Here is a 70,766-nt window from a genome sequence, read left to right as displayed (position 1 = left end):
ACTTGAAATGCGCCCGTTAGTCAGGAATACTCAGAGATGCTCGTTAAAAATAGTGACTCATATTTACTACACAAGCCATTCTACAGCAGCCACATAAACAGCTTAGAGATAAGGGCTCAGTACCGAACAAGAACTGTGCTGTCATGGTGGAACCATCACCTTCCCACGCTCTCGGTGTAATGACACCAGATGAATCGCAACGGCACTTAGCGGCATATCTATTCGTTGTCGTGGAGACATCTATGCAACAGCGCTTAAACGTTATACTTTACAGCAAAACTCATGACAACAGCATGAGAATGCGCCGGCGACGGACTGAAGGAGCTGATCAAACGATGTGGTTCCGCGTGCATATCCATCATTGACTACATCTCGGCGTCGATGTTGTGAAAAGGGCCAATACACCACTGGCCTTACCAGTCCGGTGAGTGCCGCCGCCCTTAAGGCTCTGCTAGCACTTTGAGACTGACATGCAGGAGTGTTGTCATTATTTCAGGAAGACCGCGAAATACGCACCTAAACGGAACGTGAAATACATTGATAGCTGCGTCCTCCTTCGCATGACTGCCTCGAATGCGCAGCTTTATCACGACTAACGAAGTATTGATGCGAAAGTATTTCTTGCCTCATGAGTGGCGTGTACAGAATTTGTCACCACGGGCTGTGGACACAGCGTGTCTTCATGAAATGTCGATCATCCGGTAAGAGTGCAATTATGATTTGTAAGGATTAATAAGAATTTCATGGAAGGTATAAGTGGTAGAATTACTAACTAAAAACCATTTAAATAAGAATTCATATAATTTAGTTAAATAATCCGAGTAATTCATGATATTGGTGGATTAGAAGTAATCACTAGAGAATTGAGAAAACAATAAAATAATAATCAAGTAATCGATTAATATTAGAAGTAATTAATAATTGAAGGTATGCAATAAATATGTATTACATTGATCGATTAATTGAGTTATTCCTATTTTTAAAATTTTAACCAAGTATTTGTTAATTGTACAGTATTATTTATTTGATCGAGCAATTACGTAATTAAATAAGTAATATCAATGATTATTACAATATTAAGTAACAGAGAAGGCAACGGTACTCGAAAGATGAGAAAACATAAGTGCACCTTCAATTTTTTTCACACCGACAGTGGGATTCGACATGTTTTGCTCCTTGAGCTTCATTATTTTTTCCTGCCTTTTCCTACTAAATGCAGTGGCAAGTGCATCACCGGCGCTAAAATGTTAAGCCTCTGACAGAGCTTTAACCGATGTGACAGCCGCTAAGAGAATCTTCACGGTGTCTTATTTAGTGCTCCTTTTATGAAAGCTCTCAAGCTCTCGGCAGTTTCTGGACAACTTAACAAGTTGGTGACGTAGAGCGCGGTAGTCCTCGTTCAGTGCACGCTCTTTCATGTGGATTGAGCGTGATATAAATTTGAACTCCGCATATTTTGAATAAATTCTGGATCCCCCTTTGATTTTGAAAAATTCTGAATCCGCTTGAGGCATTCTAAAGGAAAGTGACACTGCCGTAAGGCGCTAAGCTGCACCTCTATTTGTCTGAATCGAAGAGGTCAACTTCGGTGACCAACATAAGAGAAATTATGCGTGCAAGACATCGACCACTTTCTGAAATTACTTTATTCGGCCGGTTAGGTTTATCCCACGGGGAAAATAGCAGGGAAGAGTAGATTCTTGAGAACACAAAAAGGTCAGCACACGGCGACAAAAGAGTAGACTGAACAACGTTTCGACTGGACGACTTGCCGTTGGCGAAGACCCCTCGTCTTGCCACAGCACAGGTCAGCGGGCTGTTTTCCTCTGACCCCTTGTTGAAGCTTGTATTGTAATCCTAGCTGGCACACAAAGGGGCACATTTCGGTCGGGCAGCCCTATAGACTCACCAGCTGGTGTTTATCTCGTTGCAGAGGCACCGCACGTGGCGCGCGATGTAGCTACAGTCGAAGACCTTGAGCACCATCGGTGCACAGCGGACACCGGACACACGGAAGATGTCAGTGTGCTCGCTCTCGTGGAGCTTCACGCAGGTCTCAACACCGCTGCACAGTGGCACCAAGGCATATATCTTCGTCCTTCATACAGAGCAAACTTTCGCGGAAGCTAGCGCCATGACCTGCCAAAGGTACGAAGCCAATATACTCAAGATATCATTCAGGTGGCAATAGAGGAAGCCAGAGCTGGATTCAGCCAATTAGAGATCGAATGATTAAAGCAGCCCGGCCGTTAGATTTCTCCGGCACTTGCTCGTACCCGTGACATCAACCGTCTCGGTGGCCTTGTGTGCGAAAGCCAAGGTTTTCTGTCATCAAGGGCAGTTACTAAGCGCGAAGAATATGGAGTTTATTAAGAATTCGGGTGGAGGTTCGCTAATGTCAACTGCTTTTCTTTCCTATTCTGGTGCTGCCGGTTGTGAGTTAATATACAAAACTGGCATCGTGTGCAGCGGCATAATTATGCAATAAGTTAACGATCGCGAGTGATCGTCCGATTTTTGATTTTCTACAATTCGATGAAGACTTATTCAGAGCTGAGCCGACACCTTGGGCTCTCGAACAAGTAACTTCCCCGCACAAGGAACCCCGCTTAATACTGCTCATTTCTGGCTCAGTCTATATGCAGTAAGCCAAAGCTTTTCTGTAGAATCCCTTAAGTTCACAAGGAATGCTGGCATCAGGGAAGCGTCAGACATACATTATCACGAGAAACTTTTATCTTCCTTGAAACCCGGCCTATCTGTATAAAGAATTTGCTCCACCTCATCACCCAGCTAAAGCATGAAGTGCTATCTCGTGTAGGAGCACTCGCAAACTTTCTAGTTACTCAGGAGCAGTTGTTAACCTACTTCAGCTCGTCTGAGGAAATTTGGGTCCACATTGATGGTTGTCAGGATTGTTAACCTAGGCGCGCAATCAGCAGGCATGGAGTGTTTCTCTACTCGTGCCGCTCAAATGGTGAGGGGCTGATTTAGCTGGTTATTTATTCTTCAAAGTAGCTTCATTTCATAACGACACCAAAACGGTTAGACGAGAAAAGTGATGTAATCATGAACACAATTTGTGCTTTTGTTTTGCTGTCGCTGCGCTGCCAAAATAATTTTTCCAATTCGCCCAATTTGCCATCTGTAAGCAGTTTGATTTGTAGCTGGTGGTCAGATAAATAGTTGTTGAACATTGGTGGCTATGACGCTAGTCGTGCCCTAACTTCACTGAGAATAAAGCGTAGTCCAATCAAGGGTTTCTTGAATTTCCGCCACCACTCTTCAAGCGCGAGTTTCGCTGGCTCCTATCATTTGGCGGCAGCAGTATGCGCATGAACTATGCCACGCTTTCAGCTTATGATATATCAAGCTGAGATGGACGCTAACTGAAAAATTCAAACTATGCAAGAGGATAGATAATTCCCCGGGAACGCTACCGATGACTTTTCTATCGCGAAAGGTGTCTGCGTTGCTGAGAAAACAGCAAATGAAAATTCCGAAATACCTCCACGTTTAAGCACCTCCAAAAAGAAACTGCCAAGAAGTTATTTTTATGCCGTCCTCTAAAGACCGGAAACGCGGCCGGAAATCGAAAACTCAAAAATTCATCTGCGGCAAAGTGGGATTGCAGGCCACCTTCGCCCCCCCCCCCCCTCCCCGAACAATTTCGATGGGGCTCTTCGCTGCATCACGTGCGTCTGCGTCACGATGCGACGTGCGCATACGGTAGAAATAGGCTCCGTTAATGCGAAAGAAAATTACATGAAGTTACCGAGAGCAGCCGGAGACTGCAGAACAAACTGCTGATCGTGCTGATGAATGTGTACATCGGCGAGAATAACGCGAGCATGTGGTCTTGGGTGCATTGTTCGCGGTCGTGAAGTGCACACGAAATCTTCGAGGGATACTCAATAACATGCGAGCAGCAGCCGTGCTCTAACGTATTTTATTCAACATCACTTCTGAGTGAAAAATTGCACGCGTATTTCCCATCAAGCAGCGCACAGTACTGTCGATGGTTGCATGCTTGTTGAATAACTATGCAGTATGATTGCAGAGAACGCTTGTGATTCACTTGCTGTGGAAGTTGTGACTTTTACGTCTGTGAATTGGTTCCTGTCAGTTGTAAGCGAAAACAAACCACGGTACGCAGCGCCCAACCGCAGTCTGCCGCCTGCTGGCTGTAGCGGTCGGAAGGGGATTAACGCACAATCATGACGAACACGCGTCAGCTGGTTCAACGTTTCTCACGCGGAAAATCCTGACTTGCGTGCCGGCGTCTCACAGTACTGCGTACTACATGATAACCAGCACTGGAAAACTTTTTTCTTTAATGAGCCAAATAAGAGGTGATGGTGCATGCATATGGTGCTTCTCGCGTATTTTTCAGCACATCTAAAAGCATATCCGCTTTTCCACTGCGCAGAAAACGTGGAAGTCCACACACTTGTGTAGCGCTTCACACGCGGTTGATGTGCATATGGCATGCCCGTAAAAGCATGAGCACGTACTAAAGGTAAAAAAATAAACAAACTCTGGAATTTCATAACGCCAGCAGCCTATGCAAAGTAGCCAGTTCGGCGGATGAAGGGGGAATCAAACCGCTTCGCAGGCCGCGTGTCTAGCACACACAGCGCGAATGCGTTGAGAGGGAGTGGTTCTGAACTTGCTGCGTAAACGGCTACTCGCTGTCCGAGTGCACAGAATATGAAGCGAAAGACTCAGCGCTCGTGTTTGCGATTAACCTTTCTCTCCGTCATCTTTTTGTGTTGTTTTGATTACGAGACTCTTCGTACGGCCGGTTAAGCTCACCGCGCTGCTTCTATCGTATTTCGACGGTAATTCCCCATCGAGACGGCGAAATAGTGTTGTTCTCAAAAAGTTCACGAATACGTCACTCGTCGCCGCTGCTCAAACATTTAAGTAGCAGCCCCACGTGCACCTCAATTTTACTCAATTTTTTGGTTTACAAAGATTATGAGTTGTAACATGACTTATCAGCAAACCCCAAAGTTATCAATCCAGCCTGGATTAGTATCCCTTTTTAGTGTCCCATTAATGTAAATGTTTGCGGTGTCTGAAATATAAAGAATGAAAACCTTTTGCTCCGCCACATGTTTACATGCAAGAACCACCCATAATAAAGAAAGTGGTTTAAGCGATTACGGCCAAGTTAACGTCCGAAATACGTTTCTGTTTCTATCGTAGTCTCAAACGGTTCAGTTGCGGGCATAAGTCATTGCTTTGTTGTGCCACAGCACACTAAGTTTCGCTACAGCACACGACGTTTCACTAGAGCGCGAAAACTAATGCCAAACCTAACAAAGAAAAAGTACCTCAAAAACTTGGTTGCTTTTGAAAGTATCGTTAGAAAGAGCAGACGAATGCGATCATCAGGAACATTTTTTTACATTGCTGAACTAGTTTTTGTTTTGAGTTTAGACTTTCGACATTTCCAACATGAGGGACCTGACTGAATCTAATCCGTTTTACTATAGCGTATAGTTTTCAATGCATTCTTCACAAGAGATTATGACGACATATTAGGGACAAACTTTCAACGGAAAGTGGAAGGGAGGATGGCAGCAAGGCATAGCTAAAAGCATTTCATGCTCCTAAAGATAGAACAGCAACCCTTCTTGCTGCGGCCACTGTATGGATGATCACTCGACAGACAGTTTGAGAAGCATGTATCGCAAACAAAAAAGCAGGGACCACCTCCGCTGTAGTTATTACTACTGGAAAGTAAGCTAGGTTCTATACGAGCAGCCTCAAACAATCTTGTGTCTTTGGGGTCTTTCCTGGCCGCAACACGCGCTGCGATTTTCACACTTGATCCTTCAGCCCTGGTACATCTTGCGCATGCGCTTAATGAAACTGATGTTATCACTTAGCTTTAAATATTGTTTCTTTCGGTTTATTATGCATCTGTACCCATACGGATGTGTCTGGTTTGTACAATCGCTACTCATTCCCGGTTGTGTCGACTTTGTGTCAAGCCCTTTGCCCTCTTAACCAACTCACAGTTCCTGCAGGATCTCGGAGAAGGCGACAGCCTCCGGCTGCCTGCAGGCCATCAGCAGCTGCTCGAACACGTCCTGCGAATGACGGGGTGCCCGAAGCGGCTCTACCGGCGATACGAAGCACGGGGCGACAGCAGCTGCCGCGGCGCACCAAGCGTTTTGTTGGTGCTGGTCGAATGAACAGGCACCGAGAACCTCTTCCGATGGGCACTTGTTCTCAGGCAAAGCCAAGTAGGCAGTGTCCTCCGAGAGACCGCTGTTGTTCACATGCGACAACTCTGCGAGAGTGTATCGGGAACACCCTGAGTTCACAAAACAGTTACACATTGTTGACAGCCAACGTTGGAGTAGATTTCAGTTACAGAGCTATTACTCGTTACTATTCACTTGGATAATAAAACAAAAACTGATGCGTAATGATACAAATTAATATTTTAAATTGTTAAATGGGCAAAGCAAAATAGACGAAAAACTTCCTTCAGTAGGCCAGCGCGCATGAAGTCACATTTTAATCCGACAGATGCTCAACTCTAGAGTCTCGAAACCAATGCCTTTCGTAATATTTGAAGATGATTCAGTTAAGGACGAAATGCTTTTAGCACCCGTTATCGGCAAACTCAGGCGAACATCTTCAATAACCGCGGCGAACTTTACTGGCCGAACTCAATGATTATCGCCCACGGTTACTGAGCCTGAGAGCCTTGGTGTAATTATGGCCGCAGCGGCCGCATCTGTAGACAGGAGGAGAAATGGAAAATGTGTCTGCGTGATGTGCGATGTCAGTGCGCGTCAAGAAAACCCATGTGATTTAACTTATTCCGGAGCCCCTCGCTCAACGTCCGCGATAGGCTATGTGTCTTCTTATAATTGGGAAAATAATTGGACGTTTTATCTTGTTTAGGATAAATGTGATACAGGTGCGCCAGCACAAGTCGTTGAGGTTTGTTCAACTTCGAGCAAAGGTCGGAGAAATCAGTGAGTGAGAGGTTCAGCGCTAGCGCTCTGAAACTGCCGTTTGGGCATGACGCGATATCGTTAATGGGTTAATACTCATATATGCGCAATTGGTCGTTCTCTAATTTACATTCATAGATCGCTGGGAGTCCTCGTACTCCTCCTGGCGCAGTGGTATAGCGGTTAAGCAATGCGCTAGTGCCCCGGGATGGCAGGTGCTGCCACCGGTAGGGTTGTGCGGCCCGGGTTGGCCTTCCCGAGCAATCTCCAATAACTGCCACCTGCCACAGTGGGGAGTTTGCTCACAATCTTAAGGTCAGGTTGTGATGGCTGCATAACGTCACGTGATCTAGGGTGCCCCCTAGGTTGCTTATGCGGGGATTTTCTCCTCACACGAGGGTACCGACGAGGGTACCGAGGGCGACGCCAGATTTTCTGCAGAGCGGGAACCTTAACGTTATAGCGTTAAAACTGTCTCAAACTGTCACAACTGCGATCGCTCTTAAACTCATCCCGATCGCATTGTCTCAGCTGGCAAATCCTGGCACACTACTCCCCCCGCCCTCCCCCGTAACCCTAAAGCCCATAAGGATGCCTCGTTAAACTGACTGAAAATGGTAGAATCTCAGCAGGGAACATTCGAAATCATATGTGACCTATTTTTGGCTAACAACGTGCACGATTAACACTAGTCTCCAGTGAAGAAACTTTTGTTAATACGCATAACCAAAGGCCACACCAAAAAGGTGTCGTTCTTCAGCACCAAGAAAGTCCCTCACAAAGATGACGACGTAAAAAGTCGCATTTTATTTAACTACCTCTTTGGCATCAAATAGCATTATCCGCTTATAGAACATTTCATTCAGGATGTACAAAGTTTGCATGTATTACAAGGTATGTTGTTGAACTGTTTCAGTGAGCTAAGGAAGTTGGACTGAGGGGATCAGGGAAGCAACAACACCAGGCATAGAGTGCGGCAGAACATGAAGATTCGTTTGATTTCCTTTGTGTTTAATTACCTGCACACTTCTAAATTATTTGCCTAAGTACAACAGCGTAACGTTTTCCTGATGCTAGAAGATCATCTAGCTAAAATTAAATCAGCTAACGAACAAAAGTTGTTTACCCCAGTCTGCTAACCCGGAACGTCTTCTCTCGTCGCGCTGGTGGTGATGGGAAGGCTGCCACTCCAGGCGCTGAGGCCGCGATTCATCCAAGTCAGCCCAGTTGCCCTCTACGACATCGGTCTCATCCGTGCCGTCCTCACTGGCATCGCTTCTTCGGCAGTATATATCGTCCAGGAGGGGGGTCTCAAAGGCCTCAGTGCTCGCACGATTCGCATCGTCGGCTCTGTTGACGTCATCTCTGGTGCAGCCGCCGTAGGAAGACGTCTGAGGACGCGGTGCCAGCTCCTCCGTACGCAAGGTGCCGCCGTGGTATTCGGCGGCGCTGAAGTCTTCGAGCACCCCTCCGCAAATGGTCGGGTTATAGCCCAGGAGGTCTGGCCAAACGGCGTCCCGAAGCCATCGTTTCAATCTTCCACCCACGTTCAACGGTTGATCTGTGTCGCTGCTGACGCTCACTGAGAGTTGCAGACGCCATATGTTAGGGAGGTATATGGAAAAGTAAGGAAATGGGTAGATGTTCGGTCAAAAGACCTCAGGCTAATGGCTTCATTTTCACCGGTTTCGTGGTACCCATATGCAGTCCAGTAGGATCTAAATACCTATTAGTTAAAAAAAAAACCATCGTCCTCATCAAAATTTTCTGGACCTTAATATAATGCTCGCATGGAAGCTGTTTGGCCTGAAGACTTTTGAGCCAGTTTGCACTGCATTGAACAAGAGCAACTTGGAAAGGAAGAATGGCCGACTAATGAGACGAAGTAGGGAAACAGGGAATGTAACATTGTGCAAACGACTGAAATCATTAAGCGGTTACTGCCTCCAAGGGATGAACCAAGCAGCGGACCGCATTCCAATAAAATCGGTTGTTAGTTTATTGATTCTCGATCTACTTCTTCTCCCAGACCTCTTGGTAGCTTAATTCTTTAAACAGGAGATGCGGCTTTCAAATAGCGAAAAATGGCCAAAAATTTGGATTTGTGAACATCAAAATATTTGATCGTGTTACTCGTTTTAATATGCAGTCCCAAAGTTTCATTGCCTGATTCTACCTTCAAGTAGTTCACAAAAGTGTTTTATTAGGAGGTCCTACATATCGTAAACCGTTCATATAGTCGGCATTTTTTGAACCCTCTGTGTCTTTCCGTCTTTTCGCTGTTGCGACTAAGCGGCGCGAGCTTTGCTACGGCAGAAACCTTGATTTATTGTTTTCAAGTCTAGCGCCTTAGCGGGACACCAAGCCAATCCAAAAAGAGAAAGTTTCAAGGTCTTGCCATGGGGCCGCCCCGCGTCGGCGTTGGTCACCTCAGTGATTGCCCTTAGCAAGTGGCAGTTCGCGCGGTATCTGCTTTTGCGCTCGCATAGCAACTCTCTCTCGTCTAGCGTTATATGGTTTTGGGCTCCGTAGGATTCTTCTTTAGGACGCCTTCATTATTACGAAAGGTGATGTTTTGATGGGTTGCTAGCTAGAACCACGTTCTGCACATAACTTCATTTGCCAACTTATAACCTAGGCTGTGAACTGAACATTGCTGCCTACAACGTATCATCAGGTGCTGCTAACCAGTTAGTTCTAAACTACTGTGCACACAGCTGATATGGTACATAGTTTTCTTTTGTTCCGGCTTCGTTGCGCAGGAGCCTTTTCATAATATCCAAGAGGTACAAGGAAAGAGCTGTTCCTCGCTGGCTGTCAGAAAACCCGTCAAGGGACTTCTTTGTCGGAGCACCGGTACTGATGCCGAATCGTCAGTGCCTGCAGCGAAAATAACAGATACGAAAGAGTGACGAAAGCAAAGAAAGTATTCAGCGCAAACTCTTAATCTTTTAAGGCACCATTCGTCATTTGTTGTTTATGCAGATGCTTTTTTCTTCCGCCCAAACTGAGTGTGTCCTGAAGCCAACTAATAAGCTTTTCAAGAAAAATACCCGCTGCTATTTATACATAGACATACAAAAAATTTCGTAGATATGCTAGAACGGTTGCAGATGAGTACCAGAAACGTCAGGGAATCCCATATTTGCTATTCTATACATGTTGAGATGATGCAAGAAAAGTAGTGGTAAAATGACGTTTACGGAAGGTAAAAATTGCCTACAAAAGTATGGTGGAAGCTGTGTTATCAAGCTCACTCGTTTCAGAAATGTTATATACGACATTCGCTCTGGGGCACAATAAGGGCCGCAGGTTGCGACATAAAAAAAACTGAAAACTGGCTCAAGCACATGCATCAGTGCTGCCTGTAGCCCAGGCTAAGAAGAAGCTATAAATTCACAGTTTACACAGGTGTTTACATACACATCGAAGCGTTCAACCTGATCCAACTCCTTCGAGTCGCCGGCTATTCAACATAAGTAGCCATGAAGTTCAATGTTCAGCTTTTCACACACCCAATTTTACTGTGATCAGAAAAAGGTTTACGACACCTAAGACAGAGAGGTTAGTTTGATGCAAAATACCCTAGCCTGCAGCACTTTCCCCGGAACGGAAGTTAAAGGAGAGAGCCATAAAGTGTTATAATGGGTAGCAATTTATAGGTAAGATTGGTGCGCGCCTGCGACACGACGTGGCTCCTGGTAGTCCGCTTCGCGCTGTGAGGCCAAGCACCACGCCCTGCAAGAACCCAGTACAACTCGGTTGACTTAGAAGCGGCCGTAGAGTGTGTCAGAGGTTTTAAAGATTCTAGGTCTCCAGGCGCATCATATGTCCCAATTTAACGACCACTCATTGAGCAAGTGCTGCCTGTACAATCCTAGTACGTGCGCTTCCTCAATGACCCAGAATCATCATATTTGTAAAAGCCTCTTCATTCAGATAAAAAAGACCCCTGTGTTTCGCATTTGATGCTATTGTCTAAGGAAGAAAAGTGCGAACTCCATACATCTGTGGTCCAGGGCTATCTCCTGTGTATGTGTCTGTCAGCCTATAGCAATGTCTTAGCATTCCAGTACCCTACGCCACACCATTCCTTTTGAAAATAAAAGTCATTGCTGTGTCGTTCAAGATAGCATGCGACGCAGACAACCGCTGAGCTCGAGGTGCAGATTAACAGTGCGTTTATTGGGCGCTTGCGCTCTTATATCAGCCACCCGGCTGGCCGGCTTGCACAGCATGGTTGCCAGTCTTGAAGGCCCTGGTTGCCAGATCCGATACATCTCTCTCCCTCTAAAAACAGAAAAAAACTAGCACAATACAACAGCAGATCGATTCAAGCAATTTGATGAAAGTCCTTTTGATACACGAGGCGGGTGGTCTTTTTCCTTAACCGGGTGCTCCGGCGAAGCCCAGCGTCATCCGGCTCGGAATTCATGGTTTCCAGAGGACTATGTTGCCCTGGCTCAGGATGCTCTTGAGGCGTGTGGGCAGCCGTGGCTTGATCGTCACACGTGGGGCTCGAGTTGCCCAGGGACTCCTGTGGTGCCGCAAGCCTGGAAGAGAAGCACAGTCGCTAGCACTGTCTTCCGTACAGTCAGGAATGGTTTCCAGTGAGGGGTCGAACTCTTCGTTTGTTCGCAGCAGATGTTGACGGTTGCGACGAAGCTGATTCACGTCTTTTTTACGGACCATGTATGAGCGAGGGGCGACGGCGTTTTCTGCGAGGGCCTTTGTGGTCCACCCTCCCTTGTCGAGCAGCCTAACGGTGTCATGCTCGCCGAGTGCTTCTAGTGGACGTCTCTGAGGGTGGGCTTGGGTGTGCTTTTTGACCTCTGGTGCCCTACGGTCTGCGAAGTCAGGCAGCCTCGCTCTTAACCTCCTGCCCATGAGTAGCTCGCACGGGGCTTGTCCGGCCTCGAGTGGTGCTGTCCTGTAATTAAGAAGGCGATCCAAAAGTATTCATTCACATATAGCGCCTTCTTGAGGAAACATTTCACCAAGTTCATCCCTTTCTCTGCCAAACCGTTTGAGCGTGGAAAACCGGGACTAGAAACAACATGGGCAAATTCAAACTGTTCTGCGAAAGCATGAAATGCCTGCGATGAAAGTTGTGGTCCGCCGTCCGTGCATACTTCAAGCGGGATGCCGTGACGTGCAAATATCATGGCCAGCTCCTCTATTACACAGTGGCTAGTAGTGTGAGAAAGCGGCTCTACTTCAGGGTAATTGGAATAGGCATCGTAGACTGCAAGGTAGTTCCGTAATGCTCGAACAAGTCCGCGCCTACCCTAGCCGACGGTAATGCGGGACAATGCCTTTGCATTAGGGGTTCACTTGGTTGCTTGTAAGCGAAACGGTGGCAGGTTTGGCACCTGGAAACTTTCTCAGTTATTTCTGCTGCCATACCAGGCCAATACATCAATACTCTGGCCATTGCTTTGCATTTTCCGACGCCCAAGTGGCCCCCGTGTAGGCGCTGCAACATTTCTTTTCTAGGGACTTCGGAATTACAACTCTATATCCACGCAACAGTACGGCTTCCACACTTGATAGCTGAGCTTCGAAAGGAGCTAGCTGACCTATAACGCTATGTCCATCTTGTAGGGCTTCAGTGACTCGCCTTAGCTCGTCGTCTTCACTCGTTTCTTTTGCCATCCGCTTGGCTGTTGTGTCGCTGACGAGAGTGGAGAGGCCGGCCGTTGCATGGGTGGCCACATTTTCTAGTTCGCTTTCAGGTGGCTCATCGCTGTCGCATCGGATTCTTGAGAGAGCATCGGCCAGAGCAAGGTCTCTCCCTAGGACGTACAGCAGAGAAATGTTGAACGGCATGAGGCACATAAAGAAACGCTGCAGGCGAGGAGGCATGTCTGACAGGTTCTTCTGGGCAATGGCTATCAGTGGTCGATGGTCCGTTTCCACTATTACGTCGACATTAAGACATTAGGTGTTATCTTTCAGCAGAATATGTCATGGGATGTCCACGTGGACAGCATGCTAATTAAGCTAGCACAAGTAATTGGGCTAGTATACCGCAATCGCAATTTACTACCTCCAAAAATCTTACTGTTACTTTATAATACCTTATTCTCCTCCCGACTCAATTATTGTCACTTAGTTTGGTGTACGACAACTTACGGAAATTTGCAGAAGCTTCACAAGTTGCAGAAAAGGTTTGTAAGAGTAATAGAAAATCTGCCGTTTTATTCACATACGTATCATCTATTTCCCAAATACAACATAATTCCTGTTACCAAACTGTTTGATTATATCCTTTTCAAGGCAATTAAGAATGAAAACGCTAGCAACAGTTCATTTCTACATCGTCTAGCCAGGTTACAACCAAACACTACTACACGCCAGACACGTCACACGGAGCTCTGGAAAGTAAGGACGTTTCGCACAACATACGGCCTACAAACAATACAGAATAAACTACCCCGGTTACTAAATGATTTAAATCATAAACATATCCAACTTGAAAAGGTGACGTTCAAAACACTCCGCCGGTATTTCAACATGTACTAGGACACTTCGCTTGCCCTTCCTGTTTACTCTGTCACGTTGTTGTTTACCCTGACTGTACCGCTTGTCTGTATTCAGTTTGTTCTGAATTTTATTTGAAGCAAAATGTGCTTAATTTATCTGTTACTTTCGCTAAACTCATTGCCATCGCACATGAATGTTTCATTGCTTTTGTAAGTGCTTTCTAACTTCATTCTACCACATTTTCTGTATAATTTTATGTAGTTCTTGTGAGTGATTGTAATTGCAGATGTTTTCGTGTTTTGTTCTATTTTGTTTTTGGATGAGACATGCCGTTTCATTGCGCCTATGATGCTGTCAAGTGTATAGGGGGGCCTCCGGCTTTGTCAAGCTGTCGCTTGTGACAGCTTTTACTGCGGGTCTCCCGCGCCATGTATTCATTAGGCGCAAATAAAACCATTATTATTATTTTTATTATTATTATTATTATTATTATTATTATTATTATTATTATTATTATTATTATTATTATTATTATTATTATTATTATTATTATTATTATTATTATTATTATTATTAAAATCGCGAAACCGTTCACATGCGAAGTTGCCATGAAGTACAAATCCATCCTCTGCCTGAATTGCTTCCACTTTTCCGCCGGCGCTTCGGAGAGCAGTTGGCGATTAGGGGGCGGTAGTACTTCCATTGCGCTGGCTCAGTTGAAGCGGGGAATGGGCGTGATAAGAACTTCTGACACCATGTGTCGTTCAAGATAGCATGCGACGCAGACGACCGCTGAGCTCGAGGTGCAGAGTAACAGTGCGTTTATTGGGCGCTTGCGCTCTTATATCAGCCACCCGGCTGACCGGCTTCCACAGCATGGTTACCAGTCTTGAGGACTCTGGTTACCAGATCCGATACAGTTACCACCACCACTGCCCGATTTGCTGGTGTTTGTGTTGAAACCGAAGGCATGCCCATAAATCACGGGAAGCGAAGTACTAAACCATACCTTGTAATTTGAGAACGGTACATGTCTGGCACTTGCCTACCTCTACAGCAATCACGATAAGCCTGCCAATGTGTGTGCAAATGCTCTTGCGCTTGCAAATCAGGCGCGATTTTAATAGGGGAGCAGCTAACCAGAATCACTAGCGCCTGTGAGAGCCTTCTCTTTCGTGCCATATGTCGTATGTGCAGCCGCTGACAAAGCAATGAATTGAAGGGGATTGCTTCCAGCTCATGCAGAGAGGCTATTGTAGCATCACCGAAATTCGTAGGCGTTGTAGAGAACTTTTCTGATTTTTAGTAAATCTAGAACACTGTTAATGAATAGCGAGCCTCTAAATTAGACCCACAGGCCAACCCTTAGGCTCTATGCATCTGACAAAGGTTGAACCTGGGCATTGTCGTTTCTTTCGCTTTCCCAACTTTCTCATTGTACAGCACAACGAAAAACAAGTTGTATTGCTCTGTTCTGCAGGAAATGGTGCTACGTGGTAGCACGCACTGCCACGTGGTATGAAATGGGCATGCTGTGCTCGTCAGTAAACTCTATAGCGCGTTGCATACATGATGAAACACGGTATTACAGCGACCAGTAAATGTGAAATGGCATTTAGAGGAGCTGACATGTCAGTGCTTTGACCAAAGCGATGACACAACGTACCTGTGCTCTCTGCTGGCCCAAAATTCGCGAGCGCCGGGAATTGCACGCTCGGGATCGGCACCGAATGGCGTCGCCGACCAAGTCTGTAACTTCGCAGTGTAGGACCGCCTGGACATGAGAGCGGCAGTGAACAGCATGCGTCTTTGTTGAAGTTGTTCTGTTTATTCACTGCAATAGCGATAAAAAAAATGTATAACACTGAGCTCGACCATTAGGTAAGAAAACACCGTTCCCCGAAGCAGAAAAAAAAATTCAAACCACTGGCAGAAATGTGCCGCGAACATAATAATTAAGACTTTGAAGACGGCAAAGTAAATTTCCTTATCGCCAGTGATAACAGAGGCTATTAAACTTTATTAAATAAATCAATGAAACAGCGCACTCTCTGATTTTTTAACCTATAAGGTGTAATCACTTATCCGATTTGTGCCTGAGTGGCCCACACTACCACAGAGCAAAGGACAGTAATACTTGCACGTTTCAACAAACATCCAAAAACAAATGCCCTCTTTGCATTATTTCATTATTGAATTAAGAGTGCATAAGCGTCTAAACACATACAAGTTAGGGTGTTTGCTACGCGCCTTTTGAAGCATAAGAGAATCGTGCACCAAAACTGCAAGATTTTGCTCCTGCTCTCAAAGAAGCTTAGCAGACGCCGCATTGGCTCAGTGGTTATGGCGCTCAGATGCTGACCCGAAAGAGGAGGGTTCGATTCCAGCAGCGGCGGTTGAATTTCGATGGAGGTGAAATTCTAGAGGCCCGTGTACTGTGCGACGTCAGTGCACGTTAAAGATCCCCAGGTGGTCGAAATTTCCAGAGCCCTTCACTACGGCGTTCCTCATAGCCTGAGTCGTTTTAGGACGTTCAACCCCCATAAACCAAGTAAAAAAAACAGCTTTCAAGAGTGCGTTTTCATGTATGCTGGCTTGCCATGCTCTATATCGTGTCTGAAAAATTGTGCAAGAAAGTACGAACTATTAATAAAGTAACTTCCGAATAACAGCCTGTGGGGAGAGCTGGTGCGTGACGAAATGAACGGCGGCGCAAACAAGGACACTAACTAGAATGAGACACCACATGCGCACACTACCAACTGTTTATTGCGCGAAAAGGTGGCATATTTAAACATTCAGCTTAAGCATGTGATATCGCATTATCGCTCCGAACCCAGCACGTGGGAAAAAAGCACTGACATCAGGAAAACGAGCAACCCCTGCAGATTCTGGGCAGGAGTCCCGATCAGGTGGCAACTGAAATTATTGAGGCTTTTATGATTAAAAAGAAGGGAAGCATTTGTGTTAGCGACTCTTCGATATCCCTCCGTACAAATCAAGTTTCATTTCTGGATAGTTTTTTGTGACATCATGTTCAGTGCGACTCTTCAGCCCTCCTTTTCTAGCGGCCGTCTGTGGAGTTTTTTTTTTAGAATCTTTGTTACGGTCTACACCTCAATACGGATTTGATCAAGGCAGATCCATTGAAACAACTTTTCTAACACAAAAAGAAATAATTCTCGAAGCATTTGAAAATAAAGAGATATGCATAGGAATTTTTGTTGACTTTTCATAGGCTTTTGACCACCTTATTCACCACAAACTACTAAAGAAACTTGAACTCTACGGCATACGTGGCACACCACTCCTCCTCATCGAATCATATCTTCAACATCGTTTTCATTGTGTGCACATAGTAAATGAACTCTCCTCTCTTCAGAAAATTTTTACCGGCGTCCCACAGGGAAGTATATTGGGACCTTTACTTTTTATTCTTTACAATAATGACATTGTTAATATAAGTAATAAGCCTCAATATGTAATTTACGCAGATGACACTAGCATGTTCTTTAAAGGTAATAGTCTCGAATTTCTAGTCCCAACCATTAACAGCGCGTTGGATGCCCTCAAACACTGGAGCGAAGCAAACTCCCTGGTACTAAACGCGAAAAAGACAAAAGCAGTTGTTTTCCAAGCGAGAAATAGGGCGATCATGGCAGAGCATCAGTTTCCCATTGGGAATTCTATTATAGATATTGTAGATACGGCCAAAACACTTGGAGTATTTTTCAGTAAGAGCATGGTCTGGGACGCTCACGTTAGTATAGTTCTATGTCGCCTCACGAAATGTGTAGGAATGCAAGCAAAATTTCGGTATTTTCTTCCGACGTCTATAAAAATACTAATTTACAACACGCTGTTCCTCCTTCATTTAAATTACTGTTTCTTAGTATGGGGCAATACAACGCAGGCCAACATAAATAAAATATTCATGCTCCAAAAGAAAGCAGTCCGGCACATAGCAAACGTCGATTACCGTGCGCACACAGAATTTTTCACGCGCTTTCACATTACACCAGCTCATGACCTATATGAATATCATTTAGCACTGAGATATAAAAAGTGTATACGCTACCACCAGTATACGTTCCTAGAACTATCCTGCCTGAAAGCCACTATTCCAACATATGCATTTCGAAATGAGTCATTCTGGTGCGTTCCCTTCTGTCGTACAGAATACGGACGTTCTATGTTACGCTTTGCAGTTCCACATGTATTAAATAAGCTGCTGAGTAGAGGAATATCTGTGGAAAAAAGTAGCCCACGTGACATTCTTGTCGCTTTAGAGCGGTGACTTTCAGTCCCTTTTGATAAATGTGCTGACATACGCAAGCATTTTTTTTTAAATATGTGTACTTGATTCTATCAATCAGTTTGTCATATTATAAAAAGCGTACAAAAGCTTTAGTGTTCATGTTTTGGGCGTATAAGTTCTTTTCTTTGTCTTTTAACAATATATGCTCGCAGCGCCTCTTAACTTTTTTTTTCTACCTCGTCATTGTTAACCAAGCTCTGTTGCTTTCGTTGTATTTTGCCTTGTAGAAGGGGCCCGGACTCCTTCAAGTGAATTTTTATCACTTTTCTGTCCGGGCCTACCTACATCTTCCTGATGTAAATAAAGACGAACTTGAACTTGAACTTATTGAGTTTATCTTTATAGTGTTTGCAGTTTTTCGGTTTCTGACAGCTTTTGCTTCATTTGTTTACTCTGCTTTCGCTAAGATTGTTATTTGTTATTGGTTTTTTAGTGTCTGACCACTTTTGCTTCTCATGTAGGACTCTGCTATAGCTACGATTGTGTGACGCTGTTTTTTCTAAAAGATGGCCCCCTCCTTTAAGTTTTAATTCCTTTTATCAGAATCTGTTACTTTTTTTTCTGCAGGGGTTAAATTTTCTTGTTCGTTTTCCTGATGTTGATGTTTTTTTTCCACGTGCTGGGTTTGGAGCGATAACGCGATGTTACATGCTTGAGCTGAATGTTTAAACAAGCCACCTTTCCGCGCGATAAACAGTTGGTAGTGTGAGCATGTGGTGTCTCTTTCTTGTTAGTGTCCTTGTTTGCGCCGCCGGTCATTTCGTACTGATAAAGTGTTTACGCAATTTGTCCTGCATGTCAGTGCCAGCCATATGGCTTACACTGAACGGCACCAGCTAAGACGTCGCTCTTCTTTTATTCGTCGTAAATTAGAGCAACAAATCGGCAGTATTGACTAATGCCATAGCCATACCGTAGCCGGTAGAATCTTCTATCTAGAGCGCAGCCTCGCAAAGAAAAGGTCAACGAAATTAGTCCGCCCCTCTTCCGTGCTCTGCTGCTAATGACTGGGTGCTACTTAGCTGATTTCTTTTTGTTTCTGCACATGTGCAGCAGGCACGTAGAATGGTCAGTGGGAGAGCATGAGAAAGTGTAACTGGGCGTAGGGAGGTAGGGTAGGGAAGTAGACAATAGTTTATCCGGCAGCGAGCGACTGCACACAAGTTCACAACATGTCATCTTCTCAAAAGCAGCGGTGTCGACTTGCTGAACCAGTTTTGGGCTATCGCTGACGGTTTATTCACGCTAAACTGGCTTGTCTGATATGAAAAGGCATAAGCGTACAGCAGCATAAGGACGTCATTGAAATCCTATCCCCAGAAATGCTATATCACAGTTCTATATCACACTTCACTAATAACGTGTGAAGCAAAATTTTTCTCTTAAAAGATGGCTGCCAACCATAGGGCCGCTACCCCATGCCAAAGAAGTTAGAACTCTCCTGCTAAACTCGTTGTGGGTGTCCCTGTTGTATTGAATTTTCGCGAATTGTGACCCCCCCTTCCAGCCGTACTTCACTTGTGGCACTATTTTTCTTCGTGCTGACTGCACGCCTTAGCTGTGCGAAATCCTAAAGTATAGCTTTACCCGGGCGCCGGTGTTTTGCTTCATAAGATTCCTGAAGTGTGTGCAGGGACGAGTTGCTTCTGCAGGATGTGCGGGAATCCGCTGACGTGGTTGATGACGACTGGCGTCTTTTGTACCACCACCACCTGCGATGTCGACCACACTTTTTTGAGACGCGATGTGGGAATTACGGACACTCTAAAGGTTTTATCTACATCTTGTAATTTACTAAAACCTTGCACCTTAAATGGTGAAGATTTAGTGGTATGCTAAACTTTCTGATGTCTTATGCCTTACATTTGATTTGTTTCTATATAAGGGAATTTTCAAATATAACTGGACGGCAATTAAGAATCCTTGCTATGCCTCTTATATAGGCAAGGAGAAGTCGAAAACCAAATTCCACTGAAGTGAATCACATGTGCAAGTAATCTTAGTTTTAAAGCGAAGCATTCTTGCGTTCATCTTCTTTCCATGGGACCCCCAAACTTCTTAATGTTGACCATTCAAGCTGGACATAGAGAATCATGTATGGAGTGCTTGCAAAAATCTCTACTGGAAGACGTTCGTAAAACAGAGCTCAAAAAACAGGGTAAAGGGTATCTATTAGAAATGATTAAGGTTTGAGGCTTTCTAGTTTCTTGCAATTTAAAGCGATCTGTAAGTAAGAAGAAAATAATTGAAAGCTCCAGCTGCTTGGGGGAATTTTGCCGCCACACCGTGTTTAGAGAAACCTCTCCAAAACGCTTGTAATGAGATTTTTATAAGAAAACTAATACAGAACGCTATAGGTATATGCCTAAATTGCGAAACTCGGGGCAGCTGTTCAGCATCACCAGTTCAGCATCGCTTTTGCATCCAACGTTCTCGTTGCTATGTGGCCCACCATACACATGCCTGCATCCGGCCGGTTCTTCTTATTACTGTCGAGGATACTCGTATGGCCTACGGAATCCCAGCAACCAAGGCTGCCACACCGCGAGACCACCTTCAGTCCTGATGCGAGGCAGAAAACTGAAGCTGTGAACAACATTGGTACCTCAGCTTAAACAAAGTGATACCCTCTCTAGCGTATAACTTGCCACCAGCACCTTATACCCGCGCGGGGCTGTGCGTGCAGGGACTCGCTCCGTAACTAAGCCGCCGATTCCACGCCTAGCGCCAGAAGCGCCATCTCTCGGGCCCGCCATAAATCTGTCTAGCACGGAGAGCACCCACCCGAGGCACCGCGACTGTGTAGCACTCAAATGTGTATCACCTGTAAACTTCTTGCAAGGATATACAGCAGCTCTAAAAATTAACGCATATTTCTTTCGACAGCACAAGCAAGATAGGCTTCTTTTTTTTTTACTGAAAGGAAGCGCCAAAAGCTTATGTTTGTTTTTCTTCCTTCAAATCTTACCTGTGATGACATAGTACAGCTTGTACGAATTAGTAATGCACTTCAAAAAAAAGTTACCGATTTTTTTACGTTGAATTCATTAAGCGGTCTCCGGATAGCGTTCCCCACGCGAAATGTCAGAAGGCTCACACGCACCCCGTCAGGACCAGGCTGAGCAGCAGTGGCACGATGATCGTCAGAGACTCGACAGGGATGGCTTCCTTCGCAGAGTGAACCACCCGGAGGGCTTGGGTGACGCTCTCGAAGCTGCGAAAATCGACTCGCCCGGTGGCTTCGTGGACGTAGTCCAAGGTGGGTGGTAAAGGTGCCGCTACTTGTGCTGCAAAGTAATAGCGCAGTTGCGCTATTCAGAATCTGGCAACAGGTGAGAGTAATTAGGCTTCACTGCTGCTCGCTTTTCTAAACGCCTACAAAGCTCAGTACACTGCTGAAATACTGCTGATGTAGACGGGGAAGTAGAAAAGAAATTGTACCGCGAACCGCGGTGGCTGTGCACTGTGGGGAAACGTTCGCACAACGGGCGTTTTTCTCCTTACCGGTTTTCTGCCTAGATGTAATCACCTTGCAGAGGACGTTTCTTCAGAACAGTTTAATTTATGTCGACCCCGTTTATTTTCTTGCGCCGGCTGCGTTCTTATGAAGGAAAAACGCTAAGACGCCCGTGTGCTGTGCGATGTCAGTGCACGTTAAAGATCCCTAGGTGGTCGAAGTTATTCCGGAGCACTCCACTACGGCACCTCTTTCTTCCTTTTTTCTTTCACTCCCTCCTTTATCCCTTCCCTTACGGCGCGGTTCAGGTGTGCAACGATATATGAGACAGATACTACGCCATTTCCTTTCCCCAAAAACCAATTATTATTATTATTACTTTATAGGACCACAGGGCAGATAAATACTTTTTTTTTCGAAATGCTGAATTATAAGTTAATTGTGCCAAATTTTCTTCTAACTCTAGATATATCAACGAACGCTGCAACATAAAAATTCAAAATCAAAATGTATGCCTCTCGCAATCAAGATTATAAGAACGTTTCGACCTCTACCACTCTGCTAGGAATGCGATGATTGTTGAGCAAGCCTTCTGCTACATTTTCTAAACTCTGCCGCCATTTAGCAAGATTGTCAAGAAAAGCATATACTACAAAACAATTTTCTGAAGATATAACTGTTGAATATTGGTTGAGTGGTCACAAAATTATTTTTAATATACTTAAAAATTTCATTTGTGCATATCGAGAAATAAAAAAAATTGAAAACACCCATCCTTTCTATACATAGTCTTTTTTTTTATGCGGCACAAGTGGGTCATAAGCGAGGTAAAACTTGAGGTCTGACGGTCTGCTTTCTCCCTTCCTTACTGAAATAGTGACTTCGTTTTGACTGATGACCTAGGTACGAAAACAAAAAAAAATGTGAAAGTCCGTCTCCATTTGGCGGCAGCTGGGCGCGCGCACTATACACACAAGAAACAACTTAACACTTTGAGATCCCCTATTTTTACCTACCTCGTACATCAAGGTTTACTTCGTAGAAACGGTTCCTGTTTCTGCCGTTATTACACGATTCTGATATAGAACCCCTACTGGCGTTAGAGGTAAACTGTCCAGGAATCTTTCCTATCTATTGCCGCGACGTCTAGAAAGGCCTCATGCAAAGTGTTCGAATGAGTGAATCCTCACGAGGGTCATGATAGGCGGTTAGACGCCAAAGTCCAGGGACGTCTTCGGCTTGCCTATGCCAGATGCCCAGCAGGACGAAAGGCCATGGCTTGTGGTACATAACAACGAAAATCGCAGCCAGCAGCGTCCCAACGCAAGTAAGCAGCAAAATCATGGCGACCCGTCTTGTGTTTTTCTTCTTCTTCAGCGCTTCTTTTACTTACGTTTTTAGTTTATTTTGCCAATCTAAATGTATTTTTACTAAGCCTCGCACGGCGGCCAAATGCGACTTCTGATATTTTGTTTTATAAGGCCATAATAATAATGGCTACCATCTATGGATACAGTTTACCGCCGTTTAATGCGTTCTATCGGGAGCAAGAGAGAGAGTGAGAAAGAAGAAAGCCAAGGAGCTTAATACTATATGGTCGCGGATATTCAATAATGTGGTAAATGTGTGAATGACTCTAAGTGGGAAGCTAATACAAGTATAATTATGTTACACTCCTTAGCATATCGCATATTGGGAGTGTAGTCTGTTTTGCCTTCCACGTACCAACTAAATACGGAAGTTCTAACATCACGACACAGTGAGAATTCAGGAAGAAAAGAAGTGTAGGGCAGTCTGTTGAAAATGTGGCGGTGTGCTCATGAGCGATTCCCTTTGGAGGAAGATCCACTTCATTAACATTGTAAGTGTGCACTATCGACTTATCCAAAGCAAGTTGATTGATTTATTTTGCCCTCAGGGCGGAATAGTTCAGAGGGAAGGGGAGAATACAAAAGGTTATTATAAAATCACAAGTACAGAACAAGATCAGAGGACAAGATATCAAATAAAGAATGCAGGTACTGCGCAGAGAGTGTAGTTGGAGCAAAGTGTCATCTTCAGAAGCTTCAGCAATTGTAAAAAAACCAGCGTGTAAAAAGCACACCGCTTACAATATTTACTTGCAAATCATGCAGCGTTGCTTGTTTTGCCTCGCCACCGTTCTAAACACCTCAATAGAGAAAGAAGTCGCATTCTTACGCCTCCGAAGCTTAGCTCTTCATTTTACTCTTGAGATAAACCTGGATGAGTTTTTTCCTCTTTGGATCTGTGCCAAACCCTGGCTAATCCCCCACCATGGGTATGCGCCATCGTATTTGAGACAACAACAACAACGACAAAAACAGCACTTTCAGGAGTACAGGCGAGTCCTACGGAATGGCTGTACGTACTTTGTTCGGCGACTGTGTAAGAATTCGTTCGGACTTGGTTGACATATGACGAACCTCCAGTCGCACTGTCCGTATGGTGACCATTCAGTTCGGGCCGAACAAAACAGAAATAGAAAATGGTAAAACAGCGGGGAAAATGCGGTATTTACAATGAAAACGATGGCTCGGTTTGAAGATTCTCGAATGCCTCAGTGATGCTTCCACCACTCTCTATTCTGCACGGGTTTCCTAGCAAGAACTTCGTCCGAAACAGCAGTAGTCGGTGCGCGCCATTCGCCTCTCCGTTGGCGACGCTCTCGATGCTGGGGCGCCTCCGTCGTCAGTTGTACCTCGGCGGTGGCGTTGAGGCGCTCTCCATTACTTTGCTTCTTTCTGGCTGCTTCAGGTTCGATTATCTTTAGTTATGTAAGCGGTGTAGTTCTCTTTCGGCGAAAAAGCAGTGTGTGTGTATGCGTGCGTGCGTGCGTGCGTGCGTGTGTATGTCTGCGTCACCGTCACCGTCGAGGTGTGCAGCTGGTAGCAAGGCTGAGAACTTCGTCAGCATCAAGGCGCAAACGGCGAGGAGGCGCTGGACTATGCCACGTGTGGAGTTCGCTGACCTTTCCGCGAACTCGTTGATCTTGTATTCGCAAGGAAAGCTGCTCCCACGGGGTCGGAAGTCCCCAACAAAGGGGCCCGTCTCATCCCTGCCGCCCCTTTGTGCAGCGGACGTCCTCGTTTACGCCGCGCCGTCACGGGGATGACCCGCCGGGAAAAACGCGAACCAAGTACAGCTAACGACATGTGGTTGTTAGGGGGTTGACGAGGTTTCGGGGGCGCACGAGATATTAGCCGAGTGACCGGAAGCCCACTATTCCTGTAACGACTGTCTACTTCCCTTAACGACTGTCTTCTCTTTGTTGCTGTCAACAACCTGAGTCATCGCCTCGTCGGCACATGTTTCTAGCGTCTGTGGTGCCGTGGGTGGCGTGGGAACGGAAGTCGCATTTGTGTTGTTTGTGTAGTTATTCGAAACCTCCTTCCCAAATGTTTTAATCAGACCTTTTTCCCCAATCTCTGATCAGTGGGCGGACCTTATTTTCCTTTCCCTAACCACTGATTCGCGAGATGGGTCGTTGGTTATCTTATTGGTTGCTGTCCCCGCTAAGGGCGGAGACAGAGGGTTTAAAACCAAGCGCTCTGGGTTGAGCGGGGGCTGAATTCGTCTGATCCACGATTTAGTCATGTAAATAGTTTTCTCCTTGCTTTGTTTCTTCTCGTTTTTTTTACCTATGTTGTAAATAAATAGTTAACCTTCTCCTTTCCTTGAGTAATGTGAATGTTTGCGAGTAGAACCACCGGGTCATCAAGAAACTCCAATTTCATCTTCAAGTAGTTTCCTCACATCACCACCTGAAAGCGGAAATTCAACTGGCACAGTCGGCACAGGAAACTCAACTGGCGCAGCACATAGGAAACTCAACTGGCGCAGTCGACACAGGATCTCAACTGGCACAGTCGACACAGGATCTCAACTGGCGCAGTCGACACAGGATCGCAACTTCTTTCTACTCAAGGCATTGGACGGAAGGTGAGAAGAACAAGTCGGTGGACAAGCTGTTTGTCCTAAAGGAGAAAACGTGAAGCTGCGTCGCAAGACTGACGTCGAAAGCTTCAGGATCACGGGTCGAGTTCGAGAGGACGACGGAGGCTCAAGTCAGCTAGGAGCTGAAGGAGCCGGGAAACAACAAGCCATCGAGGGTTCGAGTCAGCGAGCTGCTGAAAAGAACCAGGCGTCCACATCGAACGGGTTCGAGTCAGCGAGGTGCTGAAAAGTAACCAGGCGACCAAGTCAAGCCAGTCAAACGAGGCAGGAGTCAGCGAGCTGCTGAGAGATCCAGAGCTCAAGTCGTCCGCATCGAGGAGCCTGTCGTCATCACTGAGGACGACGAGATCACCGGGGCAGAGATCAACCAGTAAGGTGGGATACCTTTCTGCTTTCTCCGAATTCACCATGTCGGTGTAGTGTTTAGTGCTAGAAACAATAGCACGGAAAACGGAGATGGCTGCCGTACGGTATGATCAGGAGGGCAGGATGCGACGTGTTGAGCAGGAGGAGGCTGAACAGCTGAGTGAAATTGAAAATTTGAAATTCCAAATTCAACTAGAAAAGAAAAACCTTGCACAGATGCAATTGAAATTAAGGCAGGGGGCGAAAGTTGATAGCGAGGTCTTATTCGCAGCAGTTCAATGTTATACCTGCATTAAATTTGGACACTCGATGATTGACTGCCCGAATTCAAAGCAAAAACAAGATGTTCCCGCGGTGAGGACAGATGTGTGCAAACTAGCAGCTCAGGTAGAGATACTGGCGCCTGATAAACCAAGCTCCCAGTCGGAGATGGCTGTTGATAAGCTCAGTCAACCAGATAGGGTTGACGATCTCGCATGCCGCAACTTGCAATCCGAAGGTCAACATTCTGAAGCCTGTGTGGATTCAGGGAACGAAATAACAAAACGGGAATGTGTGGTTCTCCAAAGAGCACAAGCTGATCTAACGCTGTGTGCCGTGCCAGAACAGATCGCTGAAGGCAGAGAGGCGTTAGAAACTTCTGTGAAGCACGCGCTGTCAGAGCGAGCATATATAGAGCTGACCCAGGAGGCGCAGGAGTGGACTTCTCGTGAACAAGAGTTGAACATTGTGCAAGAGCAGGTCGGAGCTAACTCTGAAGCGGCGGGAACGCGCGAGGAAGAGGTAAATCAGGATATGATAGCGGGCACACTCCTTGCAGGTGATGGTAAGCTAGCTGCCAAAGATGAGTTGGTTAGATAGCTGGAGCTGACACTGTGCGCAGTGACAGCAGATGTAGCTCCAGGTGTAGGGAAGTTGATAACACTTGAGACGCCCGCGCTGCTGGAGCAGCCAGAAAAGGTGAAGCTGCAGGAAGAAAATGAGAAAGCTGATTTGAAAGAGCACTTCATAACACCACGCGAATCTGTTAGCGACAAACCTGAGGTTTCAGTAGAGCTTCAAGCAGATCCGGAAGCTGCAAATATGTCTGCAGCAGATTGGGAGTTACCAACGACAACTGCAAAGAGTTTCACAGCAGGTAGGGAACTCGGAGATTCGGATACTGCATTCATCCCTGTAAGTCTAAACATGAAGCATAAGACCTCATTACCAGAAGAGGGGGAGCAAGCTGGTCAAGGTAAATGGGAGAAAAGATTGCTTAAGGGCATGGTTTTCTTTGAAGAGAATGCCGGCTGCCAGCCGTACAGGCAGCTAGCGCTACCTGAAGAGCGATGTAAAACTGCATGTGAAGTAGCCGGTGACAGGCCTATCCCAACTGTGACGATGTATACCCGATAGCGGCGGTAGCCTTCACAACCGGCGCCGTGCCGGATAAATTGGAATTTTGGTCCAATCTTGTGGACAAAGCTAAAAGGAAACATCTTCTTTTTCGAGATGTAGGTGGCTAGAAATCATTCTGCCAATTTGGCGCACGGATCTGACATGGTGGATTCTGGAATGTGCAGATTGGTGTCCGAACCTTGTGTGCACGGAACGAATTGAGGCTGTGTATGTGTGTGTGCCCAATGCTGCTTGGAACCTTGTGGATGGACTTTAATGTCACACTGACAGCAAGTGTCCGCGTGACATACTTGGTTGGGAGGTGTCGAGTTCGCTGACCTTTCCGCGAACTCGTTGATCTTGTATTCGCAAGGAAAGCTGCTCCCACGGGGTCGGAAGTCCCCAACAAAGGGGCCCGTCCCATCCCTGCCGCCCCTTTGTGCAGCGGACGTCCTCGTTTACGCCGCGCCGTCACGGGGATGACCCGCCGGGAAAAACGCGAACCAAGTACAGCTAACGACATGTGGTTGTTAGGGGAATGATGAGGTTTCGGGGGCGCACGAGATATTAGCCGAGTGACCGGAAGCCCACTATTCCTGTAACGACTGTCTACTTCCCTTAACGACTGTCTTCTCTTTGTTGCTGTCAACAACCTGAGTCATCGCCTCGTCGGCACATGTTTCTAGCGTCTGTGGCGCCGTGGGTGGCGTGGGAACGGAAGTCGCATTTGTGTTGTTTGTGTAGTTATTCGAAACCTCCTTCCCAAATGTTTTAATCAGACCTTTTTCCCCAATCTCTGATCAGTGGGTGGACCTTATTTTCCTTTCCCTAACCACTGATTGGCGAGATGGGTCGTTGGTTATCTTATTGGTTGCTGTCCCCGCTAAGGGCGGAGACAGAGGGTTTAAAACCAAGTGCTCTGGGTTGAGCGGGGGCTGAATTCGTCTGATCCACGATTTATTCATGTAAATAGTTTTCTCCTTGCTTTGTTTCTTCTCGTTTTTTTACCTATGTTGTAAATAAATAGTTAACCTTCTCCTTTCCTTGAGTAATGTGAATGTTTGCGAGTAGAACCACCGGGTCATCAAGAAACTCCGATTTCATCTTCAAGTAGTTTCCTCACATCGCCGCCGGAAGGGGAAACTCAACTCCACGGCTCTCGCAGATCACTGCACGGGGCATACGGCCGAAGTTCCGGCATTCGATTCCATTATAATCCAGCTCGAATGGCTGTGGGCCGAGGAGGTACATGGTAGTGACGACTGGTAGCCGGTGTCGGAAGGCTCGACGCATGGTCACTATACGTGATGCTTGGTTCCGCGTTGCGACCGCGAGAATGGCTCCAAATGCGCTCAAGAACACTGAACGCATTCACACACGATTTCTTTCAAATGTCAACAAGTCGCCGTCTGTGTGAGCACCTATCAATGAATGAAAAGAAATTCACGCGCCTTATATAACCGCCTTGAGGGTTGGTGTTCTAGCGAAGGGCATGCGCAATAGAATAAAAAAGCAGAAGCACGCTGTCGCATGAATTATTGGGGCAATGACGATAAGCGAAGTATTCGGAAAGTATATCATCACCCCGTAGTTTTCCGCGTTTCTAAAAGGCAAACTTTACGTCTTATCGTCACGGGCGCTGTGACATAAGCAAGCGTGAAGGGGAGGATAAGGGGAGAATGATTATGTCTTCGTGCAAATCTCCATAAACTTTGTTTTCTATTTATTATACGTTATTCCGCCCCCTCTTGCTGATGAATGCATACAAACTGACTACGCAGGGCTATGTCAACAAACTAGCCCAATCTCTACAGGTTCTGATATCAGTCTAAACCTAAACGTTTAGAAACAAACCGCCATGATAGCCGCAATCAAGTTTTTTTATTTTCATTAGCGAATCTTGCTTACTTTTCTGACGACAAACCAAAGCAGTATCTGTAGTGATGACAAGCGTTTCCGCGGTCTCCTCTACCGAACAATCTTCATGATATACCGATGCCCAGGGAAACAAAATCTGTTCTCGTGTGCTTAGACAAAAGTGTATTGACCATTTTTTGAACTTTCCTCGTCGTAAGAATGATGCCCAGTACGGTTTCTCTTGAAAATCATGAAAGCTTGGTTGGAGGTGGATGTCCACCTCTAGCGGCATCGTACTTGCATTAGTTTTCGTTGTCTTTCGCTACATGCGCAAAGGACACATATGATTTATTTTTCACCAAATGATTCCAGCAGCCTCACATCTGAAATAAAAAAGAGCATTTCATGTATCGGTGTATTGTTCATGAGGGTTTAAGGTCCCAAAGCGACTCAGGCTACAGAGGACGCTGTAGTGAAGGGCTCCAGAAATTTCTACCACCTGGGGTTCTTTAATGTGCACTGACACCACACAGTACACGGACCTCTGGAATTTCGCCTCCATTGAGATTCGACCGCCGCGGACAGGCACCGCGGTGGCGCCCATTTCATGTATCGGTAATACCGCTGCTCTTTCGTGTATCAAAGAACTGCTAAAGGAAGTAATCGCCAAGTCCTGCCTTGTGTGTGTGTGCTGTATCCGTCTTCTAGCGCCTGTACGCTTTTTGCCTAAACCATGTCATGCTACAACCAACTAGCTCAAATCAAAGTCTCGCTCTAATCGCCAAACATTATAGTCAAGCCCTGACGTCACCGTTCTTGAAGGCACATAGACTGGCCCAGTGGAGTGGTCCGCCCCACAAATTTGCTGTCCTGAAAAGATCAGGTCTCAAACCATGCGCCACATTAAAGATGTATTGCAGAGTGAATGCGCCGACGTTGCTGGTTGCTTCAGTCTTTCAATAATAATAATAATAATAATTGGTTTTTGGTGGAAAGGAAATGGCGCAGTATCTGTCTCATATATCGTTGGACACCTGAACCGCGCCGTAAGGGAAGGGATAAAGGAGGGAGTGAAAGAAGAGAGGAACAAATAGGTCCGTAGTGGAGGGCTCCGGAATAATTTCGACCACCTGGGGATCTTTACGTGCACTGACATCGCACAGCACACGGGCGCCTTAGCGTTTTTCCTCCATAAAAACGCAGCCGCCGCGGTCGGGTTCGAACCCGGGAACTCCGGATCAGTAGTCGAGCGCCCTAACCACTGAGCCACCGCGGCGGGGCCGAACTCGTTTTTAGCACAAGTTATAACGATGTATGAATGCCATCTATGGACCGGGTGCCTGCCACTCGAAGACATGCGCGCTCTCATGTCCGCACCGGTGCTGCTTCCAAAGTGCATGGAACAAGCCACAGGCCTCGTTGGCGTGCGGTACCAAATAGCAGCAACGCTTCGAAGAAAAGTAGCTCCGCTAGAAGGCTGAATATTAAAGCAGCTTCCTCAGCTAGAGGGACAGTTCATCTGCGTCGCTTTTCTCTGTCATGCATTCACGAATACATCCAGCATCTTGAGACACGTGCAACGAAGACGCAAATATAGTATGTGTAATAATGGGATGGTTTGCAAATGAGCTCCTGTACGCTTTGGAAGAAGTGGGTGGCCGGAGATGATGAACTGGAACCGCTGCACAGTGTACATGACAGTCCTAACATGTGCACGTTGAGCACTGCTTTCCTCCCGAGGATTGGGGAAGGAGGGCTTGAACTGCAGAAGCAATCGTGCAGAATATGCCTCACTGGAGCACTCAAAGCAGTCTATCAACCGAGACTTCACGCAGTCGCACACATTCCAAGCGGAGGTACTGCAGGTTCAGGACCTGTTGGAAGCGCATCATAAGCTCCCGCCCGGAAGGATATTAGGCGCCGCTACTTTAGCTCGTTGACCAGTCCACACGTCCCTAGGTTACGACCCATAGGAGGGCAAAAGGTGAATGTCCAGAGCATCATGAACTGGACGTCATTCCGGCACTCTAGCAGGTCCGTACCACTGCAGTCATTGCCGAAGGAAACAGTTGATTCAATCTATTTCGTGCGATTCGTTAAGTTCGGCAACTGTGCAAACCAAAATGAGCGTCATGTTGGAAATGCAACTGGCTGTATTGAGACTATCTTTCGAGCCGTTAGTGGATGCCTGGGTCTGCATATTTGGTGCAGTTACTGCTAACAACATCCGGTCTGAAAGCACACTTCAAGGCATCATGATAGTCGTTTACGCGTCCGCTTTTACGCCATAGTAAAGGGTCACGCCTGCCTCACAGAGGTGTTGGAGCAATGTCACAGAGGTTAACGAAGCCGCCAGGACCAAGAAGTAAGTTGACCGAGCAGGTATATGGAAATGACGAAGGGTGGCCGGAAGAAGAATGCTGGTCGCATGGTTACAGTACCTGTTGCCTGGTTTCACAATGTGACCAAGAATTGCTGAAAATACGCCCAAAGACTCTGCACGCTTTCACACTAGCCGTCTTTCAAATGTGAAAAAGCCACCGTCAGTGTGTCCGCCTATCAATTATTGACTACAAAATCTCGCCTTATTTATGTTTCTATAGGGTTGGTATTCTGTCAAAGAACATGCGCAGTTATATCATAAAGCAAAAGCAAGCTGTCGCGCAAAATCTTAATGCTCTCGCGTTAAAATTCAGAGAAAATTTAAAAGCGAGAATAATGGCGGCTCCATCAAAGAACAGCGCTAGCTCATTGCAGGCAGACCTTTCACGGCAACAGTCTATTATATTTCCGACAACTCCACCCAGTGTCTCAACTTTAAAATACAGACATAAAAATATAGGTGCGGTGGTTCCGAAGAATGCTGTTTCACAGTTTAACATCGAGCAAGAGTTCATTAAATTTTATAACTAAATGACGTTATCAGATCATTAAAGTTTAACAGGACGGAAGTTTCAAATACGAACTTGGACAGATACACCCAAGTTACGCGGACATTTCAATAATATATGTGGCTTGATACCAAACATCAGCGTTTCAAGCTTAGGAAAGAAAGGGTTCCAAGATAATAAACTAGATGACGGCACCAGTACCAAGAAAATCAATTCGTGACAGCCGTAGAGAAAAGAGGGTTCCACCATAATTGATTAGATGGCGCCACGGGTACTGAGAAGTGAACACACAGGAACAGCCGGATGTATGAGGAAACAGGTGTCTGGTATGCTACTAGATGGCGCTACGGGTATCAAAAATGGAATATACTGCTAAATGTCTGCTTCACTTGCTTGAATTTTCAGGGGCAGATTCTTCAGGACGCCTGATGTCCCTGTCGCCAGCCTTTTGAGCATTACTGTGAAGAAAAATAGAACAAAGGAAAACAAGCTAGACATAATAAAGCAATTTCGGATCTCTGCTATGCTCGGAGGAAAAGCGAGAAAAGTAGATAAGAATAGCAGATAGGAAGGACGCAAAAATATTTAAAAAATGCGAGGAATACGGCGGGTATTTTACAACCTGCCGCGGATGGGCAAAATCACCATCACAAACCGTCACGTGGTCATCATTGAAGTGCCCGGTGCAAATGTGTTCTTGGATACAACACAACATTCGATTTTCGCAAAGAACCGGGAGTAATTTTTCTGCGTCTTACGTACGCAGAAATTGCGCTGTTATCAGTGGTGTTGCCAGTGCAGAAGCATCACAAGGTGAGCGGTTGACCACAATGACGACAAATTATTAACGGTTTGACAATACTGCACCCAGAGAGAACTGACACGACATATTAAGGCTGCCTTCCGTTGAGGAGGCGTGTTCGATAAATCGTCCCTAAGATACTACAATTAAAATTATAATAATTAGATTTGCTCAACCTATATGTCCGATCTTCGCTTTCCTGACGGCTTTGTCCAACTACCTCTGTTAAAGATTGCACTTGACCAACCTCCTCAATGAGCCAACTTTTTCCTAAGCTTATTTTTCCTGCTGCTAGTTTACACCGCAGTTTCCTTTGACATATAGGTATATCAAAGTTCACATTCCCTGACCATCTGAAAAAAAATATTTTCCCGGCTTCTCGCTCGACGTAAATATACTGGTTAATTTGCACACGCACTGCTCCTTTCAGTTGATTCATGAAAATAATTCAACAGCATTCGAGGACGTCATTTAATTCCTCCATTGTTCAGAACTTCAGATGTTTGCATGGAAAAAGGAAACACGTGCAGTGCGACTAATCTCTCTGACTAAATGGTGCAACAGCAGTACTCCTATATTTTGGGACTGCTATTGCGGTTCAACCTGTTCTAGATCTCCAGCCTTCTCAAAAAATTAAAAAATTCTCCTGATATTTTGCAAGAATGATATCAGAGGTTCTAATTGAGATAATTTTTTACTTCACGTGTATGATGTTTGCAAAGGTCTTAAAGCTATTCACTTTTACTTATGCGACTCTTCATGCTTAGGTTGAGTCTCGATTTGATCTTCTTAACGACTGCCAAATGACCGTTCGTTAAATTTTAGGAACGAGGCCATAGCGGGCGTAGGAATTAGTGCCGGCGTCGATGATTTTGTTGTTTTGATCTTTTTGTACAGACAGCTTGCTCGGCTTCCAAGAGTACTGATGCAAAGGGAGAGCCGGGCACCTTCTTTCGCATTTTTTGCTTGAACTGGATCTAAAGAAGCCTTGCATAGAAGTTTTTTGTTCATGCCATTTGATGGTGTTTTCTGTTAAAATTATTTAGCGCTATGCGGTTCAACGTTATGAAGAACCTGGACCGCCGCGGTGGCTGAGTGGTTATGGCGCTCGGCTGCTGGTCCGAAAGACGCGGGTTCGATCCCGGCCGCGGCGGTCGAATTCCGATGGAGGCGAAATTCTAGAGGCCCGTGTGCTGTGCGACGTCAGTGCACGTTAAAGAACCCCAGGTGGTCGAAATTTCTTGAGCCCTTCACTACGGCGTCTCCCATAGCCTGAGTCGCTTTGGGACGTTAAACCCCCATAAACTAAACTAAACTATTATGAAGAACCCAAGACCAGACTTCGGATGCATTTTAAAGCAGGCTTCTTGCGGATCATGTTTCAATAGCAAGCATTTCACGGCCTGTCGTGATGCCTAGTATGCAGCGAGCAATTTGATGGAGGAATAGTGCAAACAAAGGACGGGACATTTGAAGGCACACACGGCGAGCGCTTTCCAGTGTCTCGTGACTTGTTTGCACTATCCTTCCATCAAAATATACCAATACAAACATGGTCAACTTTTCGCTCTGCTACAGTGCGCACATTGCAAAACATTCAAAAATAAAGCACAACAATATTTATCAAGACTCAGAGGTAAGCACTCAATTTTTCAGCACAGCGAACAAGAATTAGTACTTTAGTTATTTTTCACACAGCATAAAATGATTCACTAGCAAAACCCAACAGCTGCTGCACATAACTTTGGCGTGCCTATGGAAACCGTGACGGTATACACAAACGCTTTGTCACCCTTGGCAGATATGGGCGGAAAAGCCGGATGTGTTTTCTAACTAGGCGCTGCGACGTCACCCGGAGTCGTATGTCCAGGCAACACATGTTGTGCAGGTGACGCTGTAGAACCAAGCGCCCCCTCTTAAGTATTCGTTGTCAGTAATTAAGGAACGTGGCTCCTAATCGAGTTATGTAGAATTTCTGCCGTTTTTACTGTCAGCTTACCCTTGCAGTAATGTATAAACATGGGGTTTTGAATCGAAATGATGAAATTTGCGATTATTCGTTCTGGACATCCGAAAAGATCTGAATTGCGCTAAAGTAAGGTAGCATTGTGAACGTGTAAAAACAAAAGCATCATTTATGGTACTCACTCTTAGAAACGCTACCACATTGGAAGCGAAGAAAAGCCTTCAAATCCAAGGTGTCGAAGAATAATGTGCTTTGTTGTACAAAGAGAGATATATGAGCTGAGCTCATGTCGATCTTGACAACTCCCGAAGGAAGCGCTACAAAACAGTCAATATTGTCGCGTTCGACGGCGACAGGTTTCGTGGCACTCATCCCGGTTGACGAAGGCGTTGGAGCCCAATAAACATCGGTGTCGAAGCAGAAATTCCCACTCCACCCTGTGACACTGGAACGCGGTGCCTTTATCCGTCACCGACGGAGCGGCAAAAAACGGAAGGCGAAGCTGCGAAGGTTCGCACAACTGTGACACCGGCAGCTGGCATCCCCGCTCCCGACGTGTCCGCGAATCGTTGCACTGCGCGCCGCACACGGCCGCAGTGTCAAAGACGGGTGCCGAGGCCAGCAGGCATCTGCCACCCGCAAAGGACCATGGGACACACTTGCGGCCGTCGTGGAACCACCAGTCACCGCGAGCGTCTTCAGCAGTGCAGGCTACGAACCGCGGCTTCTGAACGCAACGGTGCTCAGGAGCCCACCGGCCCTTGACACAGGCCGCCAAGCAGTCCTCGATGGAGGCGAATTGGTTCGGACTGCGGTTGCACACGTGAGCCCTCTGCACTGTCGCAGATAGGCACGATCCTTCGTCCGGGTCATAGAAGAACTGCGCCGCTCCGTTGACATTGCAGAAGGACTTGTGGACGGTTGGGCAGACTGTGCCATCCTTGTCGTTGCTGCTCTGCATGCGGAGAAGTAAGCTTTGATTATCCGCTCCTAGCGTGGCTCTCTACCATGGTAAGTTACTGGGCAGTGGATGGTACTGAGCACATAAGCAGCGCTAGTGCTGACTGGGGAAGATGCACAGTTTCCTTCAAAAATATATAGGCTACGGAGCTCATGGCCCGAGTGGACATCAAATATTTTTGCGAGGTTCATGTGTTACTTTTGTCATGTGCTTCCCAAAAGTGAAGAAGCACGCATACGGATGGATGAACCTTGAGCCGATCCGTGTGTTTCTTGACTTAGTCTTGTTGACCATCCGGCGGATTATGATTAAGAACATGCCGAACGAACTCGCTCCAAAGGATATATGTTCACGGATATGTTCCGTGTTAAGAATATGATGTGTGTAAACAGGCGAGAACTGTTAATTTTGGCAAGCTTTCCAGGAGTGACGGAGCGGAAAAGCTGTTGAAAGTAATATTACGGTCGGCAGCGGTTACGATCGCATTAGTAATCCGGTTGCTTTGCTGAAAACTCTACGAGTGAACACTAGCGTAAGTGAACATTCTTCAGAGATGAAAGTAGAACTATGTTTTTCTACAATAACTGGCAATTTTTTTCAGATTACCTCTTCCTATCTCTCCGCACTACCGTCAGGATATGAGAGGAATATTGCTGCTGCAGCCTAATGTTCCAGCGCAAAAAACCTTATTTCTCCCTTCTTCGTCGCTGCATACGCTCCGCCATTAATACTGCGTTAAGTCTAAAAACACTTTTAATAGGCTGGGGTCATATCGCGTGAACACTGTGAGCCCGAAATGGGGAAGGACTTTTCCAAACTTGTTTCAACAGCCGATGGTTCATTGATATAGAGGATAAAGAACAGGCATAGATAGGTACTTGCGGAGCGAAAGACATATTCTCTTCAAAGCCGGTGGTGTGCGGAAATGCCGAAAAACTTTACTAGCCGAACTGAAACACTGGTCTGCCTCGAGACTGAAGTCAATATATTTTAGGCTTAGATTGCAAAAATGCGTTATGATTTTTATTTCAGCCTAGCGTGGACTTCAGATACGTTACAGTCTTTGATACGCATGTTATTGCTTTGAAACTTGCTCTAGGTCGAGTTAAAATCAGTGGTTTGAATCAGGCTTGTTAGGCAAAATATACCGCCCTCTGTGGAAGACAAACGGGTACACATGGCACTGTCACGGCCTTACGGCGCGCAAGTCTAGAAGCCACGGAGGAAGACTTGACTTGCTCCGTGCCAGAAGTTGAGATCGAGAAAATTGCTAAAAATGAAACAATATTATACCGCAGAACAATGCTAATCGTGTCCTATGCAGTAAAAGACGTTTTTTAGGACCTTTGTATTACACTTTGGCACATATATGTCAAAACTCTGCTGAGACTAGAAGAAACTAGCCACATGTCACTATGCAGACAGTACTGCCGAAAAAGATAAAATGAAGAATTCAGTTTGAGGCTCTCCTAGACACTGCGTTACATGTCCATTAAAAACTGAAAAAAATCTACCGAAATCTAACGAACAGCGGACCTAACGTGGACAGAAGAATTAAGAGAATAGAAGGAATAAACTACCTTCTGCAGTGTGACAAAAAAAGTTACTGGTAAACGTTCCTGGCAGCCCAAAATGAGGCTTAAGCTACTTTTGTGAAATATTTTCTATCTTCAGGAGGAGTTTTCAGGCTACCTTAGGCAAAAAATAAAATTGGCGGGATTCGTTTCAGTTTGTGTATCAACGGGCAAAAACACGTTTTAACTCAACTGCAATGTCACGTGCGATGAAAACTCGCAATTTTCCCAACTCCGTCGCTTATTCCACTCCCCAAAAAGGTCTCTCACTACATTACGGTGCAATTAAACCTTTCTAGTTGTTTGTAACACACCTCGCCGTCCATGTTGATGGAGTTTGTATACATGCATGCTACCTCTGATTTTTGTGATACGTTTTGTGCTTATGTTTAAAGTTGACGAAGGAAATTATTTCTTTTTGAACAAGCATTATGGTTCGAGCGGTTCTTTTTAGTACGCGTCGTTTATAATTAGTCTTACATGTTTAATGCAACCTTCAAGCCATAGTTGTTTTTTTGTGGTTGTAAAGCTAATTTCTAATTGATTTACTAGGCGCCAGTCAGTTGCTAAGATACAAAAAATCAATTAACTCTTCCAGGAGGGGACGAGAAACAGCATTTAATAAAACATCGAGATGGGTCGTTGGGATTTTTTTCACCATCTAACTAGACATATTCATTATATTTGTGGCCACGGGTGTTTAGAAAATACTTGGTTTGGTGTTGTTTTTGGTTATGGGGTTTTATGGCGCATAAGCAACTACGGCTATCATGCGCCAAACACAAGGTTAGATGATGCTATGTCAAGTGTACAGAGGTTACATTATAATAGATTTAAAACACTGGCTTTCTTTAGAAACTTACAAACAAGTGAAAATTCGACGAGTGTTTGCTCGCCTAAAAGCAATGCGGGATGAAATGGGATGTGTTCATTGTAAAATGCCGTAAAAACTTTTTGTCTAAGTTCTTCGAGATGCGAACAAGAAATTAAAATGTGATTTACTGTGAGCTCTTCACCACACATTCACGCACAGGTTTGTCTTTTTTTGTTAATAAGAAGTTATGGGTGATGTGTGTGTGACCTATGCGTAAACGACATAAAATTACTTCGATAAAACGCTCTTTATGGTGGCATGATTTCCATTCTTTTATAATGGGCTTTATGGTATGCAGCTTGTTGTGTCCTTCATTTTCCCAAGAAGCTTGCCACTTGTCTCTTAGTCTGCTATGCACTAACTTCATGTAATCCCTAGGAGGCAAATTCACATGTTTTATTTCCATGGTTCTGGTTTGTGCAGCACACATGTCGGCTCTCTCATTGTCCTGAATGCCAACGTGACTGGGAACCCAGCACAATTTTATAACATGTTTTTGTGTTGTGACCTTTACTATATTATGTATGATGCTTCCAATCAGTGGCTCCGTGGCATTTTTAGAGTTTAATGCTGTAAGGACGCTCAGTGAATCTGTATAGATGATGCTGTTTTTGATGTTTTCATTTGTTATTTTCTGCACCGCAACACTAATAGCATAACACTCCGCGGTGAAAACTGTAGCACATGAGGGAAGTCGTACTGCATTTTCATTTTTTCCTTGTATTACTGCGCTTCCTACATGAGCATGAGTTTTTGACCCGTCAGTATAAAATGGAGTGTAATTTCTGTATTTTTCCTGTAGTGCTAGATATTCTTGTATTATCTGGTCGTGTGGTGTACAAGTTTTCCTGAGGCGTGTTAGTGTGACGTCATACACTGTGGGAAGAGTGTACCACGGTGGTAGCGCTTCGCATCTTGGGGCAATATTTTTAATTTCATTTATTATGTTTAGTGCTTGGCATTTTTCTTCGAAGCGCAAGAGCAACGGCTTAATTGCGTGAGGCTTGTTGTTGAAGAGTATTCTGGATGGGCATTTCGTGACGATTGAGTAACAGAGATGTTTGGGGTGAGAAAGGATTTTGAGGATGTATGTACAAGTTAGTGCAGTTCTTCGATCTTCTAAGGAAGGTTCATTCGTTTCCACATACAGACTTGCTATTGGTGAAGTTCTGTAAGCACCAGAAGACAACCTTAAACCAAGATTGTGGATAGGATCTAGTCGTTTTATGTAGGACGGTCTTGCTGAGCCATATACTATGCACCCATAGTCTAACTTAGAGCGAACCAGAGAACGATATATATGTAATAGGCATGCCCTATCAGATCCCCAGCGTTTTCTTGACAGTAGTTTTAGCACATTGAGGACTTGGGAAGCTTTTTTCTTTAAGGTGTTTATATGTGGCAAGAAAGTGAGCTTTTTATCGAAAGTTATCCCTAGAAATTTATGCTCTTGTTTGACAGGTAATTGGGTTTGGTTTAGATATATTGTGGGGTTGGCCTGTAGGCCTCGTCTCAAAGAGAACAGAACTGCTACTGTTTTCTGAGGGGAAAATCTAAATCCGTTTCTATCTGCCCAGGTAGCCAGTTTATTTATTGTTATTTGTATCTGTCGCTCACAGGTGGGTATGCTGGATGACGTGCATGCTATTTGGAGGTCGTCTACGTAAACAGAGTACATTATGGATTTTGGGATTACTTTTCCTATTGAGTTCATTTTGATGATGAATAAGGTCGTGCTGAGGATGCACCCCTGGGGTACGCCAGTTTCTTGTGTAAAAGTGTTGGAGAAGGTTGCACCTAGGCGGACTCGGAACGTGCGGTTGGTTAGGAAGTCATTCAAACAGCTCAGCATCCTGCCGCGGATACCTAGGTCCGCTAGGTCACGGAGGATACCGAACCTCCACGTGGTATCGTAAGCCTTCTCCATGTCGAAGAAGACCCCGATACAGTGCTGGTTGTGGATGAACGCTTCCCGAACTGTGTTCTCAAAGCGAACGATGTGATCGGTTGTGGAACATGTCTTTTTAAAACCGCACTGCTGTATATCTAAAAGTTGCCGGGACTGAAGTATGAAGGTTAGTCTGATGTTTAGAATGCTTTCGAATGATTTTGCTATACAGCTAGTGAGTGCTATTGGCCTGTAACTGGTGGGAGTAGTTGGTGGCTTGCCAGGTTTTAGGAAGGGTACTATGATTGCTTCTTTCCATGCTTCGGGGATTTCTCCACTCATCCATATTTTATTGAAAAATTTTAGGAGAGCCTCTATGGCAGTCTCAGAGAGGTGAGCAAGCATGGCATAATGTATATTGTCTGGGCCTGGTGCTGTCATTTTACCGGATGTTAGTACTGTGTTTATTTCCTGCATTGTAATAACCTGATTGTAGTCTTCGTGTATGCATGTTCTAAAGGGAAGTTTTTGTTTTTCTACTATTGTTTTGTGCTTTTGAAATGTTTGTGTATAGTTGGATGAGCTTGAAACTGTGGAAAAATGCTCACCCAATATGTTGGCCTGTTCTTCTAATGTTGTTTGAGTACCGGGTGTTGTCAAAAGCGGAAGTGTGAAGGAAGTATGGTCACCAGTGAATTTACGAACTTTGTCCCACATTTTCTTTGATGGTATTGAACTATTTATAGAGGACACATATTGCTGCCAGGAGGTTTTCTCAGCATTCCTGCGCACGTACCGCGCTCTCGCCTTGGCCCTCTTAAAAATGAGCAAGTTCTCTGCAGTGGGGTACCGGCGCAAGGTGCCCCATGCTTTATTTTGCTGTTTTTTTGCAAATGTACATTCTTCTGTCCACCATACTTTGTGTTTCTTCTGTACGAGTCCTGTTGTTTGTGGTATAGCGAGTGTTGCAGCAGATATTATGCATGTAGTAAATCTTTCATTAATTTCATCTATGCTGAGGTCTTCAGAAAATTCTTTGTCTAGAGTGGCACTTTCTGTAAAAAGTGACCAGTCGGCGAGGTGAAATTTCCAGCGCCGTGGTCTTGTGGGGATGACTGGAGTGGAAGACGAGAGCCTGATGACAGTGGGTAGGTGATCACTTCCCAGAGGATCATTTAAAACATCCCATTTAAAATCGGTAAAAAGAGACGGTGATGTGAAAGCTAAATCAAGGAAGCTCATTTTTGCTGAGCTTGGGCAACAATATGTGGCCTTTCCTGTGTTTCCTGTGTTTGGTGTAGTAAAACTAAAGCTAATAATGGCTTGCATTACACACAATATTAAAACGTACGGAAAATGAAATCTGCGCGACCCACAACCGTCTGGACGTTTCCTAATCATTCTCCGCAGAGGGTAGCTGTACGTGACGGAACTAAGGACTCATAATTCTTGAGGGCGGGCAATCGATTTACGTGTTCAAAACAGGAAATGAAAGCCATGATAAACATAGTTGTGCGTTAGTTTTTGAAGGTGGTAATCTACTGACCTTCGATGCTTCATCATGAACTAATCACGCGCGCAACCTGTACAAATTTATTATTGCGTAAATAGTTTTTGTGTATACTACCTCTCCACCCTATTTTCTCTGCCTGTCCCCTCACCTCTCTCATTTCATTTGTCCATTCTGCCAGCTATCCTTTATTTCCGCTGTCCAAGCTTAGGTGCTTCAGTATCGGTGGCAGATGGCGGGGTTAGCGAAAACCTTTTCCTTTATTTTTATTATTATTTTAATCAACCCCTACTACTACTTGACCATCGGGTGTATCCTACCAGTCAGCACCACTCGCGTGCGCTTATCTTCGTTTAGTTGCAATACGCACGGGGGAATCACTGACGTTAGTAGTAGGGACGGGTGGATCCTTCATGCCTTGCTTGTCTGAAGCCGTTTCGTTCGCGCCTGGTGACCGATCAGGCGCTGTGGTTTGCTCGGGCACCCGTGTCGGCGTCGGCTTCTCAGTGGTCATGTTCCCAAGACTGGTCTTGCTGGTAGTGCGGGTCGTATGGCCTCCGCTGCTCTCAGTTGTTGGTGAACGCGTTTCCGTTGGCGGTTGGGTGGTGGTATGCGTCTCGGGTGAACTGGGTGCATCTTTCATCTTCAAGGAGCCCTAGAAATAAATAACTTTATTATTAGCCATACGTTTTTAGGAAAAGTCTATTGATACCTAATGTAGTCGCAGTTGCTCCTGCTATGAGTAGATTGCTGTATTCAAGGCTTCATGACTGCAGTGCTCGTAAGGCCGACAACCAACACCGATTAAATCATCTCGCCTATACTACAAGTGTAAAAAGATTAATCTTCCTCTTAAATAGAAATATATCTAGAGAGCGCCATAAATCAGAGGAGTTAAAAAAAATAGTGCTCTCGATCAGCCCAAGTTACCTACAAACCCAGTGGGTGAGCATTCGCCAGTAGGTGAGTATTCGCCTAAAAACCCAAAGAGAACAAAGATAAGTCAAGCGTGACCTATACGGCATGCTGCAAGCTCACTCCCTAACAAGGGTGACTAAAATCATTTAAGTTCTGTTTGCCGCAAGCCATCATGCAGCACACTATCTCCACGACCACGGCGTTCCGAATAAATGAATACCTGTCCAAGACTTTTGAATAGTGCAGCCGAGTCACCTGGTGAGGCGCAGGTGCATCCGTAGGTGGCGGGCCCAGCGTCAGGTCGAAGATGCGCGGGTCAGGCTTGCGCAACTTGTTGACTTGGTTCCCACCAACCGAGAGTGTGTCTTCTGTCATATCTGCTGTGCGCGCGTACATGTGAATGCCGACCACGATCACCGCCGAGGTGAGCAGCATCGCCAGACTGGTGAGCATGCGCACAATAACACGGGGAACCTGCGCATTGCAAAAAAGGGCACAATGTCGTTAAGAAAGGGGGGGAGAGCTACTTAGTCCATTGTGTTCAGGCCTCCGGTTTCAGTGCGGGAGCATGAATAGTGGCCATTCCGGGCATTAAGACATAGTGTGTTCGTACGTTTGTCTGAAGCCTGCTTTGTGGCAGGCTGCCCAACCGATTGTAAGGAACCATCCCAGGTGTATATATATATATATATATATATATATATATATATATATATATATATATATATATATATATATATATATATATATATATATAAACACCAAGTGTCCTAGCTGAATCTAACCAAGCTGAATGTAACCAACCACGGAATGTTCCAGCGGCGTGAAATCCAGTGTGGTTTGTTTACAGTCGCGTGACATAGCAGTACATTTTTCGTTATTCATAGATAATAATTATGTCTAATTAGCTAACTTTTCAACTTTTGACTTAAAATCAGCTGACGCAAACGTTCGTGCAAAGTTACCGTTTACGTAAAGTAGTTTTTTACCTGCCCTAAACCATAACTCGCACAATAGACAACACCACGCGACAACGGTGGAACTTGAACCTCGCAAGATATGTGTTAGAGAACGAAATCCTTTTTTCTTCTGAAGAGAGCCCCCCGATGAGCCTTTGTGTGCACATTGGGGCGGAGATGTGAGCCAACAGCTGTTTATGCGATGGCTTCCTTTTAAAGCCAGTAAATGAAGCTACGTCAATCGTACCTTGGTGGAAACAACGCTGCTAGCTGTTTTTCGAGATGATCTGCAACTTTTCCATTGACACTTCTTTCCTCAATAACTATAAAATCGGCTATCTAGACCCATCTAATTGACTTTAAAGATCGAAAAAAGGATACTTCTGACTAGGCCATGCGACACTGAACAACCCTCAGTTGGTTTCACTGGTGGTTTCACTGGGCTAGAACACTCGCCTTTTATTTAAAGCTTGGTGTCATTTGGCTGCGACACCTGGCGTATATACTACGGACTTAATGGGATTAGCCAATGGAACTAATCAGTGAGGCCATGTGACGCCAAAATATTGTGACGTCATCCATACGTCTGATGACGTCATGCCTACAGCCAATCAGAGTACAGCAACAAAAAGTACACATCGTCTAGTGATAGCATCGGAGATCGAAGAGTGGCGATCGGATGTTAACGGAGAGGGAAAGTAGGTGTTGAAAGGCTGAGCCACCAACATAGCGGCAAACGCTAATGCTTCCGCATTTCTACAATGCAGTCTCTGCAGTCTTTGGCGCTCGGCTGCTGACCCGAAAGGCGTGGGTTTCGATCCCGACCGCAGCGGTCGAATTTCGATGGAAGCGAAATTCTAGAGGCCCGTTTACTGTGCGATGTCAGTGCACGCTAAAGAACCCCAAGTGGTCGAAATTTCCGGAGCCCTTCACTACGGCGTCTCATAGCCCGAGTCGCTCGGGGAGGTTAGACCAATATAAACCTAAACCAAACCATCTCGCCATTTCTTCACACAGAGACAGGCTGGCGCCAACTATGAACTGCAACTCAGTAACTATCAACTATAATCAGTTAGTAGCTGTCGCCAGTCTTGTCTCTTCACGTTCTCATTTGTGCAAGAGCTAACAGCACGACCAGTCTAAAGCCGCTGCAGAAGAAATCAGGAAAATTGAGTGTATAGATGGTTTATGGTGGTTTAACGTCCCAAAGCATCCAATGCTATGAGGAACGCCGTAGTGAAGGGCTCTGGAAATTCCGACCCCCTGGGGTTCTTTAACGTGCACTGGGATGTATTACGCACAACTGTCTCTATGGCTTTGTAGGCACTTCGCTCACTCTACGGAAGTTGAAACCCATTAGATTCTTTCAATTAACACGAAGGGACGCGAAAATGGTTCATATCCTTTTAGTACGTTTTGTTTTAAGCGCAGGATAAAAAAAACACGATAAACGTCGCCCAATCTCTACAGTGCGCATGCATGCCGAAACTTGCGCCTCTGAAGCAGTCTTGGTATCCCTTCATCGAGCCGCGCCTGGGGCAGAAGGAAAACAAACAAACAAAAAAGTCTGGCCGCAAGAAAAGCGACGACGCGCCGTCTGCCCATGGAAGTGGCGCCACAGTTCTATCGCTGATAAGTGAGTCAGCGCCGACCGCCATTGAAAAGGCCTGCAGTCGACAGTAGTGGGCATGCGCAAGTGGCTGATTCGCGGTTAAAAATGCCACCGACGAAGACCGCCGGTCATTCTTCGTGTTTGCTAGGAGCGAGAGCTTATTTTCGCCGTAAAAGCGGAAGTGGTGCTGGACCTGCCTCTGTGCGCGTTTCCAATGGGTTGCTGTGATTTTGACCGTCTACCGGAGACGCATGGATGCCGTTGCACTCACGGACTACCGACGACTGCCGAGGAATACGCCTCTCCGAGCCAGGCCGTCGGCATCGAAGGTGAGTGCGAGGCAAGGCCTCGCGGCGAGGGCGACATGTTTCCGTGAAACCTTTTAGTCAAAATTTAAGCTTCACTCGCACTGTTCCCGCGAGCATTGAATAATAACCAGCAAACAACACGCAGCATGTAGAGGAGAGGTTTCATGGGCTGTCGCCATCGGGTTTCTGGTTCGTGACGCAAGCGAGGCGAGCTAGGATTCGCGGCGCGCATTCAGCTCTAGGTTTAGCTCACACTAGTCAGGTCAGCTTTAGGTATTGAGCCAGCGACGAAACTTCGTATGCAGGGTGTTTCACCTAAGACTTTGCGCAGTTTTTGAAAGTGGGCAGTTTGAGTTAGAAGAGCGCCTTTTCCGGCATACCTTTGCCGGCGGCGTGGTGCGTCGGAGTACAGCTAAGGCGCGGTAACTAGCACGCTGGTTAAGTAATACTGAATAGTTTAATAACCGCCTTTTTCTTTTGGGTTCCTTGATAGTTGAGGGACGTGTAGCCTACCGCAAGTTTTATCCATTTCAGTTTTTGGAATTTTGGGGGCGTGGTTGCCCTCGGCCCTGTGGCCCAACTAATATTGGCTACATCACACAAAAGTACGTGCGCGAGAGGCCTACGGGCTTAGCAACCTCTGCACGTAACTCGTGGAAATAGCCAAAATTTGTTAGGCCACAGCGCCGAGGGTGGCTGCGTTTTCGAAATTCTGGAGTGTTCTGGATGTTGCTTACGGTGGGCTGCACGTCTCTAAGATATTGGGGGATTTAACAGTGATAGTTAGAAGGTTGACTATTCAGTGCTGCTTAACCGGCACTCTAGTTATCCCGCTTTGGCTGTATTATGATGCACTACGCCGCTGGTGCACTACGCACTATGCCGAAAGGGTCGCCCTTCTACCTCATAAAGCCTATTTTTGGGAATTGCGTGTGGTCTTGGGTGAACACACCCGGTATGGAGAGCTTTGCTCGCTGCCTCAACGGGGTTTATATATGCGAGCTCGCTATCGTTTGCGTCACGAAACAAAAGCTCGTTCCGAACGCCGTTGCGACCAAGCCACTATGTCGTGCAGCCGAACTCCCGGGCGCGCATATTCTTTTGAGACATGTGGCTTGTGGCCGTACACGGTGCTCGGAAATTGTCGCCAGCCTCGTCGAGCAACTCCGAAGAACGGACGCTGCCTACGGTCTGCGGCACATCGTGTTTCCGCTGCAGCCAAGGTCTGTTCGGTTTTCCTAATTGTTTCAGCCCCGCGGCGCAACGGCTTCAGTCGCGCTCACTTAGCCCACCACGGTGAGTACATGGAAGTGCGATATGCTTGCGTGTATGTCATTCCTTGTTTTTTTTTTTGCAGATGTGCTCATTCCAGCATTCCCGCACTTAATCCAACGGCACTGGTGCATTCGGTCCGCAATGTCATCTGGACTGATATGGTAGTTGCGGGTCGTGCAAGGTTCCTTTCGTGCACCCTCTGCCTCCTGTCACAAACGTTGTACTGTCGGCTGCTTTGACTGCACTGCATCGCAGCGTCCTTTCCCGCGTTTTCGGTAAGCAGGACCACGACTTATCGAAACGAAACTGGCATGGCTGCAGATGAAAGCAGTGCCCCCCAAGGCTGCTTAATACCATGGCGCCGCTGAAGACGGTCCAGGATGTAGTTCAGTTGAAGCTCTCGTGGAATAAGCCACGTTCGTTCCCGACAGTGCAGCTAGTGTACAGTGCGACCCTTTGATGACTTCGGAATGCTGACGACATCCATGGCTACATGAAGAGGGCTTGATCGCTCTGGTTGGTGCATGGTGATGGAAATGGTTGCACAGTGCTAGCAGACGGGATGGAAGAGAACACAGAATATGTCTGTTATTGTCTTGCGTCTCGTCTGTTCGCTCTGCTCGGTCGTTTCCATCTATGGTTGCATTTCGCAAAGGTTCCCTTTTTGTTCTTTGCAGACATGCCGGCTTAGGGTCTCACTTACACAAGGACACCACGGAGCCGCCTCAGCAACTGCGAGCTCAGAACTCTGGTCTCGGTCCGGCATCCATGTACCGCGCATGATACTCCCTTCTTGGCTCGCGTTGCTGCTGCCTCCCGCCACAAACGCTGTACTGTCGGCTGTTTTGACTGCACTGCATCGCAGCGTCGTTTTCTGCGGTTTCGGTAAGCGAGACCGCGACTTATCGAAACGTGAAAACTGGCATGGCTGCAGATGAAAGCAGTACCCCCTAAGGCTGCTCAATACCATGGCGCCGCTGAAGGTCTAAGATGTAGTTCAGTCGAAGCTCGCGTGGAATAAGCCACTTTCGTTCCCGGCAGTGCAGCCAGTGTACAGTGTGACCCTCGGACGACTTTGAAACACTCACGGCATCCATGGTTGCAAGAAGAGGCTTGATCGGTCTGGTTGGTGCATGTTGATGGAAACGTCCGAACAGCGCTCACAGACCGGATGGAAGAGAACACAGAGCGTGTTCTCTTCCATCCCGTCTGTTCACGTTGTTCAGGCGTTTCCTTCTATGGCTTCATTTGGCGAAGGTTTCTTTTATCTTTCCAGATATCGTGGCTCAGAGTCTTCCTTGGATGAGGAGAGCACGGAGCCGACTCTGGAAGTCCGAGCTCGGATCTGTGGCCCCGTTCCGGCGCCTATGCACGACGCAAGGCAGTCCCTTCCTGCCCCGCCCGTCTTTTTAGCTCTCTTGATACCAGGAGTAGGGTGGTAAGTGCAAATGAATCGAAGCCGGCGTGGCATGCCACACTTTTGCTCCCGACAGTACGGAAAGTATGCAGCGTGTCCGTAGGAAGCCTGTGTAGCATACGCCCGACATCCATGTTTTCCACTTGTCGTTGCAGATACGCCAACTTAAGTTCTCTGAGCCGCGTCGGAAAGTACGAGCTCTGATGTCTGGCCCTGTTCGGTATCCATGCAACACGCAGGATGTTCAATTCCTGCCTCACGTATGCCTCCTTTCCACAGAAGAGCTGTATCTACTCAAGTCTGCTATGAATCTACTACAGTTAGTGCTTGGTCTGTTCGCCGCTCGTTCAATATAAATTGTTATTTTCGGGCTTGTCTCCGTCCTACTTATTCGTATTGCTACCAGTCACCCATGTTAGGCTTATTTCATCAAATTCAGCAGCATATGGTGTCCTTGTGTATGGCCACACACTACAGGGTTTATCTCCACTTCGCCACATTCGCACAAGTCGTGCATGTATTGCACCTACACTGGAGTCAGTCGGATATCACACAGCAAGCATTCCTTTTGTGTTGGTAATACTCTTGATATCCGCAAATACTTTCCTTCAAGCAAACGTCTCGGCAACATCATTACGAGCTATAGGCGTTTCCATTCACTTCATAAGTTTCGCCTTTCATCGTTGATTGCACCAATCTGGTCGAATGTCCAGTTGTTTGGCGTTACTTTACAAACCACACAACAATTTGATGAAAATCGCTCATTCCCAATTACTACAAACTGTATTATTCGTGCCTGTGCAGTTCAAAAGCACACCTTCTCATCGGTGCAGTCATTCCCGATCACCTGTATATGCTAATTAACACCTTTTGCATACTTTCAAGGGGGCCCCTTCACCAGGCAAGGTGGACGTCAGTCCGGCTCTTTTGCGGTGTGCAAGGCTGCTTTCTTCTTTACAATAATTTCGATTCTTTTTGTGTACTTCGGTTTTTTTCCCTGCCTTCGTTTGCTTTGTTTTTGACTTGCCTCTTTGTATCTGAGGCTTTCCGTTTTTCTATTTGGGTATATAGAGATGCTCTGTGTGCTTCACTGTGTCTTGAGTCAGTACGGACGTTTGGTTGAAATAAAGGGAAAACATGAAAACTTGTGGAACGTGCTCAGAAGAGAAAGGCGAAGCATGGGTTCTAAAAAAAAAAAGAAATCTGGCATGCCTCAACGATGTGGCCCATGAATGACCTCCTTGAAGACATGTGCAGAATAACATTCTAATCACCGGTTGTGCATCACGGCGGCACACGGGCTTCACCTCCTTCCCGGGGCCTACCAGCCGGGTGTGGACACCGACGGTCTCTACGCTGCTGCTTCCAGTCAATCCAACGCGAATGCCTAGTCGGCGCCTCTTGGACATCGACGCGATGGCCTGCTGACCCGGATCGTCATCGCCGCTGCGACGACTCCTGTGTGCCAGCTCCGAGCTACTGCCGACGTGGTGCAAAGAGCTGCCGCCTTCACCTGTCCCTGTTCGCGGCCATCGACTGCGGCAGGCGGCGTATCGATGCCCTGAGAGTCCAAGTAAGCAAACTGCTCGCAAACCTTGGTTGTCTGTTAGGCCAAGTCAGTTAGCTATTGATAGGACTCTCCCTCTGTTTTGTTTGCATTGTATGTATGAGCGGTATTTACGAGTTCTGCGTCGTATAAAATGTGTCGTTTGCAACCGCCTTGCTTTACTGTTCTACATGTATTATTCATTTTTCTTTTCCAGATAGCTGCCGTGTCTTCGTCACCTCGAGGCTCTCCCCTCTTTGAACCCAGCACTTCAGTATCGGAGCCTCAACTCTCCCGTTGTTTGAGTACGCTTTCTCAATAAGCATTTCTTACTTTCGTTTTGACCTCCTTATAGTTACGTTTTATTGCAAAGCTCATTGCAAATTCTTTTACTTGCATTGGTTTCTTTTCATTTACTCAGCGATAGCTGTTTGCGTGTTGTCCTGTGATGCACGCACTCCCTTGCACCCATGTGCTCTACACACAACTTGCATAGCCGCCATACTAAACCTGAGGCGCAAAATCCTCTTATGCACCATAAAACCCCGGTCCAACTAAACACCCTTAATCCCGACACCCGCACCCGTTGACCACTTACTGTACCCGGCTACTCCTACATACTTCACGCCGGATTACTACACCCGCTTATGTCCCTAGACATATGTTATGGATGGATGAGCGATCGTGCGTGACTCGTGCCTACCGTACCCCACATCCCTACCCTTTGCCACAGGGTAAGCATCCGGTCACTCGTTGCCGGCCGCACACGCAAAATATCCACGATATTCGTCTTACACCTAAAGGGCAAATGTCAGAGAATTTAATTATTTGGTGCAGAACAAATTTGTTAGGCCAATAGTAATATTCGTTGGATGCTGTCGGCATGCGCGCGCAACTTGCTTGTTTGTGCCGTTTTGTTTACGTTGCCTTTTGTTTCTGCAGGTAGGCCGGCTCTTACTTTCCCGTTCAACACAAGCCAACTGGACGTGCTATTTTGTGAATCGGGACTGGCACAAAATACTTAATTTTGCTGGGTGGCTGAGCAGTTCGGTGCATGCAACTCTGCTGGCCAAATATTTGGAATTTCGCTACGTTCTTCGCTGCATAATAATGAAGATAATTTTTACTTGAACATAAAATGAAGTGCCCATAAGGCGATGCGCGATGCGGAAGAGGAAAAGAAAAACGCGCGCGAAATGCGCCTACCAGCTGTTCTAGTTTGGTTAATCACTATGATTGAGATAAATGGTTGATATATTTATTTTATTGCCTATCACAGCGCACGCGCATCCCAAAAACAATGTATGTGCAGCACCATCGCTCACATGCAAATACTCACTCGTGTGCAAGAAACATTTCGACTACTTTTATTCTTAGAAATTTTTTACATGTCACACGTCGGAACAATGAGGCGATTATTGATCTTGTCTCACACGCGTCTGCATAACGCAACTATTGATGTTAGTCTCCAAATTAATTTTTTGTTTTACCTGACTGGTGGAGGGCTTTACTGACAAAAAAAAAGATGAAAAGGAGTTTCGTTAGCTCGTCTCAACATTTCCAACAAAAGCATTCCTAACAGGAACGAGTGTATGAACGCAGTTTTTCGCGAACTGGAAGATTTGACTACAATAATTTCTCATCTACAGGCTTGTATTTTTTTCTATTTACTTTTTTGGTATCGTCAACTGATCGATGTGAGTGAATGAAAACCTTTCAAAGAATTTGCTGCACATTGAACGGATGGACCATTACTTTCAATATTTCCATTATAGTACCTTACAATTTACCAATATTAATTTTTCCCCCAATAATGTAAAACACGTCTAGGAAATATCTAGCATTCCACTGACAGCTCTTGGCCATTTGTGTTAGAGAAATATTCTGGCTAATATTCCTGTTTCGTTTTTTATGGCAGCCCTCGACCGAACAATAAGTTTCTCCACTCTTTGAAAGTCGCGGAATTCCAGCCATGACTCACAACGAGCGGCAACCCCTCTTTTGTGCATTTGCGAGCAGGACGGCACGTGCTCACAATGAGAGAAAGAGCGCCAGCGGTGCGAAAAGTACGCGTACCAGTCGAGACGTTGCTCACTCAATGCGCGCCTCTGGCGACGTGCCCGGACAGAAGTTCGGAAGTGACCGCCAGGGGGAGAGGCGCTACGCGTGCTTCGCCCGCTTTCTGTATCACCGAAATCACGTGACGACCATGATGCTCTGCAGCGCGAGCGAACATCGGGGTTGTTAAGTGGAAGCCCACGGGGCCGATGCCCCCCCCCCCCCCCCCCCCCCGCACCTGTTACCAGGAGCGATCATGCCCGGGGAAGGGGGGGGGGAATCGAGGAATGTACGTCGAGGCGTGACGCCCGCTTAGGGTGAGAGCTGCGCATTCCACTGGGCTCGCGACAGCCCACGGGGAGTCGAGGAATGTACGTCGAGGCGTGACGCCCGCTTAGGGTGAGAGCTGCGCATTCCACTGGGCTCGCGACAGCCCACGGGGCCAATGCCCCCCCTCCCCCCCCCCCCCCCCTCCCGCACCTGTTACCAGGAGCGATCATGCCCGGGGCGGGCCCTGGGCTCCGCCCACTAGTACATACGATGCATTTGCTTTGCTATTTGTCCAAATTGGGCGAGAGCTAGATTACTCAAGCTCCGCCCAATTATCGAAGGGCTTAAAACCTGCGGGAAACGACGACTTGGGACGAGCGCGCCGAGTCTCAAGCTCGGCCGTTTTTAACAGCCTTTTTTAAACAGCCTTTTTTTAAACTGCCTTTTACTCACCTGCCTTTTTATGTCAGTGCCGTCTTTAATAAATAAGTTTTGCTTTGAGAAGTTGGAACTGCTGCCCCAACCGGCAACGTGTCGCCGGACGAAGACCTGAAGTACTCTTCGTACTGCTAAAAGACGTCCCCATCCGAAGGAGAGCAGGGAAGTTTAACTGGGGTGGTGCTATGTCCTTTAGGAGATAGTCCGTGTACACATACACGCGAAGAAAAAACACCGTTTATAGCCAGTGACACGGCTCATAACTATATTGTTTAGATTTCTTCAGCCTTGCCAGAAACTGAACGTAGAGAGAGGAGTACCTAGTCCGCTTACGCCAAAGCAGCACCACAGTGCACACAGTTGCAGGAAATAAAAATTGAGACACCCGCGTTATCTCGAACCGAAAGTAAAGCTGTGCAGTTTCAGGCCGCTGTTTTCCCAAGCGCATGAGTCAACACATGTGTGCGTCACATTGGCATGGTTTTGCGATCTGGCCTCACTTTGTTCGCGTAGTCAAAAATCGGCTCGCTCACCTAGTTATTCATGCTCAATAATTTTGCCATAAGATTGGGTCCAGACTTGTTGCGGCTCATACAAGTCTGTGTTTTCTATCTCAACTGACATGCACGTTCTCTGTCGGCATTGATTAACACGTGCTTTCTCCCTTCCCCGCTCTGCTCTATTCCTATCTCTTAACAGTACTTTTTTTATTTAATTTCTCCGCTGTCCTGCCCTTGATTCAAGTTCAATCCTTCTAATGAGATAGCGATAGAGTAGTCACCGAGTAACACCGCATATGTCAGGTGCCACGAAATTCTTTTATTGGTCCGGAGTGGTCAAGTGAAATTGTGACGTCATCACAACCTGTTAATTGTGGCAGGTGGCAGTTTTATGAATGATTGGTCGAGAGAAGTCACGTGGCCTTTTGATGTCATCAGAACACGCCCACCGGGTGGAGAGCAACAGAGATAAAGAATCGGAATCGGAATGAGAAAAAGGTGCGATAAGTGCAAACCTCTGCGCTACACGTCCGAATATGGTGATGGAGCGACAATTTCAAAAGAAACTGCCGCAGAGAAACAGAAATTGATACAGAAACCACGACGATTGTGAAATCATTGCAATCGCATTCCACTCGGTAACATTAGTGTCCCCATAGACTTCGTTACCTTGCATGTTTCTGCCCCATAGGATGGTATCGTTGAGATGCAGATTTTTTTTTTCTTGAGGGGTACTGGTGAGCTGCATTTGATAGTAAGCTAAACAACGAGAAGCTTTCCTGAGCCCAACAGCATGCACAATCGAACGCCAGCCGAGTTCTCGGATGATGAACTTCTCCTTATTCCTTTGAACAGCAGGAACAGTGTTAGCGAGCTTGTACGCCTTGGACAATTAACAGCTGGACGCCCCCTCCAGCTGTAGTGAACATTGTGCTGTGCGCATGTTTTTATTGCTGCATCATCAACTAATCACGCGCGCAACCTGTACATATTTATTATTGTGTAAATAGTTTTTGATTGTATTACCTCTCCCTCCTATCCTCTGTATCTGTACTCTCACCTCTTTCATTTCATTTCTCCATTCTGCCAGCTATCCTTTATTTCCGCTGCGCCAGCTCAGGTGCTTCAATACCGATGGCAGATGCCGGGACTAGCAAATACCTTTTCCTTCCTTTTTCTTATTTGAATAATCCACTTTCTACTACTACTACTTGTACGCCCACCACAGCTGAAGGTTGCAGGGAAGTTGGCGGTGCTATGAATTGTTTGCGGCCTCAGGGTTCGCGATAAAGGAATGCCCATTGTGTTTTTTTTTCTGCCCTCCCTCCGACAGCAGAGAAGGGGGCGAGTCACGGGATAAGGGGAGCCAGACAGCGGAGAATTCCGAGAATACGGGAAAGGTCAACCACCCTCCAGGAACATAGACGTCAGGATGCATCCCATTGTGCACCTTCTTGCCGCGAGGCGGGCGCATGTGGTTGGTGAGAGCCATCATAGTCCGCTTAGCATCGCATGGCTTTTTTCACATGTCTGTGGCGACGCTGCTCAAAGTGTAGGGTGTCTCTGGCGCTAGTTGACAGCTTCAGGCGCAGTCAACAAGACATTTTCCCGCTAGCTGCAAACATGAATAATGACACGTCGTTGCCACGAGTCAACCTCAGCCCGCATGAACAGGGGAGGGAGACGCGAGAGACGACCTTTGTACGCGAGTTTTTGTCCGTCCGTCTACTGATGACAGTTTGTGAGAAAGTGCGCCTTGAGGATAGGCCTTTCTTCGAGACTGGGTTTGCGAGAGGTTGAAACAACCCGCACCCGTAAGAAAGCGACACTTGGCAGCAGCGGCAGCAACCAGCGCACACGTCTCCTGAATTACTGCTCCACGTATTTGCAGGCTACCCGACGCCTGTCATCTGTACGCGACAAGGTGACGAGCCCGTCCACTGAGCACGGTGCCCGACATCTGTACGGGGCAAGCTGCCGAGCCAGAGGTGCACGACGAATAACATCGATCTCGGACAGCGTTAGAGAATCCTGCATAACGCCGAGCCTCACGGTGAAAAGCACGAACAATCGTCAGCGGTATCACCGACACCGTCCGGCGAATTTTCAGCAAGGGGCGTTTCCTTGGCATTGGCAGCAGCGGCCGCAACCAGCGCACACGTCTCCTGAATTACTGCTCCACGTATTTGCAGACTACCCGACGCCTGTCATCTGTACGCGACAAGGTGACGAGCCCGTCCACTGAGCACGGTGCCCGACATCTGTACGGGGCAAGCTGCCGAGCCAGAGGTGCACGACGAATAACATCGATCTCGGACAGCATTAGAGAATCCTGCATAACGCCGAGCCTCACGGTGAAAAGCACGAACAATCGTCAGCGGTATCGCCGACACCGTCCGGCGAATTTTCAGCAAGGGGCGTTTCCTTGGCATTGGCAGCAGCGGCAGCAACCAGCGCACACGTCTCCTGAATTACTGCTCCACGTATTTGCAGGTTGGTCGTTTTTTCGATAGTTCTTCTTGTTCCTGCCGCTGCTGCCAAGGCTACCGTTGAGTGTCACGCAATTATCATGTTACGCTGTTGCGCATGTCGACAACGTGTTGATGACAGCTGTCAATCACTGTGCTGCTCAGAGTGTGAATTTACGTACCATGTCGAATCATGTTCAGGCGTTTCGGAAGAAACGTTCATTTCGAAATGAGCAAAGGCTTGGAAGGCCTGGAGGTGCGAAACATGTAAGGGCAGCCGTAAAGCTGAGGATACACTGCACGGGCAGCAGTCCGATAGAGAACTAATCACTAGGCTGTTTTCAATGGAAAGTAAAATTGACTCCCTTCTGGCCATGTCCAGCAAGCTTGAGTCGCTTGAGTCATTCGTCAGCCTGCTCTCAGATAAATTCGATGAGTTTCAAACACGTCTTCTAGCCCAAGAAAAGTCGACAAAGGATGTCACGAAGCGTGTAGAGCGGCTTGAGAAAGCTGAATGGGCCTGTGAAATTGCACAGCTCAATAAGGACGTTGACAGTCTAGAATGGCGCAGTCGTCGACTGAACATCGAAATCCATGGTCTACCAGAGACGGAAAACGAGGACTTACTAAAGAAAGTGAATGAAATAGGCACAAAACTGGAACTTGATGAGGTGTGCTCGAGTGACATAACAGCCCTGCACAGGCTTCCCGCGAAGCCGGGCAAAACACGGTGCGTAATTGTTCGCTTCGCAAAGCAGGAGGTTCGTGATGCCTGGCTAGCAAAAAGGCAGGCGCTACGTGATGACAACACCGGATAGTACATGTGTGAAAATATGACTCGGTACACTCGCACTCTTCTGACAGTTGCAAAAGAATGGGCTAAGGAATCCGGCTACGCGTTCGTTTGGCACGTGAATGGAAAGGTGCTTGTACGGAAACAAGCCGGTGCACGAGCAGTTGTCATCCGCGATAAGGATGACCTCGCCAATCTGAGGTGATAGCGCAGGCAATTGTATTTTCAAGCAAACGCGATGCCATTCATGTCCAATTTTGCTCACCATAGTGAGCAACTCCAGGATAAGCAGAAGTTTTCTTTATTTCATTTAAACGCCCAAAGTTTGCGAAATAAATTTCATGAGGTTACTTTGCTTTTATCAGATTTAAACCACGAGTTTGACTTTATTTGCTTTAGTTAGACGTGGTTAACATCTGACGACTGTTTTCTCTTGCCGGGATTTGATTGTGTGTCACCGTGCCGTTCATCAAAGCGCGGAGGAGGTGTTGCTCTGTATGTGCGTTGCCAACTACCTTATCAAATTCTAGCAAACTATAACATTGTGAATGAAAATTTTGAGTACGTCATTATTCACTGTTATAATATACTACTTGCTCTTGTGTACCGACCGCCATCTGGGTGTTTAAAGCAATTCATGCAGTTTGCAGAAGAAATATTTGAACGTAGCCTCGAGCTCAACCTCGAATGTGTCCTTGTTGGGGATTTCAATATAAATGCTTCTCCAAATAATATTATTTTTTTTGCATTTCCAAGAGCTCTTTGAGTCGTATGGTTTTTCAAATGTGATTAATGATCCTACTCGCGTCACGTCAAATTCTGAAACAATACTTGACCTGTGCATTGCAAGCTTCTGCCCCGATGAAGTTAAATCAGGTACAATTATATGCGATCTTACTGATCATTTACCCATTTACTGTCTGATACCTTCGAAGCAAAAACGCTCTTTTCTGGAGAAAGAAATATTGATTAGAGATTACTCGGAAAGAAACATGTCAAAGTTTAAAGAACTCATTATGCAACAGGACTGGGATAGCGTTACAAAGGAAAAGGATTCTAATAACGCTTATAAGGCATTCTTGATGTTTTTTATTTCTGCGTACAATGAATCCTTCGGTTTTAAAACTCTTAAGAGACACAAGAGAGCAAGAAAGCCCTGGATCTCGCACGACCTGTATAACAGAATAAAAAACCGCAACATCCTTTTTCAAAAGTTTTTAGACACACGAAGTGAAGGCGATCTCCGCGCATTTAAGAAAGCGAGAAATAAATTGAATGCTGATATTAAGAAAGCAAAGAGATCATACTATGTGAACAAGTTTTCCAATATTGCAGGAAATCCTCGTCTGGTATGGCAAGCGGTCAGAGACATCACGTGTAAATCGAACTCCCCAAAGCGGGTTTCTTATCACAGCGAATCTATGAGTGAAGAAGAGGTTGCAAACCTGTTCAACGAACATTTTATTAACGTGGGTGCTTCCGCAAATGACTGCGCTGCGATACCATGCGAGGAATTCGTCAAAGCACATTGTGAAAATACTGTATTTTTGTCCCCAACTGATGAATATGAAATACTGGACGTCATTTTGGGTTTAAAGAACCATTGCGCCTCTGGAGCTGACGATATTAAACCCGGTCCACTAGAAGCCGTGACAGAAATAGTTAATAGTCCACTCACTCATATTCTGAACCTTATTCTTTCCACCGCAGCGTTCCCAGACGCAATGAAGTTAGCTCGTTTGGCTGTTATACACAAGGGCGGTTCCACTAACGATATGAACAATTACAGACCAATCTCGGTGCTCCCTATCTTTGCGAAGGTAGCGGAAAATATTATACATAAAAGACTAGTAAGCTTTCTGAGTGTAAATAACATAATAGCAAGTGAACAATTCGGCTTTAGAAAAAATAAGTCCTCCGAAATGGCCCTTCTTGAAGTGAAAGAACATATACTCGAAAACATTGAAAGGAAAATATTTACCCTCGGAATATTTCTGGATTTTAGAAAGTATGGCGGCTATGCAAGTTGTGTGTAGAGCACATGGGTGCAAGGGAGTGCGTGCATCAGAGCACAACACGCAAACAGCTATCGCTGAGTAAATGAAAAGAAACCAATGCAAGTAAAAGAATTTGCAATGAGCTTTGCAATAAAACGTAACTATAAGGAGGTCAAAACGAAAGTAAGAAATGCTTATTGAGAAAGCGTACTCAAACCACGGGAGAGTTGAGGCTCCGATACTGAAGTGCTGGGTTCAAAGAGGGGAGAGCCTCGAGGTGACGAAGACACGGCAGCTATCTGGAAAAGAAAAATGAATAATACATGTAGAACAGTAAAGCAAGGCGGTTGCAAACGACACATTTTATACGACGCAGAACTCGTAAATACCGCTCATACATACAATGCAAACAAAACAGGGGGAGAGTCCTATCAATAGCTAACTGACTTGGCCTAACAGACAACCAAGGTTTGCGAGCAGTTTGCTTACTTGGACTCTCAGGGCATCGATGCGCCGCCTCCCGCAGTCGATGGCCGCGAACAGGGACAGGTGAAGGCGGCAGCTCTTTGCACCACGTCGGCAGTAGCTCGGAGCTGGCACACAGGAGTCGTCGCAGCGGCGATGACGATCCGGGTCAGCAGGCCATCGCGTCGATGTCCAAGAGGCGCCGACTAGGCACTCGCGTTGGATTGACTGGAAGCAGCAGCGTAGAGACCGTCGGTGTCCACACCCGGCTGGTAGGCCCCGGGAAGGAGGTGAAGCCCATGTGCCGCCGTGATGCACAACCGGTGATTAGAATGTTATTCTGCACATGTCTTCAAGGAGGTCATTCATGGGCCACATCGTTGAGGCATGCCAGATTTCTTTTTTTTTTAGAACCCATGCTTCGCCTTTCTCTTCTGAGCACGTTCCACAAGTTTTCATGTTTTCCCTTTATTTCAACCAAACGTCCGTACTGACTCAAGACACAGTGACGCACACAGAGCATCTCTATATACCCAAATAGAAAAACGGAAAGCTTCAGATACAAAGAGGCAAGTCAAAAACAAAGCAAACGAAGGCAGGGAAAAAAACCGAAGTACACAAAAAGAATCGAAATTATTGTAAAGAAGAAAGCAGCCTTGCACACCGCAAAAGAGCCGGACTGACGTCCACCTTTCCTGGTGAAGGGGCCCCCTTGAAAGTATGCAAAAGGTGTTAATTAGCATATACAGGTGATCGGGAATGACTGCACCGATGAGAAGGTGTGCTTTTGAACTGCACAGGCACGAATAATACAGTTTGTAGTAATTGGGAATGAGCGATTTTCATCAAATTGTTGTGTGGTTTGTAAAGTAACGCCAAACAACTGGACATTCGACCAGATTGGTGCAATCAACAATGAAAGGCGAAACTTATGAAGTGAATGGAAACGCCTATAGCTCGTAATGATGTTGCCGAGACGTTTGCTTGAAGGAAAGTATTTGCGGATATCAAGAGTATTACCAACACAAAAGGAATGCTTGCTGTGTGATATCCGACTGACTCCAGTGTAGGTGCAATACATGCACGACTTGTGCGAATGTGGTGAAGTGGAGATAAACCCTGTAGTGTGTGGCCATACACAAGGACACCATATGCTGCTGAATTTGATGAAATAAGCCTAACATGGGTGACTGGTAGCAATACGAATAAGTAGGACGGAGACAAGCCCGAAAATAACAATTTATATTGAACGAGCGGCGAACAGACCAAGCACTAACTGTAGTAGATTCATAGCAGACTTGAGTAGATACAGCTCTTCTGTGGCAAGGAGGCATACGTGAGGCAGGAATTGAACATCCTGCGTGTTGCATGGATACCGAACAGGGCCAGACATCAGAGCTCGTACTTTCCGACGCGGCTCAGAGAACTTAAGTTGGCGTATCTGCAACGACAAGTGGAAAACATGGATGTCGGGCGTATGCTACACAGGCTTCCTACGGACACGCTGCACACTTTCCGTACTGTCGGGAGCAAAAGTGTGGCATGCCACGCCGGCTTCGATTCATTTGCACTTACCACCCTACTCCTGGTATCAAGAGAGCTAAAAAGACGGGCGGGGCAGGAAGGGACTGCCTTGCGTCGTGCATAGGCGCCGGACCGGGGCCACAGATCCGAGCTCGGACTTCCAGAGTCGGCTCCGTGCTCTCCTCATCCAAGGAAGACTCTGAGCCACGATATCTGGAAAGATAAAAGAAACCTTCGCCAAATGAAGCCATAGAAGGAAACGCCTGAACAACGTGAACGGACGGGATGGAAGAGAACACGCTCTGTGTTCTCTTCCATCCGGTCTGTGAGCGCTGTTCGGACGTTTCCATCAACATGCACCAACCAGACCGATCAAGCCTCTTCTTGCAACCATGGATGCCGTGAGTGTTTCAAAGTCGTCCGACGGTCACACTGTACACTGGCTGCACTGCCGGGAACGAACGTGGCTTATTCCACGCGAGCTTCGACTGAACTACATCTTAGACCTTCAGCGGCGCCATGGTATTGAGCAGCCTTAGGGGGTACTGCTTTCATCTGCAGCCATGCCAGTTTTCACGTTTCGATAAGTCGCGGTCTCGCTTACCGAAAACGCAGAAAACGACGCTGCGATGCAGTGCAGTCAAAGCAGCCGACAGTACAGCGTTTGTGGCGGGAGGCAGCAGCAACGCGAGCCAAGAAGGGAGTATCTTGCGCGGTACATGGATGCCGGACCGAGACCAGAGTTCTGAGCTCGCAGTTGCTGAGGCGGCTCCGTGGTGTCCTTGTGTGAGACCCTAAGCCGGCATGTCTGCAAAGAACAAAAAGGGAACCTTTGCGAAATGCAACCATAGATGGAAACGACCGAGCAGAGCGAACAGACGAGACGCAAGAGAATAACAGACATATTCTGTGTTCTCTTCCATTCCGTCTGCTAGCACTGTGCAACCATTTCCATCACCATGCACCAACCAGAGCGATCAAGCCCTCTTCATGTAGCCATGGATGTCGTCAGCATTCCGAAGTCATCAAAGGGTCACACTGTACACTAGCTGCACTGTCGGGAACGAACGTGGCTTATTCCACGAGAGCTTCAACTGAACTACATCCTGGACCGTCTTCAGCGGCGCCATGGTATTAAGCAGCCTTGGGGGGCACTGCTTTCATCTGCAGCCATGCCAGTTTCGTTTCGATAATTCGTGGTCCTGCTTACCGAAAACGCGGGAAAGGACGCTGCGATGCAGTGCAGTCAAAGCAGCCGACAGTACAACGTTTGTGACAGGAGGCAGAGGGTGCACGAAAGGAACCTTGCACGACCCGCAACTGCCATATCAGTCCAAATGACATTGCGGGCCGAATGCACCAGTGCCGTTGGATTAAGTGCGGGAATGCTGGAATGAGCACATCTGCAAAGAAAAAAAGAACAAGGAATGACATACACGCAAGCATATCGCACTTCCATGTACTCACCGTGGTGGGCTAAGTGAGCGCGACTGAAGCCGTTGCGCCGCGGGGCTGAAACAATGAAGAAAACCGAACAGACCTTGGCTGCAGCGGAAACACGATGTGCCGCAGACCGTAGGCAGCGTCCGTTCTTCGGAGTTGCTCGACGAGGCTGGCGAGAATTTCCGAGCACCGTGTACGGCCACAAGCCACATGTCTCAAAAGAATATGCGCGCCCGGGAGTTCGGCTGCACGACATAGTGGCTTGGTCGCAACGGCGTTCGGAACGAGCTTTTGTTTCGTGACACAAACGATAGCGAGCTCGCATATATAAACCCCGTTGAGGCAGCGAGCAAAGCTCTCCATACCGGGTGTGTTCACCCAAGACCGCACGCAATTCCCAAAAATAGGCTTTTTGAGGTAGAAGGGCGACCCTTTCGGCATAGTGCGTAGTGCACCAGCGGCGTAGTGCATCATAATACAGCCAAAGCGGGATAACTAGAGTGCCGGTTAAGCAGCACTGAATAGTCAACCTTCTAACTATCACTGTTAAATCCCCCAATATCTTAGAGACGTGCAGCCCACCGTAAGCAACATCCAGAACACTCCAGAATTTCGAAAACGCAGCCACCCTCGGCGCTGTGGCCTAACAAATTTTGGCTATTTCCACGAGTTACGTGCAGAGGTTGGTAAGCCCGTAGGCCTCTCGCGCACGTACTTTTGTGTGATGTAGCCAATATTAGTTGGGCCACAGGGCCGAGGGCAACCACGCCCCCAAAATTCCAAAAACTGAAATGGATAAAACTTGCGGTAGGCTACACGTCCCTCAACTATCAAGGAACCCAAAAGAAAAAGGCGGTTATTAAACTATTCAGTATTACTTAACCAGCGTGCTAGTTACCACGCCTTAGCTGTACTCCGACGCACCACGCCGCCGGCAAAGGTATGCCGGAAAAGGCGCTCTTCTAACTCAAACTGCCCACTTTCAAAAACTGCGCAAAGTCTTAGGTGAAACACCCTGCATACGAAGTTTCGTCGCTGGCTCAATACCTAAAGCTGACCTGACTAGTGTGAGCTAAACCTAGAGCTGAATGCGCGCCGCGAATCCTAGCTCGCCTCGCTTGCGTCACGAACCAGAAACCCGATGGCGACAGCCCATGAAACCTCTCCTCTACATGCTGCGTGTTGTTTGCTGGTTATTATTCAATGCTCGCGGGAACAGTGCGAGTGAAGCTTAAATCTTGACTAAAAGGTTTCACGGAAACATGTCGCCCTCGCCGCGAGGCCTTGCCTCGCACTCACCTTCGATGCCGACGGCCTGGCTCGGAGAGGCGTATTCCTCGGCAGTCGTCGGTAGTCCGTGAGTGCAACGGCATCCATGCGTCTCCGGTAGACGGTCAAAATCACAGCAACCCATTGGAAACGCGCACAGAGGCAGGTCCAGCACCACTTCCGCTTTTACGGCGAAAATAAGCTCTCGCTCCTAGCAAACACGAAGAATGACCGGCGGTCTTCGTCGGTGGCATTTTTAACCGCGAATCAGCCACTTGCGCATGCCCACTACTGTCGACTGCAGGCCTTTTCAATGGCGGTCGGCGCTGACTCACTTATCAGCGATAGAACTGCGGCGCCACTTCCATGGGCAGACGGCGCGTCGTCGCTTTTCTTGCGGCCAGACTTTTTTGTTTGTTTGTTTTCCTTCTGCCCCAGGCGCGGCTTGATGAAGTGATACCAAGACTGCTTCAGAGGCGCAAGTTTCGGCATGCATGCGCACTGTAGTGATTGGGCGACGTTTATCGTGTTTTTTTTATCCTGCGCTAAAAACAAAACGTACAAAAGGATATGAACCATTTTCGCGTCCCTTCGTGTTAATTGAAAGAATCTAATGGGTTTCATCTTCCGTAGAGTGAGCGAAGTGCCTACAAAGCCATAGAGACAGTTGTGCGTAATACATCCCAGTGCACGTTAAAGAACCCCAGGGGGTCGAAATTTCCAGAGCCCTTCACTACGGCGTTCCTCATAGCATTGGATGCTTTGGGACGTTAAACCACCATAAACCATCTATACACTCAATTTTCCTGATTTCTTCTGCAGCGGCTTTAGACTGGTCGTGCTGTTAGCTCTTGCACAAATGAGAACGTGAAGAGACAAGACTGGCGTCAGCTACTAACTGATTATAGTTGATAGTTACTGAGCTGCAGTTCTTAGTTGGCGCCAGCCTGTCTCTGTGTGAAGAAATGGCGAGATGGTTTGGTTTAGATTTATATTGGTCTAACCTCCCAGAGCGACTCGGGCTATGAGACGCCGTAGTGAAGGGCTCCGGAAATTTCGACCACTTGGGGTTCTTTAACGTGCACTGACATCGCACAGTAAACGGGCCTCTAGAATTTCGCTTCCATCGAAATTCGACCGCTGCGGTCGGGATCGAAACCCACGCCTTTCGGGTCAGCAGCCGAGCGCCAAAGACTGCAGAGACTGCATTGTAGAAATGCGGAAGCATTAGCGTTTGCCGCTATGTCGGTGGCTCAGCCTTTCAACACCATCTTTCCCTCTCCGTTAACATCCGATCGCCACTCTTCGATCTCCGATGCTATCACTAGACGATGTGTACTTTTTGTTGCTGTACTCTGATTGGCTGTAGGCATGACGTCATCAGACGTATGGATGACGTCACAATATTTTGGCGTCACATGGCCTCACTGATTAGTTCCATTGGCTAATCCCATTAAGTCCGTAGTATATACGCCAGGTGTCGCAGCTAAATGACACCAAGCTTTAAATAAAAGACGCGTGTTCTAGCCCAGTGAAACCCCCAGTGAAACCAACTGAGGGTTGTTCAGTGTTGCATGGCCTAGTCAGAAGTATCCTTTTTTCGATCTTTAAAGTCAATTAGATGGGTCTAGATAGCCGATTTTATAGTTATTGAGGAAAGAAGTGTCAATGGAAAAGTTGCAGATCATCTCGAAAAACAGCTAGCAGCGTTGTTTCCACCAAGGTACGATTGACGTAGCTTCATTTACTGGCTTTAAAAGGAAGCCATCGCGTAAACAGCTGTTGGCTCACATCTCCGCCCCAATGTGCACACAAAGGCTCATCGGGGGGCTCTCTTCAGAAGAAAAAAAGGATTTCGTTCTCTAACACATATCTTGCGAGGTTCAAGTTCCACCGTTGTCGCGTGGTGTTGTCTATTGTGCGAGTTATGGTTTAAGGCAGGTAAAAAACTACTTTACGTAAACGGTAACTTTGCACGAACGTTTGCGTCAGCTGATTTTAAGTCAAAAGTTGAAAAGTTAGCTAATTAGACATAATTATTATCTATAAATAACGAAAAATGTACTGCTATGTCACGCGACTGTAAACAAACCACACTGGATTTCACGCCGCTGGAACATTCCGTGGTTGGTTACATTCAGCTAGGACACTTGGTGTCTATATATATATATATATATATATATATATATATATATATATATACATATATATATATATATATATATATATATATATATATATATATACCTGAGATGGTTCCTTACAATCGGTTGGGCAGCCTGCCACAAAGCAGGCTTCAGACAAACGTACGAACACACTATGTCTTAATGCCCGGAATGGCCACTATTCATGCTCCCGCACTGAAACCGGAGGCCTGAACACAATGGACTAAGTAGCTCTCCCCCCCTTTCTTAACGACATTGTGCCCTTTTTTGCAATGCGCAGGTTCCCCGTGTTATTGTGCGCATGCTCACCAGTCTGGCGATGCTGCTCACCTTGGCGGTGATCGTGGTCGGCATTCACATGTACGCGCGCACAGCAGATATGACAGAAGACACACTCTCGGTTGGTGGGAACCAAGTCAACAAGTTGCGCAAGCCCGACCCGCGCATCTTCGACCTGACGCTGGGCCCGCCACCTACGGATGCACCTGCGCCTCACCAGGTGACTCGGCTGCACTATTCAAAAGTCTTGGACAGGTATTCATTTATTCGGAACGCCGTGGCCGTGGAGATAGTGTGCTGCATGATGGCTTGCGGCAAACAGAACTTAAATGATTTTAGTCACCCTTGTTAGGGAGTGAGCTTGCAGCACGCCGTATAGGTCACGCTAGACTTAATTTTGTTCTCTTTGGGTTTTTAGGCGAATACTCACCTACTGGCGAATGCTCACCCACTGGGTTTGTAGGTAACTTGGGCTGATCGAGAGCACTATTTTTTTTAACTCCTCTGATTTATGGCGCTCTCTAGATATATTTCTATTTAAGAGGAAGATTAATCTTTTTACACTTGTAGTATAGGCGAGATGATTTGATCGGTGTTGGTTGTCGGCCTTACGAGCACTGCAGTCATGAAGCCTTGAATACAGCAATCTACTCATAGCAGGAGCAACTGCGACTACATTAGGTATCAATAGACTTTTCCTAAAAACGTATGGCTAATATTAAAGTTATTTATTTCTAGGGCTCCTTGAAGATGAAAGATGCACCCAGTTCACCCGAGACGCATACCACCACCCAACCGCCAACGGAAACGCGTTCACCAAGAACTGAGAGCAGCGGAGGCCATACGACCCGCACTACCAGCAAGACCAGTCTTGGGAACATGACCACTGAGAAGCCGACGCCGACACGGGTGCCCGAGCAAACCACAGCGCCTGATCGGTCACCAGGCGCGAACGAAACGGCTTCAGACAAGCAAGGCATGAAGGATCCACCCGTCCCTACTACTAACGTCAGTGATTCCCCCGTGCGTATTGCAACTAAACGAAGATAAGCGCACGCGAGTGGTGCTGACTGGTAGGATACACCCGATGGTCAAGTAGTAGTAGGGGTTGATTAAAATAATAATAAAAATAAAGGAAAAGGTTTTCGCTAACCCCGCCATCTGCCACCGATACTGAAGCACCTAAGCTTGGACAGCGGAAATAAAGGATAGCTGGCAGAATGGACAAATGAAATGAGAGAGGTGAGGGGACAGGCAGAGAAAATAGGGTGGAGAGGTAGTATACACAAAAACTATTTACGCAATAATAAATATGTACAGGTTGCGCGCGTGATTAGTTCATGATGAAGCATCGAAGGTCAAGGTAGATTACCACCTTCAAAAACTAACGCACAACTATGTTTATCATGGCTTTCATTTCCTGTTTTGAACACGTAAATCGATTGCCCGCCCTCAAGAATTATGAGTCCTTAGTTCCGTCACGTACAGCTACCCTGTGCGGAGAATGATTAGGAAACGTCCAGACGGTTGTGGGTCGCGCAGATTTCATTTTCCGTACATTTTAATATTGTGTGTAATGCAAGCCATTATTAGCTTTAGTTCTACTACACCAAACCAAGTATTTTCTAAACACCCGTGGCCACAAATATAATGAATATGTCTAGTTACATGGTGAAAAAAATCCCAACGACCCATCTCGATGTTTTATTAAATGCTGTTTCTCGTCCCCTCCTGGAAGAGTTAATTGATTTTTTGTATCTTAGCAACTGACTGGCGCGTAGTAAAGCATTTAGAAATTAGCTTTACAACCACAAAAAAACAACTATGGCTTGAAGGTTGCATTAAACAGGTAAGACTAATTATAAACGACGCGTACTAAAAAGAACCGCTCGAACCATAATGCTTGTTCAAATAGAAATAATTTCCTTCGTCAACTTTAAACATAAGCACAAAACGTATCACAAAAATTAGAGGTAGCATGCATGTATACAAACTCCATCAACATGGACGGCGAGGTGTGTTACAAACAACTAGAAAGGTTTAATTGCACCGTAATGTAGTGAGAGACCTTTTTGGGGAGTGGAATAAGCGACGGAGTTGGGAAAATTGCGAGTTTTCATCGCACCTGACATTGCAGTTGAGTTAAACCGTGTTTTTGCCCGTTGATACACAAACTGAAACGAATCCCGCCAATTTTATTTTTTGCCTAAGGTAGTCTGAAAACTCCTCCTGAAGATAGAAAATATTTCACAAAAGTAGCTTAAGCCTCATTTTGGGCTGCCAGGAACGTTTACCAGTAACTTTTTTTGTCACACTGCAGAAGGTAGTTTATTCCTTCTATTCTCTTAATTCTTCTGTCCACGTTAGGTCCGCTGTTCGTTAGATTTCGGTAGATTTTTTTCAGTTTTTAATGGACATGTAACGCAGTGTCTAGGAGAGCCTAAACTGAATTCTTCATTTTATCTTTTTCGGCAGTACTGTCTGCATAGTGACATGGGGCTAGTTTCTTCTGGTCTCAGCAGAGTTTTGACATATATGTGCCAAAGTGTAATACAAAGGTCCTAAAAAACGTGTTTTACTGCATAGGACACGATTAGCATTGTTCTGCGGTATAATATTGTTTCATTTTTAGCAATTTTCTCGAGCTCAACTTCTAGCACGGAGCAAGTCAAGTCTTCCTCCGTGGCTTCTAGACTTGCGCGCCGTAAGGCCGTGACAGTGCCATGTGTACCCGTTTGTCTTCCACAGAGGGCGGTATATTTTGCCTAACAAGTCTGATTCAAACCACTGATTTTAACTCGACCTAGAGCAAGTTTCAAAGCAATAACATGCGTATCAAAGACTGTAACGTATCTGAAGTCCACGCTAGGCTGAAATAAAAATCATAACGCATTTTTGCAATCTAAGCCTAAAATATATTGACTTCAGTCTCGAGGCAGACCAGTGTTTCAGTACGGCTAGTAAAGTTTTTCGGCATTTCCGCACACCACCGGCTTTGGAGAGAATATGTCTTTCGCTCCGCAAGTACCTATCTATGCCTGTTCTTTATCCTCTATATCAATGAACCATCGGCTGTTGAAACAAGTTTGGAAAAGTCCTTCCCCATTTCGGGCTCACAGTGTTCACGCGATATGACCCCAGCCTATTAAAAGTGTTTTTAGACTTAACGCAGTATTAATGGCGGAGCGTATGCAGCGACGAAGAAGGGAGAAATAAGGTTTTTTGCGCTGGAACATTAGGCTGCAGCAGCAATATTCCTCTCATATCCTGACGGTAGTGCGGAGAGATAGGAAGAGGTAATCTGAAAAAAATTGCCAGTTATTGTAGAAAAACATAGTTCTACTTTCATCTCTGAAGAATGTTCACTTACGCTAGTGTTCACTCGTAGAGTTTTCAGAAAAGCAACCGGATTACTAATGCGATCGTAACCGCTGCCGACCGTAATATTACTTTCAACAGATTTTCCGCTCCGTCACTCCTGGAAAGCTTGCCAAAATTAACAGTTCTCGCCTGTTTACACACATCATATTCTTAACACGGAACATATCCGTGAACATATATCCTTTGGAGCGAGTTCGTTCGGCATGTTCTTAATCATAATCCGCCGGATGGGCAACAAGACTAAGTCAAGAAACACACGGATCGGCTCAAGGTTCATCCATCCGTAAGCGTGCTTCTTCACTTTTGGGAAGCACATGACAAAAGTAACACATGAACCTCGCAAAAATATTTGATGTCCACTCGGGCCATGAGCTCCGTAGCCTATATATTTGGGAAGGAAACTGTGCACTTCCCCAGTCAGCACTAGCGCTGCTTATGTGCTCAGTACCATCCACTGCCCAGTAACTTACCATGGTAGAGAGCCACGCTAGGAGCGGATAATCAAAGCTTACTTCTCCGCATGCAGAGCAGCAACGACAAGGATGGCACAGTCTGCCCAACCGTCCACAAGTCCTTCTGCAATGTCAACGGAGCGGCGCAGTTCTTCTATGACCCGGACGAAGGATCGTGCCTATCTGCGACAGTGCAGAGGGCTCACGTGTGCAACCGCAGTCCGAACCAATTCGCCTCCATCGAGGACTGCTTGGCGGCCTGTGTCAAGGGCCGGTGGGCTCCTGAGCACCGTTGCGTTCAGAAGCCGCGGTTCGTAGCCTGCACTGCAGAAGACGCTCGCGGTGACTGGTGGTTCCACGACGGCCGCAAGTGTGTCCCATGGTCCTTTGCGGGTGGCAGATGCCCGCTGGCCTCGGCACCCGTCTTTGACACTGCGGCCGTGTGCGGCGCGAAGTGCAATGATTCGCGGACACGTCGGGAGCGGGGATGCCTGCTGCCGGTGTCACAGTTGTGCGAACCTTCGCAGCTTCGCCTTCCGTTTTTTGCCGCTCCGTCGGTGACGGATAAAGGCACCGCGTTCCAGTGTCACAGGGTGGAGTGGGAATTTCTGCTTCGACACCGATGTTTATTGGGCTCCAACGCCTTCGTCAACCGGGATGAGTGCCACGAAACCTGTCGCCGTCGAACGCGACAATATTGACTGTTTTGTAGCGCTTCCTTCGGGAGTTGTCAAGATCGACATGAGCTCAGCTCATATATCTCTCTTTGTACAACAAAGCACATTATTCTTCGACACCTTGGATTTGAAGGCTTTTCTTCGCTTCCAATGTGGTAGCGTTTCTAAGAGTGAGTACCATAAATGATGCTTTTGTTTTTACACGTTCACAATGCTACCTTACTTTAGCGCAATTCAGATCTTTTCGGATGTCCAGAACGAATAATCGCAAATTTCATCATTTCGATTCAAAACCCCATGTTTATACATTACTGCAAGGGTAAGCTGACAGTAAAAACGGCAGAAATTCTACATAACTCGATTAGGAGCCACGTTCCTTAATTACTGACAACGAATACTTAAGAGGGGGCGCTTGGTTCTACAGCGTCACCTGCACAACATGTGTTGCCTGGACATACGACTCCGGGTGACGTCGCAGCGCCTAGTTAGAAAACACATCCGGCTTTGCCGCCCATATCTGCCAAGTGTGACAAAGCGTTTGTGTATACCGTCACCGTTTCCATAGGCACGCCAAAGTTATGTGCAGCAGCTGTTGGGTTTTGCTAGTGAATCATTTTATGCTGTGTGAAAAATAACTAAAGTACTAATTCTTGTTCGCTGTGCTGAAAAATTGAGTGCTTACCTCTGAGTCTTGATAAATATTGTTGTGCTTTATTTTTGAATGTTTTGCAATGTGCGCACTGTAGCAGAGCGAAAAGTTGACCATGTTTGTATTGGTATATTTTGATGGAAGGATAGTGCAAACAAGTCACGAGACACTGGAAAGCGCTCGCCGTGTGTGCCTTCAAATGTCCCGTCCTTTGTTTGCACTATTCCTCCATCAAATTGCTCGCTGCATACTAGGCATCATGACAGGCCGTGAAATGCTTGCTATTGAAACATGATCCGCAAGAAGCCTGCTTTAAAATGCATCCGAAGTCTGGTCTTTGGTTCTTCATAATAGTTTAGTTTAGTTTATGGGGGTTTAACGTCCCAAAGCGACTCAGGCTATGGGAGACGCCGTAGTGAAGGGCTCCAGAAATTTCGACCACCTGGGGTTCTTTAACGTGCACTGACGTCGCACAGCACACGGGCCTCTAGAATTTCGCCTCCATCGGAATTCGACCGCCGCGGCCGGGATCGAACCCGCGTCTTTCGGACCAGCAGCCGAGCGCCATAACCACTCAGCCACCGCGGCGGTCCAGGTTCTTCATGACGTTTAACCACA

General features: G+C 46.4%; 3 protein-coding genes and 3 long non-coding RNA genes across 8 annotated transcripts; 2 read left to right on the top strand and 4 right to left on the bottom strand.

Moving 5' to 3' along the window:
• Positions 1–11,407: 11,407 nt before the first annotated feature.
• Positions 11,408–15,289, bottom strand: LOC144106061 (uncharacterized). The gene is made up of 3 exons (XM_077638889.1): positions 15,133–15,289; positions 12,601–12,775; positions 11,408–11,910 (listed from the first exon to the last, which is right to left on the bottom strand). Exons 2-3 carry the CDS (start codon positions 12,633–12,635, stop codon positions 11,412–11,414), a joined length of 534 nt encoding a protein of 177 aa, XP_077495015.1. The 5' UTR covers positions 12,636–12,775; positions 15,133–15,289; the 3' UTR covers positions 11,408–11,411.
• Positions 15,290–19,382: 4,093 nt separating this feature from the next.
• Positions 19,383–22,432, bottom strand: LOC144106050 (uncharacterized). The gene is made up of 3 exons (XR_013308916.1): positions 22,258–22,432; positions 20,888–21,071; positions 19,383–19,496 (listed from the first exon to the last, which is right to left on the bottom strand). It is a non-coding gene; the product is annotated as an uncharacterized LOC144106050 (long non-coding RNA).
• An 11,924-nt stretch (positions 22,433–34,356) lies between these two features.
• LOC144106024 (uncharacterized) lies at positions 34,357–42,668 on the bottom strand. Of its 2 annotated transcripts, none has more exons than XM_077638887.1 (3): positions 42,459–42,668; positions 41,656–41,940; positions 34,357–35,433 (listed from the first exon to the last, which is right to left on the bottom strand). In XM_077638887.1, exons 1-3 carry the CDS (start codon positions 42,654–42,656, stop codon positions 34,807–34,809), a joined length of 1,110 nt encoding a protein of 369 aa, XP_077495013.1. In that variant the 5' UTR covers positions 42,657–42,668; the 3' UTR covers positions 34,357–34,806. The 2 variants fall into 2 exon arrangements, with proteins under 2 accessions (XP_077495013.1, XP_077495014.1); XM_077638888.1 differs by having other exon boundaries at positions 41,671–41,940.
• Positions 42,669–49,180: 6,512 nt separating this feature from the next.
• Positions 49,181–50,476, top strand: LOC144106013 (uncharacterized). The gene is made up of 3 exons (XR_013308915.1): positions 49,181–49,347; positions 49,538–49,625; positions 50,263–50,476. It is a non-coding gene; the product is annotated as an uncharacterized LOC144106013 (long non-coding RNA).
• Positions 50,477–54,741: 4,265 nt separating this feature from the next.
• LOC144105986 (uncharacterized) lies at positions 54,742–69,996 on the top strand. 2 transcript variants are annotated; one of them, XM_077638886.1, is made up of 4 exons: positions 54,742–55,079; positions 64,991–65,209; positions 65,728–65,997; positions 68,897–69,996. In XM_077638886.1, exons 2-4 carry the CDS (start codon positions 65,012–65,014, stop codon positions 69,521–69,523), a joined length of 1,095 nt encoding a protein of 364 aa, XP_077495012.1. In that variant the 5' UTR covers positions 54,742–55,079; positions 64,991–65,011; the 3' UTR covers positions 69,524–69,996. The 2 variants fall into 2 exon arrangements, with proteins under 2 accessions (XP_077495012.1, XP_077495011.1); XM_077638885.1 differs by having other exon boundaries at positions 65,728–66,012.
• LOC144105975 (uncharacterized) lies at positions 58,018–60,046 on the bottom strand. Its single transcript, XR_013308914.1, has 3 exons — positions 59,885–60,046; positions 58,334–59,750; positions 58,018–58,143 (listed from the first exon to the last, which is right to left on the bottom strand). It is a non-coding gene; the product is annotated as an uncharacterized LOC144105975 (long non-coding RNA).
• Positions 69,997–70,766: the final 770 nt, after the last annotated feature.

This window comes from Amblyomma americanum, chromosome 1 (assembly GCF_052857255.1).
Source record: "Amblyomma americanum isolate KBUSLIRL-KWMA chromosome 1, ASM5285725v1, whole genome shotgun sequence".
Classification (NCBI taxonomy): domain Eukaryota; kingdom Metazoa; phylum Arthropoda; class Arachnida; order Ixodida; family Ixodidae; genus Amblyomma; species Amblyomma americanum.
The sequence above is the reverse complement of the archived record's forward strand: the minus strand, read 5'-3'. Positions and strand labels throughout refer to the sequence as shown.

Coding starts and splice junctions, on each gene's coding strand:
- LOC144106061 (XM_077638889.1), bottom strand. CDS start 12,635: ATGGCAAAAGAAACGAGTGAAGACGACGAGCTAAG. Junction 11,911..12,600: donor AGTGAAGACGACGAGCTAAG/GCGAGTCACTGA, acceptor TCTTAATTACAG/GACAGCACCACTCGAGGCCG.
- LOC144106024 (XM_077638887.1), bottom strand. CDS start 42,656: ATGCTCACCAGTCTGGCGATGCTGCTCACCTCGGCGGTGATCGTGGTC. Junction 41,941..42,458: donor ATGCACCTGCGCCTCACCAG/GTGACTCGGCTG, acceptor ATTTATTTCTAG/GGCTCCTTGAAGATGAAAGA. Junction 35,434..41,655: donor CTAACGTCAGTGATTCCCCC/GTGCGTATTGCA, acceptor CTCCGCATGCAG/AGCAGCAACGACAAGGATGG.
- LOC144105986 (XM_077638885.1), top strand. CDS start 65,012: ATGCTCACCAGTCTGGCGATGCTGCTCACCTTGGCGGTGATCGTGGTC. Junction 65,210..65,727: donor ATGCACCTGCGCCTCACCAG/GTGACTCGGCTG, acceptor ATTTATTTCTAG/GGCTCCTTGAAGATGAAAGA. Junction 66,013..68,896: donor CTAACGTCAGTGATTCCCCC/GTGCGTATTGCA, acceptor CTCCGCATGCAG/AGCAGCAACGACAAGGATGG.